Source organism: Dromaius novaehollandiae, chromosome 7 (assembly GCF_036370855.1).
Source record: "Dromaius novaehollandiae isolate bDroNov1 chromosome 7, bDroNov1.hap1, whole genome shotgun sequence".
NCBI lineage: Eukaryota > Metazoa > Chordata > Aves > Casuariiformes > Dromaiidae > Dromaius > Dromaius novaehollandiae.
Genome location: NC_088104.1, coordinates 33,079,329 through 33,144,276, shown reverse-complemented (window position 1 = coordinate 33,144,276; position 64,948 = coordinate 33,079,329). Strand labels below are relative to the sequence as shown.

At 44.4% G+C, this 64,948-nt stretch overlaps 1 protein-coding gene across 1 annotated transcript; it reads left to right on the top strand.

Moving 5' to 3' along the window:
* The first annotated feature begins 23,677 nt into the window (after window positions 1-23,677).
* Window positions 23,678-33,036, top strand: CAVIN2 (caveolae associated protein 2). Its single transcript, XM_064515113.1, has 2 exons — window positions 23,678-24,165; window positions 30,449-33,036. Exons 1-2 carry the CDS (start codon window positions 23,764-23,766, stop codon window positions 31,241-31,243), a joined length of 1,197 nt encoding a protein of 398 aa, XP_064371183.1. The 5' UTR covers window positions 23,678-23,763; the 3' UTR covers window positions 31,244-33,036.
* The last annotated feature ends 31,912 nt before the right edge of the window (window positions 33,037-64,948 follow it).

Below are 64,948 nucleotides of genomic sequence, written 5' to 3'. Positions count from 1 at the left end.
GTTTTAATCCATGTTTAGAGCGGGACTGCGGCATCCCAGCCTTTGATGATAAAGACTGAAAATCAGTCACTTTTAGAGCAGAGCTTGAACAGCTTTTTCATGTGGGAGCCCTCCCTTCCAGCCCAAGACCTTCTAACTACATTTGCAATGCAAGCAGCTCAGAGACAGTCTTTCTTTTAAACTTTCCAACTAACCTGATTTAATTTGTTAATTTATTCTGTAACCTGATTTACTGTTAATTTATTTTGGTGAGTAAGATATCCTAGCTTTAAATTCCAATTAATTAAAGGGGAGGGCTGAGTGTTTCTGCTACGCAATATCTTCATGACACATTGCATTCCGTTTCAACTCTGCACTGGAGCATTTCAAACATTTATTACCATTAACTAATACAAATCCATACGTCTGCAAATTAATTTCATGCACACAAAAGACAACTCTTTGCAAATGTACCTTTAAGAGCTGAATATTGGTTATAACAATCATCACTTGTTGCTTAGCAACGCCTATATCATCACATACAGTAGGTTCATTCCAAACACATATGTAAAAATCCACGCTGTATCTGCCCTCACCATGTCTCCCATCCCTGGCAGTGCTGCTCGGCCTTTGGTTAATAGGTCCACACTTCACTAATTCTCTTTTTTCGAGAGGTAAGGGGAGCAGGCTGTCCAATTTTAAGGATCTTAAAAAAAAAATAAAATAATCCTTGGCCATTAAACTAATGCCTAATTTCAAGAAGCAATCAAAAGCTCGGGGCCCGGTTACGACTATGACAGCAATTCAAATGCAAGTCAATGGCAGCATGAATGTCTCGTCAGGTTGTGACTGAATTACTGCTTGTTCAGCACTTTGCACTGACAACTTACAAAAAATGCAGACATAGTTTGTTGCAATAAACTCAAGATTAGAAGGGGAAAATAAGATTATACTAAGAATGCCCTGAGAGTCTCCTGAGGCTGCTCGACTCTTCCTGAAGCCCAAGGAGGACCCTACGGCCAAAAGCTGTCAGCTCTCATCTCCACTCTCATTACGAGGCGGCGTTACAACAAAAACCCTTTGTATTCTGCATGCATTCCCGCGTCCGTCCATTGCCATCGCTGCGCCTCCTCCCCACGACACGCCGCTTGCCAAGCAGCTATCTGGAGCGATGCTCCTGCCTGCCTTTTGCCAACCGTCAACGCCAGCCAGCAGCTTTCACGGGCCAAAAAAGTGGCAAGTAAATATTCTCACCGTATTCATGAGCCCTCCCTTTGACAGCCTGCAGAGAGGCGACCGCAGGCTGTGTCCTGTGTTTTAAAGCCATTATGCCATATCTGTAGGCACAGCTAATTCACAAAAGATGAATACACTGTTTGCAATCAAGGAAAAATTAGCATCGCAGCCAGCAGAGAGGCTGAACATGCGAGACAGCCAGGACTGCCAGCAACCTTGATTCTGCTTTTGGCAAAGATGGCTGGCTTGGCAAACACAATGGTAATGAGATAAACGGCAATGCCAGGCAACAGGGCTGCTCTTTGAAGTAATTATCCTCCAGGGCAACACGAAACACGATGGAAAGGTTTTTAGAGACATGGTGTGGATGCAGAGAGCACATTAGTTGCATTCCAGAAGTCCGACCGCAGTTGACAAGACTCAGGTGTGTCTACACCAAGTGGCCAGAGAAAGGGCAGGAAAGTACCTCCTGTGGGTAGAAAACCAAGAAAATAAAGCAAGAGGAGGAGCCATACGAGGAGCAGCACGATGGGAAAGCACCAATGTGGCTTGCTGAGAGACATCCGCTTTTTCCAGCATTTGAAGTGTGCGTGTGCGTGTGCGCGTGTGTGTGTGTGTCCATCCCTGCATAACCACGTGCAAAGCCGTAGCTTCACTGGGGTGAGGAAGACACCTGAAAATCAGAGGTAAGGGTAGCAGTGTCAGCATCTAAAGCAGCATTGTTCCTACCTTGAGGTGGTCCTTACGCAAAGGGGCGCAGACTCGGTGTCTCTCCCTGCCTTCATTGCAGAAAGCCAGTGTTAAACCCTTAGTCCTTATTACTTCCAAGAAATCCCTGTCCAGATGGCTATGTTGTCCTAGCCAGTCTACTGACCCATTGACAAAGGCTTCAGAGCAAATATTTAACTTCCAAAAAATATATATGTTTAAGGGGTAGAGCAGTGGAATTGAAGCAAGGTAAAGCATTAAATAATGTACTGTCAGCTCTTGTAGGCAGAAACTACAGGTTACCGCCGAGTGGAGTTTTATCTGATGTGCTTTAAATTCGCTGCACACACACAAGGAAAGAAAACGAAAGGCAAGGAAGCTGTAATACATGGCACAACATATTCCCTTGAGCCACTTGTGACTAACCGGATAAGCTTCTGGCATTTTCCTATTGGGACACATGACTCAAGTCTAAACTTGAGGTCTTAAACAAAATTATTTTCTCAGCAACAACTTAACAGTTGGCATCACAAATCCTCCATGCATAATGTGGCACGACTAGCAGGTTTCATTTAGAAGAGGCCCAGGGTTAAAGCTGCAACTACGGGAGATTGCCTCGCACTCCTCAAGTGAATGAGCGAGCCCCTCTCCCGAGCCAAATCAGAGGTGAGGAGCTAGGCGGGGTGCAGGACACGTGCTGGCTTCCATGCGCTCGGCCAGGGTTTCGTGCTGCGCAGGCAAAGCAACTAAAGGACTCGTGTCTTTTCTGATGAGCCCAAATCTCTTCAGGACAAATACATGAAAGGTCATTTTTTTAAAGGACACATTTGAGCAAGGCAATGCTGATGCAAGAAGACTAAGTCTAGTCTGGACACAAGGCCAGAAGACTGCTGGGAACATGTGCAGTAGGAGTTGCTTATGCAGACTTTATCTACATTTATCTTACTTTTATCAAGCGAGTATAGCTTGCTTGAGCCACCGTTTTGGGACCCTGTCCATGCCAGCAGTCCCAAGAAGAGGGCAAAGAACTGGCTTTACTACTGCTGAATCTTAGAAGCTTTAACTTCCCTCGCCCATGGGACATTTTGTAACTTACTCTGCAGTAAAGCAGACAAATTTTTTCATTTAGGCAGAAAGGCCAGCGACAAGGACAGGCTACACGAAGCCTGGGATGCATCCGCTCTCAGGACCTGGTGAGCCCCAGGGCATCCCCATGAGGGCAAGCGCAGGAGCCCAGCCCCACGCAGGGCCGGGATACTCCCAGTTTGGCTTTCTGCTCTAGTTCGATTGGGGCTGTATCCTGCTCTCTGCTGGACAGTGGTCAGCACAATATCCCCAGCCTCTACTCCAAGTCAAACTCTAGATACTATCACAATGAATGGCATTAAAAAATTTAGGAAACACCTGGGTTTGAATGGAAAAAGAAAGAAGTAGCGGTGAGGACATGGAGAAACTCCATCGGTTTCCATGTGAAGGAGGCATCAAATAGTTTTTCAAAAGCAGTTGCAGTGCAGGATACATTTCCCCCAGTCCCTCCAAAACAAACAAACAAAATAAAACAACTAAGAAAGGCGAAAGGCTTTGACTCTCGGGTGTCTACCAGCCAAAGGCTGGAGATCTCAGTGCTCTTGGCTCCCCCACAGCAAAATATCTCTAGGGAGTTAAGAGCCCCCTTTCCCTCCACCCCGCCTTGCCCCGCCGGGACGAGCCCTGGCCAAAAGCAGCAGCAGCGGCAGGTCCAGGCGAGAGCTCGCGCGAAGCCCTGCATGAAGCCTCCCGGGGTGAGCCAACCGCAGAGAAACAATCTGTAGTGCTGTGGAAATGTGGGTTCAAACAGAAAAGCTCTATTCTAGGCAAAAGCCTCATGTTTCCTTCTGAAAAGCAAATACTTCCTTGTAGCGCAGTTCTAACTAAGACTAAAACGTTTATTATAAAAGAGAATTATAAGCTAGGAGTGCCTGAATGTAAATGTAAAGCAAAATGTAAAGCAGGGGAAACAAATGCAAAAAGCGCTATAAAAAGTTTTAATGGATTCTTTCAGATGTGGAGTGGCATTTTAATGCGAAGTTTTAAACGATTTTTTTCTTTTTAGCTTTTAGACAGACTATTAATCTGAGGAGCTCTTTCTGCCTGCAGAGGAGTAACATTTCCAAGTAGCCGCCTATAAGAGACCTTCTGGTGGGCAAAACACTGGAAAGCCAGCTGGGATTTAAAACACCAAAAGGGCAGAGTGCGGGCCCTGAGCAGGCAGCCAGCAAGGCCCTGCTGCACCAGAGCCAGCAGGAGCTTTATATATATATATGTGTGTGCATACATATAAATAGATATGTATGTGTGTGTGTGCATATATATGCACGCACGCACACACACACATTGAGGGCATCTCAGCTAGAAGCTTCCCTGATACTTACTTTTTTGATGCCAACTATTTTCAGAAGTTGATTCCATCCTATACACTTTCAACACATTAAAAGTCTCGATGTGTATGCTTAAACATCTTTGGCCTGTTGCTGACCTTTTTGAATGCCTGGAACTGCCATTTCTTCTTGCTGATGCAGATGCAGGAAATTCTTAACTAAATCCTAACTGAAAGGCAGAAAAATAGATAAGCAGACTAATCCTCTCGCCTATCAGACCCTTGGCTCCCACGGACGATAGTTCGAGTCCTTGCATTGCAGACTAGCTCAGCAGTTTGCTCCTCTGTATCTTGCCTGTGTTGGCGTGTGCTTCTCCAGGGCCGGGGAAGAAAACGTTCCCACTTTCCGAAAGACTGAAACATTTTACTGCAGTTTGTTCGCTGACGTTTGCAGCTCAGCAAGCCAGTCTCTGGCTGTTGCTCTTTCCACAAAAGACTTTTCAGAAATCTATGGAAAATACATTAAAACAAGTATAAATGGCTTGGGTTGTGGTTTTTGCATTGTTCTGTGTGTGTTTGTCAGTTTTTAACTACATAAAGCCATCTCCTCCTTGAAATCCTAATTCTCCCTGGCAATATGTGATGCTATTCAGCCATGAACAGCAATGTCTTTTAGGAAAATGTCTATGTTAGTAATAAGAGCAAATAGTTTCAAATGCAGTAGCACTGTATATGCAAAAGGTATTGATTCTGATGCCTTCAGAGACTTGGTCTGGTTAAAAGGAAATTAAAAAGATTGAAGTAATTTTATCTAGAATACTGTAATATTGCCTTCATCTGAATTTGGTCTGCTTTCTCAAGAAGGGGTCTGGAAAACCAGTATGGGGGAAAAATGAAATCACAGCCGCTCACTCATTAACGGAGCAGCAACGAACTCATTAAACGAAGCGGCTGGTGCCGAGGGAGGCCCGCGCCGCGCCAGCTGCCGCGCACGGGGGAGCCCTGCCGAGAGCCCATCACGCTGCTGGTGCTTGCCGGCCCCGCGGGCTCCCCGCCTGCCCCCGCCATTCGGAGGAGCGGGCCCATGTGGCACTGTCAACATGACAGAGACCCCAACTACATTAAAAGCAGCATTAGCTGTTGTCACTGTATCTGTCACAGAAGACAGCCGCAGCAGGGAAGAGCGTGGCGGGGGGGGGCACCGCCGGCCGCTGCAGTCCGCGGGGCTCTGCTTTGCAAAGGCGGGTCGGGGAACGCTGGCACGAGACAGGACAGCGGAAGGTGGCTGGGTTCTCTGTAACTCACCTGCGTCGTCCCCTGTCCCCTCCGCAACAAACGGGGAGAGGTCTCAAGTCACACCTCTCCCCCTTACTTCACACCCCTCTGCACCTACGGACAGCACTGAAATTACCACCACTAAGGTACCATGAGGAAAGTGACAAAAATGATGAAAGTGGCTGAAAATAATTCCAATAAATTAAACCCCTTGAAGCTTAAATTTTGCCCCTTTGCCTCTCAGGCCCATGTCAGCTGGTTTGTATCCCAGTCACAGGCCCATGGTCCCAGCGAGCATCCGCAGTCACTGGGCTTTGCTTCTTGGAGCCCAATCCTAACCCCAAGCCCGGCCTCACACCTACACGTCCTCCGCCATTTATGGCACAAATACCTGCAAACCACGGACTGTACAAAAAGCAGGCTTGGAAAAGAGGGGCACAAACAAGCCAAGTGACTACTAGGTCCGTAGAGCCCTCAGGTTAAAATGAAGGCAGAGATGGGGTTTGTCATCTCTGTCTTTCTTAACCCTCCATTCAGAGAAGTGGGTTGTGGCGAACGGCAGACTCAGACAAGGACAGTCTGACACAAGCTCGAAAGACTACTGGGAAAACTTCTAGTTTCAAGTATTTTACATCCTGTATCCATGAGGCTGACAAGGCTTGTTTTGTCAAAGCTGGAAGCTTGAAGGTCAAAACCAAACCCGAACACCTTGGAGTGAAGAACTCATTTCAGAAGGGGGTGAGCAACAATTAATGACGTTACTCAGAGAGGTCTATGGGGATGGGGTCATGTCTGCACGAGATCCTGATCCATCAGTCCTGCTCTCCTTAAGCTGGAAAAAATAATCCCCAGAGGAAAAGAGGCAAACTTATACACCTCTACTGTTTCAACAATATTATCTTTTATATGCACTTATGATACCAAATGGCACTTTGCTTTTCAAAGCCTGGCTACAAGTCACCATTGTAGTTTCTCCCACAGGGAACACAGTTGCCTGATCTGGACACAAGTCTCACCTGCTGAGCTCGGTCACGGCTGATACACCAGGGGCTGTAACGAGAACATGGGAACAGCCACATCAGGCCAGACTGAAGGTCCAGCCAGCCCCGTATCTTGCCTCTGACTTTGGACAACAGCAGGTGCCTACAGAAGAGGGTAAGAATAGGGAAGCACGCAGTGCTACTCCTCGTGCGTACTCTTCCCCTGCAAACATTGTACTTCCTGCAGAGAGTGGTGTCAAGAGCAGCCGAGAACGAAGAACAGTCTGTCTGTGAGGCTGAAGGAAGGTCACGTCCAGCCCTGCATATTACACGTTGTGACTCCGCATGCAGGCAGAGACTAGCCCCAGACAGGAGGTGCACTCAAAGAGCCCAAGAGGGCCTTGAGGGACAGTCAGCCATGGACCTTTGACACCACCATCCCAACAGCTGCTAAAATACACATCTGCCCCCTTGTCACCTCCCTCTTACCTTCAACATCCTGCTGCACAGCCTGCCCCCGGTGCCAGCTCTCAGAAGTCACTGGGAAAAGTCAAAGATGCACCTCTCGTGTGTAGGATGACCCAGAACAGCAGCCCTGGTGGCTTCGGATAGCTCTTGGCTCCACAGCTTTCTCATCATTCAACATGCCTTAGTCTCTTTGACCTTAGGATGCACCATGGATTTGTTCCACTGCTGCATTACACACCCTGGCCTCACTCCTGCGCCAGGCATAAGCAGGGCTGTCTGCAGTGCAGGGCAGGAAGGACAAAGTGCCCTTGCAGCACCAGCTTTTGGCCTACCCACCCCAATCAGTCACCAGCAGAGATGAATACATCATGGGCCTCCTTTAACTAACGCTTACCACTTACGGCTACAGCAGTCGCATCAGGTCCTCTTCCGTCCGCTGTGCTGGGTCTCGGGAAAGGCGAGCCCGGAGACTTCTGCAGAGGCTGTGCGCACACAGGATCACCCGTACGGCTACAGGGCAGTAATAGCAAGTCCAACGATCTGTCCTTCCTCTCCTCCTCTCTCTCCTGTCCTCTTGACAACTTCTGTTCATCTGTAACCTGGGATTCATTAGAGCAGGAACTTTTCCCTTCTGTGCCTGCTGCTCCTGCCAGCAGTTCTTTTGCCTCCTCCTTTTTAATTAGCTCAAATTTCAGACTAATAGCTTTCTCAAAAGCCTTTCCCATTCCTCCCAATTCCTCATGACTCCTCTGTGCACCTCTATCCTGTCCTCTATCAATGAACTCTAGAAAGTGACTTGGAAGAATGTCTTTGCAAATGTTGCTGTATGCAAGTTCAGTATTAAAATTGCTTCATGCCAATATTACCATCCATTACTATTTGAATAAAGTAAAAAAACCTCAACCCCCTATGAAATACTAAGAGGTCTCAAAAACAGGTGTTCAGCAGCAAAGTTGAAGTATTTTCAACCCTCTTCTTCCAAAATAGAAATACAGTGTAGGAACCTCTTGCCTCTGTCCTTGTCTCACCCATGCCAGAACTTCAGGGACTACAAGGCTGGTGGAGCTTTGTGCACATTAAATATTGGATTATGAGAATATGAAAGGTCAGGTCAATGGATGCATGATGTATTTGTATATGTAGCCTACTGCATAGGTGCCCTACATTACCTTTCCAGAGCTTCACAAATATTCATCCACATTAATGAAAACACTATTGCCTTCCTGTTACACATTAGATCCTGTGAAGCCCCTGTAAGTGCTAGGTATCGTCCTCCTACCAACAAGACATGCCCTTCCAGATCCCTATGCCCTTTGGCTGCTCTATGTACTTATTTTGTGAGTGTTTCTATGAGAGTTTTTTTTTTCTGGTACATATTGAGAGTCTCTGATGATAAAACATATTAATCACAACACAGTGTCATAGTAATAATGATTATGTCACACAATACTATCCTTGACCAAAATAAAAAACACTACCCTGTACCAAATTAGAGACCCCATCATAATAGTCTCAAACACAGATTACAGGGATATAAATTCGGATCAAGTTCTCCCCAGTTGGGTTCAGAAAGGCAGTAGTTCAGGATTTAACAGGATTCATAATTGTGCAGCATTCAAGAGCTTTTTCACCCTGGGACACATCGAATGAGCAAAGAAGTCAGAGTGACGGTGTGGTGCAGACAGGGGACCATTTGTGTTGAACCTGCCACTTTCATGCACTCCTTTTTCTAGTCGTTTCCTGAAGGGGAGCAGCAGGGAGGCAGAAGTGACTCGCTGAATATCACTTACAAAGAGCAAATACCCAACACCAGGTCCTCCCTGAGACCAAGCTTTGAGTGATGCATTGGTCACGATGCAGGATGACACCAGCCAGGATTTGGTGGCTTTCCCCTACCAGAGCACCGCTTACTGATTGAGCCATGGCACTCCCCTGCACTGCTGGCACACAGAAAATTAAACAAGGGCAAGTATTTGTAAAAGAAAAGCACGTTAGGGCCTTGACTTAGCTGGACATACTCGGCATCTTTTGGTGACATTATAGACTGAATAACCTTTGATGAGCACTGCCAGTACAGACTGACTCAGTCAACTGGCAAAATCATGCTGAATTTCATTAATACTTTTGGTGAGGGAACAAAAACCCGAATCGTGAAATAAATATTTTGAAAAAGGTTTTCTTTTGACATTTTCTAAAATGTTACTTTTAACTTTGAATTTTCTTAGGAGGGCACACAATAGATTTTAGACATCTATCCTTACTTGGTAGTCTGTCTCCATAATCAAAGGAGATATTTCTTTAAAAGGTGATTCAAATCACTGTAAATTAGGCTCCGAAATGCCTGTGAAGATGACTGCCATTCTCCACTAACTACAAAGTGTCAAGGGACGCCAGCTAGCTCCTCGAGATACTTAACACAGCTGACTGCAAAACCTTTTCTCCCACCATGTTTTGAAATTCCCATCCCTTTTAATGTAACTGAAAAGAACCCAGAAGGTGTTGCTGTTTTCCCTTAAAAAGCAAAAATCCTTCAAACCTAAAAAATAATTAGATGGATTTCACAAAAAGTGATGCTAGCAAGATGCTTTTAAATGGAGAGATACAAGGCAACAGACAAAATATTGACATCAGAAGCAGACTAACCCTAAAAAGCCATTTTTACATGAAGGGGAGGAAATGGGGAAAGATACCCAGAGTCTGAATAATATCTCGCACAAAACTAAGACAGAGAGTACTAGAAGGTACAGAATTAACCTTTTCCTAATTAATGAGGAGTTGTAAAGCAAAGGAAATCAACCAGTCGAGAACAATCTTGGCGAGACAGGGATTTCAATACTGGAAATGATTTGGCTGTCCTTTAAAAGGAGAAACCGAGGAAGGGAAATGGTTGGTGTCAGGAAATGGAAGTGAGATGGAGCTGCGATAGCACAGCAACGTGTGAGCGATGACGACGCTGAACCCGCAGGACCAGGCTCTGAATGACAGCAGGCCAGATTTCATTACAGGATGTAAGCTAGCAAGATAACGATCTGTAAATGCATTCTAAACAGGGTTATTTTAAAGGCAATCAAATTTTTGCAAGAGGAAAATTATTCGGGAAGCTGGACTTCAAAAGACTTCTTTAACCTCCTACAACCTGACATTTCATATGCTCCTACATTCAACTCTAATTATCTAAATATTACCATATTTAGTAATGGAGAAGACGTGGAAATATTTGCTGAACCTAGTCAGTGGAGAAAATTTGATTATTTTCTTTTTAATCTGGATCTTAACTTCTCAAATTACCTTGCAACTCACCACAAACCTCCTGCATCATCCCTATGGCAAATATCTCAAGCCCAACCTGGCCAGAGGCTTTTTTTTCAAAAATCACTTCATTTTTATACAGCAAATGATCTAGCAACGATTCAGGTGGAGACTGACATTTACCTGTCTGCCTGTCCTCTTGAGCCACACTGACTCTGCAGAAGGTAGCTACCTGCTGTCTGACCCAGTAACGCTGAATCTGGAAAGAAAAACCTTTAAAGTATGCTGCCTCTTTAGATTGTGCTGCTTTGAATTATATTCTACTGCACCAAAAGAAATTGTAAATTGATATGATGATACACTGGGGAAAGAAGTTTATCAGCATTTAAGAAAAACAGGGGATGTAAAAGAGACATGTGCATTTTAGATGCAGAATTTAGCTTGCTGGTTTTTTTCCTTTAAATTTCCTGGTCAGCTGGGTTCTGCAACAGCAGATGATATTTTTCTGAGTCCCTTGAACGTTATTATTCATCACAAGGATGCTATTTGCTTTAGTCAGCTAAACAGGCAGGTATTTCCATTCCTATTACTTCTTGGAGTTACGTTTAGGTAATTTACAACAGCTGGCTCTTTTGCTTTCTGTGCATGAGGATTAAAATCTAAGTAACATCTAGAATAACACTATACCATCTCACTTGCCTTAACCCACTGGAGTATCTTCAGATGCCTAGAGATCATTCAGAAAAAAAACCAAACAAACAAATAAAAAACCTCTGTAGCTCTGCAAAACAATACACTGCAAAATAGTTCCTATGATACTTAATGGTAGACATTACCAGACGTTACTAAACATTACTAGAGTTACTAGCGAACCTCTGAGGTTGAGCAAATATGTCTAACAGCCAGAAATTAAGCTTTTTTTTTTTTTGATTTGCTACTCTTTAAAAACACACTTTACTAAAGCACAACTTCAAGTACATCTTATTTTTGTCCCTACAAGTGTTATAAAAGGGAGTTTATCTGCAAAAAACAAAACAAAACAAAACCCAACAAGCCTGAGGCTCTGTTTCTTCAGTCACAGCTTTCTCCTTCCATGGTCCTGCTGTTCCCTTTCAGTATTGGATTTGTGGCTACTGCTCCTGGCAAACAATGAAGAAGGTAGAAAGTGAAATTCTGTGAAGAAAACGAGCTAGGAAAAAAAGCCTTCCCCAGACGAAGATGGATTTGCTCAACCTTTCTTTCAGCAATTTGCAATGCTATCAGAAGATAGTTTGGTTTTGGTTTTTGGAGGGATGATGTCCCTTCAGTAACGGTCCGCACTGCCAAAAAATCGTACACAGAGGAAAGCTACAGGACAGAGCACAGGCCCACGTACCCCTCATGTGCCCCAGACAGCCCCGCGGCCCCGCTCTTCCCCTCCCAAGCACCGCCAAGCAGAACAAACAAGTCGACAGTACGGCAGGCCATTCGCACGGGAAGCCGTGGGATCTGGGGACCGAGCTGCAGCTGGCACTGTACAGACGGGGATAGGTACATTTGCCACTGATTTATATTCCACTTATGAGAAATTTTGTGACATTATTCAAGCAGCACAGTGCGGGCGTGCAATCAGGGCAAGAGCAAGTTGAAAAGCAATGGCATAGCAGCTGGTTGGTTCGGACGACTCGTTATGGGATGGAGTCTTACACATCTAGGTCATTGCTTCACATCCATCTCAGTTGCACGGTAGCGACAAGGTCATTACTCTTTGACAGCTCCTTGGTGACAGACATGAAATGGTTTTGAAGGTCCAGACCAGTTCCTAGTGCACTGGTTTCCTCCTTAGAATACCTGCATCTGACAAGGATTAATTGATCTTTGCATTGGCAGCATGAGCAGAGATCTCAGGGCTGATCTGCTCATGAACAGCATCCAGATTTGAGTCACAGCAAGAAACCAGTGTGGAAGAAGGCTCTCCCACCATTTTCACTGCAACACTGATTCTGCCGCTGAAGAGAACATAAAATTCGTCCAAGCTTTGGTTCAAATGCATTTGGCACATGCAAAACAAAACTCACTTTAGCAAAGAGTCATTGGAGGCACAGGGCACTCAGTGCAGCCACTTTACCACCTGCTCTCACAGTAAGCGTAAGCATCTTCTTCACATGCACGCCACCCTCGATTGCTGTTGCTGCTCAGGAGACCTCCATGAAGCCTGGTAACACTGTAGAGAGCCTGTGGATGAAGTCAGGGCTCACCAGTCTAAGATCCATGACTTAAAATAATTAAAAGGAAAACCTTTGCACAGAAATACATATGCTTGCTTCAGAGCTGTTGCAGCCCTTCAGTGAGTCTGGAGCTAGCAATGGGAAATTCTGTCCGATCAAAGCTGGAGGAGGAACACAGCACTGGAGTGAGTTACAGACTGCTGTAGGGCACAAGCAAGCGGTTATCTGAAACACTGAACAGTATCATGGGTTCAATTCTGTAGCCGATGCATGTAAATAACTCCTGGTGAACTGTGCTTAGGTTAAAAACCAAGTTCATTGCATTCATGGCTTTCATTTGAATATGGGTTCACCATCTGTAACCTAGACTATGACAGCACACAGAAGAGTGGTGCTAAATTCCTCTGTGCTCGCTGAGTAAACAAACTCATCTGCAGCTTGACATTTTAGCCTTGTCCTATGCAGATGACTTTCTGCTTATTCAATAATTTTGAATAAAAACATTTAATAGCTGTGCAACAGTAAATAAGTTATTAATACTATACACCATGGATGCTCAGTACCTGATTTAACCTTCTTTTTTTTCTGACCTCAATGGGGACACTGGAAAATACGCAACTTTTTTATATAAGTAAATTAATAAATATTTTCAGTCGCTGAATATAATTACCATCAAGAACAGACAGTTAGCAGTGCATATAGGGCACATATAAGACAGGAAGGGGGATGTCAGGAAAGAAAGAGAATGAGAGAGAGAGGGAGAGAAGACAGTGTTGAATACCCAAAACCTGTTCCAGCCTAGATTTCTGTTTTCACTTTGTTTTTCAAGCACAAGAACAAACAGTTTTCAAAATATTTCTCCATGAACAGGAAGTAACTCCGGAGATGCGGGACGCACTATCACTTCTCCTAGGCTTTCCAATTATCAGGTATCCAGGGAAGCAGAAAGGCTAGCTTCTCAGTGGAGCTTTGCCAGCTTACACCAGATGAAGGTTGGTCCAGCTTCAAATCCCTACTTGTTTTTTAATCATTTGATTTCCACAATTCCTCTTTTACCCATTTCACACAGCTTTCTACACCTACGAACTTAACACATCATTTTTTTCTTCTTCTTTTTCCCTTACCTTAACACAATTACACTAGTAGTGACCTGAGGCTAAATAAAAAGCTTCAGGAAAAGGAAAAGGCCAGAGTACTGCAATGGGCACATGCTATCACTGAGGCCAGCTGGTCCACGACAAATCCTGTTTACCTAGTTCTTATGCTGTGACTGTGCTTAGTCCCATGAGCCTCGCCTTAACCAGGTACTTGAAAAAGAGCTCTGGGATGTGCATCCAGAGTCTGCTCTTTCATCCTTTTCATGCCATCTTGTCCCATCATCACTATTCATCAGAAACAGTAACTCAGGTTGACATCATTCCTACCAGAGATGGGAGCTATTGAATTATCTAAGGACAAATCTAAATACTAGCTTTTAAAGGATAACTGATCTACTAAAAGCAAGTATTGTTTTGGACATGCCATGTCATATTTATAACGCTTCACTTTGCATTGCACTGTTATCTCCTGCAATGCCATTTGAACAACATGAAGTAGCATGACACAACATGACAGATGCCTCAGCAACGGAGGGGAAGACACTCGCTGGATTCCGCATCCATTATAGCTCACCCAAATAAAAGATTCAAGGGACACGAATGGTAGCACAAGTGCAGACTGAAAGATGCCAGAAACTCTGCAATTATCTGCACAAAATAGAGCTCTTAAATTCACCTGCTTTTCACATAATTAATGTTCTATTTGCTTTCATTAAATGTGATTTCATTATCATCATCTTCCAAACAATTTGATTACAAAGTAGGAAAATCTCTTCTTTCAGCTTTTTATCAATAATGACAACCCTGAGGAACATGCCAAATAAGGGCAGATTCCTTTTTAGCATAATACTGATCATAGTCCCTCATTTACAGTAAAAAACTTCCCTCTGTTTGGAAGAGATGCCACCTCAAGCAATATTCCATATAGCAACATGAGAGCTCCCTGCCAGTTTGCACAGAAGCAGACTGTCTTCCTGGTCCACTCCCAAAAGGTTGTTTTGTTAAACATTCCTCAAGAAATTTCAAAAGAGAGTAAATCATTGAAAATTCATTATAATAAAAAAGCATCCTACAATGCCTCCAGATGTACTCAGCTTCAAATTCTAAAAGCATTCTGGTTTTTACTCTCTTTTGCTGAAGGAGGAAAGAGGAAAAAGATGGGGTATCTCTGCCCTTCACTGAAATCCTCCTCCCATTTTTCCAGAAATATCAAAAAGGAAAGGGGAAAACAGTTCTGCTTTCACGTACAATTTCCAATCTGAAACTAAAAAAAGGCATTTTCTTCAAAAGAACCTGGCACCTTTGGAAGAAATTAAAAATATCAGTGAGCATTTTAATCATACTTCAAAAAAACCATCCTTACATTGGAAAGGACTTTTTCCAAAAACAATGAAAAAAAAATCCCTCAAGCTCTGGTTCCCTGGTCACAGGTAACCTTGTAGATCCTCACAATCACCACAAAAGCCTGACAGGCAAAGGATATTGAGAGGGTCAAGTGGGCTCTCTGCTCCAAAAGAGAAGTTAGTTTCCAGTAGGTAATCATGATCCACGCTGCAGATTCAGCAATTTTTCATGTCTTTTTAATATCACCTCCTTATCTCCATTATTCTGATATTAATGGACTTGTTTATCCTGCACAGTGCTCCACATATTCTCTAGATGGATGCAATAAATTGGCAAGTCCAGTTGACTGGCCATATGCTGTTCAATTTGTATCTGCTGGTGTCCTGACCTCACTTTTGTCCAAGCTGCTGAAAGTACAACTGGGGGGGGGGGGTGAAATATTCTCCTTTATCTTAAGCTAAGGAAACTATTCTTTTCCCCTTTCACATAAACTTAATTTGCTTTTCAAAGAAATAACGTAGTTTATTATTGTGCTCCTCCAATGTCTGAGGAAATACACAGAAAATGTTTGGCTCATATGGCATTTTTATGTGGCTTATTTTTTTACTTGCCTACAAGTCTGCATGGAATTATTACTATTTGGCACACAGCAAAAGGAAGTCTCTTGTGCACAACATGATTTAGTCTGGCCGATAAGGTGGAAGTGGATTTCTCCATTGCATATTAAGTTCCACTGGACACCATTTGCACAAGAGAGCAAAATTGCAGCTTCATGTTCTTTTATTATGATACATTTCCTGTCAGACATCCTCATCTTTCTCATTCCCCAAATATTAGAATTTCTCCCAGTAGTGACTCTCCAAATTTCCCACTCTCATATACTCATTCTCTGAAGACTGTTACTCTTTCTCGCACTAAGTAGCCAGCTAAGACATGGGCCCTCATCAGCTGCCTCCATCAGGAAGTGGACTGGATGGTAGCTGGCCAGAAAAAGACCTTTGCAGGGAACACACGATGTGCTGCTCCCTTGCGTGCTCCAGAGACCAAGCAGCACGAACAGGGGTGGTCATCCCTGCTGGGAGCCTCCGCCAGCAGTGCTTCCCCGCAGGCTTTCCGAAGGTTCGTGCCACGAGTGCACCTTCTGCTGCATCCTCCTTGGCGGCTTCTCTGGCGTGTCTGTTGCTTCTCCCCAAAAATGGCACCTGCCAATCAGCCTTTCACAACTCTGCATCAACTCCTTCTTCTCCCACCAGAACTCTTGCAGCCCACACACTGCCCAGATCTGAAGCCATCTCATACACTGACAAGCGTTTTCCACTTGCTCACCTCATGCTAAATATTGTGCATACTTGTTGTCGCGCGTGCAGCCTCCCCGGTTGTCTCCCTCACCCTAGCAGCTGTGAAGTGACAAGAGACTTCTTCTGACCTACTTATGGCCCGTTCCCGTCCCACGTTTCCCACCTCTCTTTGCAGCACTCCTGAAGCCTGTTAGACGGGCTCACACTTTCCCCTTTCCTTGAGTGCTTATTGCTCACAGAGCTTCCAAAAGCAGACACAGACTTAACTTCTCTCCCTGAGATTTCCCTCTCAAAGTCAGCCGCAGAGATGAATTCAGTCGGTCTCCGGTGCTGTTTGTCTGCCCACACTCTCTGGTGCTCCTGTTGCCCATCGGTGACTGGCAACCCCTTCCCCTCACCTCTGTCAGCCTCTGTGGAGCTCTGATCTCAATACTGCTAGCCCAGAGCATGCTCCTGTACACAAAATACTTCCTCTAAATTACTGATGTCCTACTGAAATGCTGTTACCTTCTCAAAATACAAATACGAACAATTACTGTTAAAGGAGAAGCTTCCTTGATAGAGGCTATCCATAATCCACCTCATTTACTGGCATCTATGACTGCCCCCGAAGGACCACAGAAATTAGGCCTGGCACACAGCATTAGGCCCAGCTGTCAGAGATGCTGTCCAATCCCGAGCAAAGGCATGATACACAGCAGAACCACCCGCAGTCATAAGACACATGCACGGGTTCCACCTGTCATTCACAGAGAGGAATACAACCAAACACATATATTGCCTGAACGCTCTAAGATGCATGGCTTCAACATCGTTGTGTTATTTCCACCACTGGCAAATTAATTGCACTTTTCATGCTAGGCATGGCTGGAACTCAGGAATCCTGGCTGCAGCGTCACAAAACACATACCAGAGAACTGGAGACAAAATGTACTCCTGGAGAAGTAGTTTATCATTTTGACCTGACTTACTCTGAAACAAGCAGAAAGACTCTTTGGTCTAGCTGTGAGAGAAAAGTCCTGGAGGGAGACTGGGGAGTCCAGCAGTGCAAGCAGCACCTGTATGTACGGCCTCTCTCAGCTGAGGAGCCACATGACTCTGCCTGCACATAACTCTAACTCACAACAGAGCGATGAAGACCTGATTGAGAGGCATCCAAGAAGGCATGCACTGTTGGGGACCCCTCCTCTGCACCTCTTTTGAAGCCATTCCTGCAACAATCCTGAATGTGTCGAGCAGAATGGAAGTAATATCCCTTTTGTGCCTGTATTAACAATCAATTTTTACAGACCAAATAAGACATCACTGAGTAGGCAGAGCTCACAGAGAACCAGTTAATGATCACCGTGGTTGGGATATCTGTTCTAATCCAAAGTGGTTGCTTAGTGCCAAATGCAACGACGTAAATCAGTCACTGTTTCTCTAATCTGTTAAGTTTCTTCTATAACCGTTTTACAGCATCACACAAACGGGATGCCGCCAGTGAAACTGGCTCATAACATACATACAGTGTTATTTAAAAAAAAATCAAAAGGTAGTGTTAAGGATTGACAGACTAATTTCAGCCTATTTTTCTGTACCTCACTTAATGCCTCCTCTTCAGGCACAAATCGAAACGAACCAGAATAAAACCTGACTTTTTGTGTGAAGAGGGGAAAAAATACCTTTTCATTTTGTAACTTTAGCGTTGCTGAAAGCGCAAGCTGATAGCAGTGGCTGGAATCAGCCTTCAAACAAGCGGGTGATATGTGAGTGTCCCTGCTGAGCTCTCTAAATGATCGCTCTAGCTGTGAGCACTCCAACCAGAGGGACGGATTCAGCGTGGCACCACTCGAAGGAGCAGCCGACAGCCCAGGGGGAAAATGGCTTCTGTTGAGACAAACCCCATCAGTATTTTTAGCCTGGCTGCCTAATAACACAAGCTTCACTCAGTCACAATGTGTGTTAATGAATTGGCCTGTCTGGCCTCCCTCTCCCCAGAAGCTTTTGGCCAGTTTCAATCAGATGTGACTGAAAAGCAGAGATTTCACTGGTACCACACACTTACAGATTTCACTGAAACAGCAGGAGCAGACGGGCAGGAGGGACTCTATTAGTGGGACACAAGGTTAGCCTTCAGAGAATCCCCCCCAGCAAGAGGACACCACCTTTCATTTGTTCTGCTCCTCTCGAGCAGCTCAGCCGCTTGTTAGCTGCAGACACACCTGGATGACTCAGCTGGCCACCATACAGAAGGGCTGAAAAACAGGTAGTTATGTTTAATTAGGGCTGAGTTCAAACGCCGTACCTCAAAAACTGCTTGGACCAGGCCTGACCATTTTTCTCTGTTCGTCCAGTCAGTAAAGCAAAAGGAAAGGTACTGGTTTGTAGGCGATGCCTCTGGCGGGCAAGGCAATGCTAGTTTTTTGGAAGAAGCTGCTGGCAGCGAAGTGAAACACCCATTGCAGGAGCTACGCGGCGCCGAGCCATTTCCTCTGGCCATGGCACTACACTGAGTATCTCTCTCCCGACCAAAATCCTGCACAGTGCAGGGACCCCGCTCCCCAGGATGCCAGGTAACAGACCAACACAAATCAAGAGTCACAGCAACAACAATTTGGGGCCGCTCCTTAACCCTCTGGTCCGTTTCAATAAAAGCAGCGTTACTTCTGACATTACTGTGCATATTCTCTTTTCTCCTCATCTAGTCATGGTTTTTCCCTCCTCTGGCCCCATCTGGAAGCGGACACCAGCCACCTTGGAGGCCTCCTCCCTTCCTGGTTGGGCTCTCGTGGCACAGTCTCCACGGCTCACTTCATCCACCACGTCCCTGCCTGCCTGCGCTCTTGAGTTTCCAGTTAGATGGCCTCATACGATACCTTTAAAGTCAATGGGAGCTTTGACATGAAATTCAATAAGCTGAGGATGATATGTGCAGTCCCTACAGCTCTTATTTCCCCAATTAACTCCCCTCTCTTTCCTTTTCCTGTCATATTGTTTTACCTATTACTCCATGCCTAATAAATTATCAGTAATGCTCCGGCATAAAACATTTATTATCCTGAGCATCATGTGACTAATGAGTGAGTTAACCTCAAATTTCTGTCCATATAATTCATGCACATTGACTTTGCATGAAAAGAACTCTTGACTTACATCAGATGACCCTGATAAATTTAATCTGTTTAATGCTTTTTCTTTTTAAATAAATGTAAAATGTTTTCCTCTGTGAAGTTTCTCACCAGTAAAACCTGCACTGCAACTTGGCAAAAAAAATCCTCCGCTACCCTTCCAAACGAATCAATAAAACCAAAACAAAAAAAAGGTGCATGAAAATTATCTGATTCTTCAAATATCAGGCAACTCAGCCAACTTGACAGCTTTGTTACAAATGCGACATATTATCAAAGCTGACAGCTGGTGTCAAAATCAACAGCTGGAATTTAGCGTTTGGCTGGAAGAGGCACCATTGGGGAGCCACTTTATCGCTGGTGAGCTCCTATCACCTGCCCTGCAGACCTTCCTCCCAGCCAACAGCCCCCACTGCCGGGAACAGCAGGGAGCACGGAGGCTACTCAAGAGCCCCTGAGCCATCGGGACCCCGCGGAAACCCTGCGGATGGGTGATGATGGGCCTCGCAGCTGACTGAAAACTGCTGTCCCTGCATTTGCTTTACTATGGCACAGGAGAAAACAGGAAACCATACTTTGTGTTTTGCCCTGGCTGCAATGGGGCTTTGCAGGCCTTCCTTGGGACACACATAGGGCTCGAAGTTTTAAAAGCTCAAAAATTTGCAGAATCTTTACAAAAGGTTCAAAACAGAAGTTAGGAAATGCTCCTTATTCAGATTACAAAGACACAGCGTCTACCTTCTCCATCACACAGAGGTGCCACGCACTGTCGAGAAGGTCCATGCAGAAAGGATTTCCACCGCAGGGAGACAGGCCCCGAAGCGCAAACTGAAGGTGGGCTGGAAAGCACGTCTGTCCAGCAACGGGGACCATAGCCAGGCCGAGACTTCTCTGCAGTTCATCAAAACTGAAGAGAAAACAAATTTTGAATAAAAATGCATTTGTGCCACATGAAAGAGGCACAGCCGGGCCTGGCTGGGGTTGGGTTGTTCCTTCCACAGGAAAACAGGCGGAGGAAGGCCTGGAGCTGGCACAGAGCTGGGCTGGAGAGCGGGGCTGGCCGCTCCTGGGGCATTTCACTGGCGAAGGCTGCGGGGAAAGCGACAGTTCTCGCCATCCTGCCCAGCATCCTGCCATGTCCCCCATTCCCCGCAGCCCCTGCCACCGGCCCTGGCAGAAAGGGCTTCTCCCGGGCTGCACCGAGGTCCCAGCCAGAAACAGAGAGAGAGAGAACAAAAGAAAACTGGGTAGGATCCTGTATCAGCACAGGAAATCATGGCAACCCTTTAAAAATACGAATGTCTTAGCAACTGTATATCAGGTGGCTTCCATGAGCCAGCCAGGGAGAGAGAACAAAAACAGAACAGTTTTGCTTAGGTCTTTCCCTTTAAAATATGTCTACTCCCCTCTGAGCCTGCATATTTTACAGTCTCAGGATACTTTCCTTGTTGTCAACTCTGGCAGACTCGGTGATTTTATTTTAAAGTGAATTTACTCACCAAATACATTTTTCGAGCTCTCATGACTTGAGAGAGAGGAGTTGCAGAGAAAACAGCAACAAAAAATCAGGTAACAGTAACACTGCAGAATACTCAGGGGTTTGAACGTTCAGCAATTGGAAAGGGTAACTCATTTGCAATATTCTTATGCCATTAACTTCTATTCATTTTCATGGTAATATTATTAAATATTTTGTTTTCTGCATAAGAAAAAAGAAAGGAAGGATCGCAGCCATTCAGACTACAAATATTCCATATGTTTTTATCTACAGGATGTGAGAAAATCACAAAGGCATTGTACATACCCAAGTATTAGAAATTACAAACAAAAACATCTGCGTTGCAGCAGGAAGTCCTGTTACCAGGCAAATGTCAAGTATAGAAGATAAAAAGAAATTTACTGTGTTTGAAAACATCAGCGTATGGATGATTGACTGAAGTCCACTAAAGTTCAGAGGAGTATTTTCCCTGACGATAACAGCTTTGGATCAGACCTGGGAGCAGTTACATGTTATTCTAAATAAACAGATTAACATTTCTTCCTGTCAAGTAGCTCTTTTTGGTGCAATCTTACTGAAAGCCTGAAAATATCTCATCTCTATAACCACACCCAGTTTATCGCTGTTCCTCCAGATGCTTTTCCAACGCTACAATTTTTCACAGAAGAAATGCTGAGAATCCATTTAGCACAATTAGAATACCCAATTAATCTCCACAACACACATGATGAATCATATCTCTAGGTACTCCTTCCCCGAGCAACCACTCCATCCAACATCAGACTGTTTTAATATATATTCTATTTTATTGTACAGTGAAAGGGTTTAACTCAGATCTGTAATCATAAATAACTTTCTCCAGGCATCAGCACGAATGCCTAGTACCCTATAAGCCATATTTTCCAAGGATTCTGCTGGAAAAAACTCTGCAGTTTGCTCCCATCCCCAACCGGATTTAGTGGTATCTCCTGCCATCTACTGATGGTTAGAAGAAGGCTGCTTTTCAGACATATTTATCAGCCAAACAACGCAGTCAATAATCATTAAATTTTGCTAAAATGCCACAAATAACCTAATGAGGCAAGAATCCATTAGCTTTTAAAATAACTAGCATCTATTTTTACCATCCTTCTTTTTTTATTGAGTTTCATCCAATCTCTCCAATCATTATCTCTTTGTGTATTACATTGTTTTCACCTTAACTGGAAAATTGCTCAGTCAGGCCTACAAGGCTTCTGCATGTCTCTGTATAGTGCAGATTGTAGGAACAAGTCCCAGCCTTGGGAACAGAAACTGCCCGCGCGGAGAATTAAAGGTATAAGCCCTCTTTCAGCATTTGCTGTAGAAGAGATGCAGAGTTCTGTTTAATGCAGCACTGGTGCTGGGCTGCATCTGATTTGCATATATAGTCTTGTAATAAAGTGATTTGCATTATACAGATTTCCTAAAAGCCTCATTCTTCCACCTGCCTTCCACTGTTACGTGTTTGGGCATAGTACAACCAAAAAGTAGGGCTGAAAGTAGGATCTACGTGTTCCACCAACACCTCACCCCCTATGCGCTGTCTTCTCCAGCTGAGGCTGTCCAGTCCTCGCACATTTTCACCTGAAAGATTTCTGCTGAGGTTAGTTAGACGTCTCATCAGAGAGCCTGGCTGCAGACTTTGGAGCAATTCAGTTGTGAGCTAGACTCGTGTTTGCAAGACCTTCAAAAGGCAGTATTTTAGAGCCAGAAATGCATTTCATTAGTGAACAGGCTTTAAAACATTTCAGAGGGAACTAATTTGAAATGTATGCAGGCGGGCTCCCCCCGCAAGGGCAGCGGACGGGCTCGGGCCCCACCTTGGGAAGAACGTGAAGTTCCCTGCATAGGTCAGAGAAAGTTTCCAGCTGCCAGAGATGACTCACGTCCCAAACATCCTGACATTTCTGACTGCTAACGGTCTGCGCGCTCCCAAAGCACAGGCGTTTGCAGTGAGGGCCTCTCACACAGCACCACTGGGAACTGCGCCGTGCACACACAGCCCAGACTCCAGCCCGGTGCCAGGCTCGCGTTCGGACAGAGGCTGCGAGAGCCTGCGAGCAGCTCCGAGCGCAGCCCTCTGCGTTGGCTGTAGATTGCAAGTACGGCAAAAATTTGCTAGTGGTGCAAATAAGCAGAGAAATCCCGTTTGACCGAAATACAGAACAAGGAGCCTGCCCAGGTCCCACTGGCTAAGGCAGCGGGACGCACCGGCAGTGAAACACACCCAGGAGCGGGCCAAGCACCACAGTCACTGCCGGTGGCCTCCCCCGCCCCGGCCTGCGCTGCCGCGCCCAAAGCGCGGGCCGCGATGCTGCATCCCCGAAACGCGACCCTGCCCCCGGGCTTCCTCCTCGCCTCGGCGTCGGCAACGCGACGGGGAACCGCCGGGAGACGCCAGGAGCAGGGCCGTGGGACACCCGACTCGCCCGCCCCTTGCCAGCTCGGCCCTGCCCGCTCCCCCGGCAGCCGCCGCAGCCCCCGCCCGCCGACGGGCCTGGCCGAGCGCCCGCTCGGGGATGCGCGCGTCGCCCAGCCTCCTGCTCACGGCCGGCGGGGAAACCGCACGAGGCCGGTCGGTGCTTTGCCACGGGCGGAAAAACACCGAAACGAAGAAGGCCAAAACGTGGGCCAACATCTCGCAGGGCCCAAGGCGAGGCCTCGGCGGCCCCTGCGCCAGGCGGGACTGCCGCGGAGCTGGGACCCCGCTCCGGGGCTCCACGGCGGGGGGGCGGGCGAGGAGGAGGCAGGCAGGCAGGCAGGCAGGCGGGAGGAAGATCGCGCCCCGCCGGCGGAAGCGAGCGGCGCTGGGGCCGCCGGGGGGCCGGGCCGGGCCGGGGCGGGCGGGGCCGGGGCCGGGGCCGGGACAGCGGGGCCGGGCGGCCCGCGGGCGCAGCCCTTAAGAGCGGCGGCGGCGGCGCGGGCGCGGGCGCAGCCATGGGGGAGGCGGCGGGCGCGGGCGCAACCGCGGCGGCGGGCGCAGCAGCGGCGGCGGCGGCGGGCGGCGGCCCGGTGAGCGCCGTGACGGTGCTGGCGCTGCTGGAGAAGCTGGTGTCGATGCTGGAGGCGGTGGAGGGGCAGCAGCGGCAGATGGAGCAGCGGCAGCGGGGGCTGGAGGGGGCGGTGCGCGGCATCCAGGGCGACCTGGGCAAGCTGTGCCGCAGCCACGGCGCCACGGGGGCGGCGGTGGAGAAGCTGCTGGAGAAGTCGCGCAAGGTGTGCGCGCACACCCGCGCCGTGCGGGACCGCCTGGAGCGGCAGTGCGCCCAGGTGTGCCGCCTGGAGCAGCACCACGCGCAGCTGCTGCGCCGCGACCGCTTCAAGGTGCTCATCTTCCAGGTGAGTGCGCACCGCCCCGCCCCGCCCCCGCCCCGCCCCCACCCGCCCCGCCCCGCGCCGCCCCGCCCCGCACCCACCCGCCCCGCACCCGCCCGCGCCCGGCCCCAGCCCCGCCGCCCGCCCGCATATTTTCCCCTTTTTAAGGCATGATGCGGACGGAGCGGGGCGGCAGCCGGGACTAAACACGGGACGCGGCCTCGGCGTCTCCCAAAACCACAACCCCCCGGCCGCCCCCCCACCCCCCCGCCCGGGGACGAGGAGGAAGCGCCGGGCTCGGGCGCCCCACTGACTCCTGCTGCTAAACTGGCCGCTTTCGCGCTAACTCCGTTGGCTGCTCGCAGTACGCCCTGGCTTCCCCGCCCCCCAGAAAAGCAGTACTGGAGTTAGAAACGTGGCAGGCCGGTGGCTGCCCGGCGCGTCCCCCGCCGAGGAAACCCCTGCCTCCCCGCGCGTTGCTCTCCCCAGATCACCGTTCGCTCTCCTACAGCCAGGAGAGGAAGAGTCGCCGCTTGTACGGAGCACAGTACTTTCCACCCCAGAAGGAATGTGGAAGTTATTCTGGGAACTGGATAAGTTACAAGACATAAGTTACCTCGGGAAGCCCAGGTAACGCAAGATCTGCCCCGTAGTTCAAGGCGTTGCCTTCTCCCGGGACCCGCTATCCAGCAGCTGGCTGCAGCCTCCACGCCTGCATCTAGGCCTCGAACGCTTCCCGGGGAGGTGCACCAGCCTGACCTGGGGGAAGATAACTGTGCGTCATTTCTGCTACCTCCAAGCATTAGAACTAAGGCCTTACAACGAGGTGTAAAAAATACTGCGTCTCCCTTCAGAAGCATTACCGAATTTTAGTATTTTAAGATCTGATGTGTAGAGGAAGGATAAAACACAGCTGTGTGTGTGTTGGGTGGTTCAAGTTGCCTCAGTTACCAAAACACATTACTGCCTAGCGGCAGTGTTTCGTAGGCATTACGTAAAAGTAACGGTAAAAGTCACAAAGGAGGATTTGGAGGATAAAGCAGCATCCGAATAGAAGGCTGGGTTTGCTTGTTTCCCCAAACTAAGAAATTCTGTTAAGCTAAGACCTGTTTAAACCTGTGACTTCAGTCCGGGCCTTCACTTAATACCGGGTCTTACGACACACACAGTGACCGAGCCAGGCCCATTGCGCAGAACGACAGCTCGAGTCCACAGCGGCCGCGCAGTCCTCCACCGAGGAGCAGACCTCCGGGCAGGAGGTCTGGTTTTAGCTCGTGTGCAAGGATTTAGCTGGCCACGTTCCCGTCTGTCACCGAGCAGCGTGCTGCCCCAGGGGGATGGAGGTGACGGCGCGAGGCTGATGCAGATACAGGGCTGTGCGCTGCAGCCGTTCCTGCTGCCGGCCTGCTGCTGGAAAGAAACGCGGAGAGCTGGAAAGGCAGAGTCCCAGGAGCGTGCCCTGGGGCGCCGGCGGCGGGAGGAGCTGGGGTTTTCCAGCCGGGCAGCGGAGGGTGGCACGGCCCATCCGCCTCGCCGCCGGGGCCCGCGCGCCCGTCCCGGCGTGCGCTGGCACACGCAGACCTGGCCGGGGAGAGGGGAAGGGCCGGCCGCCAGCGAGGCCCCCGCCGCGGCGAGGCAGTCGTGCAGAGGAAGCGGAGCGAAAGGCTGCGGGAGCCGGGCACAGCCCTGAGCGCCAGCCCTGCGAGAAACAATTCCAGGAAGGAGAGGCCAGAGCAGAGAAGCCATTTTGATGCCAGATTTCTTTAAAAACAAAGAGAAATCTGGACCTATGGGAAATCTCTTCGGTTTGGGGGGGGGGGGTTCTTTTCTACAGAAAAAAACCTCCTAACTTACACTTTATGTTTCTTATTAAGACATAGTTTTCCAGCTACAGAAAACAACTCAGTGTGAAAATTAAAATACACATTTGTGATTCAGTTCTGCATTCACTGTATATCTCAAACTCCCTGATATTTCATGGGACCACCGGGGATAGCCAAAACACATGGCTGAGCTCGAGCTTTGCATTTTACGAAGCTGCTATGACTCGCCAAGATCAGCTTTCCCTCAGCGCACGCTCTGAGAGCGAACCACGTTGACAGAAGTTCAGCTATTTACATATTTTCTATAAAAATGCTTTTAGTCTTCCCTCCCTAGATTTTCTGCATTATTCCTCCTTTGCATATATTTCTCTAATTGGTTACATATTTTAACGGTGCTACATCCAAGCATTTGAGGATGCAAAAGTTATTACAAATGCCATAAGTGACACAGCAATTCAACAAAACACTGAAGTGACTGTTTTTAAATCCTACTAAGCTTTGGCATTGTTCCCCTCTATTTTGTTCTCGCCACATGACCAGGTTTGGGGAGAGTTGTTTTTGTTTTAGCTGCAGAAGCAAAATACAAGATAAAAAAAGACAGCCTAATTTTTCAATAAAATGTCTTGTTTACAAGTGAATAGGACAGATAAGATATTTTGAAATACAGTTTGGGGTCAAGGACAGTGACACTGAAGCCCTTCCAGATGCCACTGCAGGTAAATACTTGATCCCGAAATGAAGGAAGCAAGAGGCAGGTACAGGAAATTACCGTTTGGTTGTATCTCGTGGCTTGGGTCAGCGTAATAACCTTCTGAAAAAGCACCTTCAGAATCAAAACTGCGCAAGTCAAGGAAGTAGGATTATGTGCTGATAATGCTGTTGTCTAACTACTGAATTTCCCACTAGAGCCTTCCAGGGAGGATACTGTTGTAGTGATTAACGACAAAAATATTTCACATGGCTCCCGGGACTCGATCCAGCTGTGCTGCGGGCGCTCAGCGGGCCTGTGCAGCCGACACCACCCCACGGGCCCCGGCGTCCCGTCCGCGCAGGGCCTGCCGGGGCGGGCAGCAGTCTCCCTCCCGTGCCTGCAGTCCCAGCCTGCTCCCTCTCCTTTTGCCTCCCCGTTTGGGAAATCTGGGCCTGAAGAGCACATATTTGGTGAAGGAAAGTACGTGGAGCTATAGCTGCTCTTAGAAGCACTCATCTTCTTTTGACAGAAATCCCTGTTTCATGGAGCAAAGCAAGTTTTAGATGATTAATTATTTAGGCATGTAACAGCATCTACATGGGAGGAGTATGGGCTGCTGTAAGCATGGAAAAATGCCATCTCCCCTCCTTGAAGGCCATGGCCTCTTACTACTGTAGTATTGCAAATCCAGCAGAAATCCAGACCAAAACACACTAACTTCTCTTATCCACCATCAGAGATTCAGCAGTCCTGAGTAAATTAACTACCTCAGTGAGCATCACTAAAGACCTTTGCAGTTGCTTATTCACTTGGGCTGTTTGGTTTTGTAGTACACTGTTACGGATCTTGCCTTTCTTTACAGTGACAGATATGGACAAGATGATGACTCATAAAAGCTTCCCAAGAATCACAGATCAAAGCCACTTGGAAGGCGCTGAACTTTGCAAATATTTCTAGTTTTAACACGAGTTTTTGCACACAGAGAACTTGCACCAATGTACTCAGATCCTACATGAAAAATAAAATTCAGAGGAGCTAGTTATGTATAGTCAAACTCATCTGAGAAAATGCAAGTGCCATTTTTGAACTCAAATGTAGAAAATAAAGTCATATTGCTCCTTTCTTGGAATTTTAGATTAGATCAAGAAGAAAAGATCAAAGTTCTACATTTTTTTGCATGGGAAATAGTACAGAGCTTGTAACAGCTGGCATTCTGAGTGTATTGTTCTAGTCTTCCTAAGCAAAATACCAGACTCTTTGAAAAATGTATCAAAACAGAACATAGGTATCATATAAACGAGCTAGACTGAAAGGTTACCAATAGCCCACTTAAAACATGTTATCAGTAACTGTGTTTGAAATAGAAAAGGCCATTCAGGCACAGAGTATTCCTATTACATCACCTTTGTATTTCCAAACCATTGTACTTAATTTATTTTAATTTGCATTTTAATAGTTCCTGTGAGAGTATGCAATTCCCATTTTACAAGCAGGGTAGTAGATGCCCAGAGGCTGATGTTTCCCAAGGCCATACAGTAAGTTTAAGTAGAGAGGCGGATTTTCTGAATGCCAGTCCTATCTGATAGCCAAAGACCATGTAGCATCTGCTTTTAATTGACTCATTAGCTCATTATTACGTAGAGAGCAGGTTTTTTTAATAAATATGGCCAGTGTATTCACTCTACTCAGTCACAAATTGTGATAAAAGTTTAAATAATGTGTATTCATGTTTTTCTGGAGGCTTCAGTACTTTTAGTCATGTTAAACTTTCAATTTAACGTGAATACCTTAGACACAGCACCAAACTGACCTTGAAACAAGCCATACTTGCCTGTTTCTGGATCATACTGCATTGTGATCAATCTTATATGACACCACTTTCCTACGTTAAATACTTATAAAGTTACAACCCATCTTTGTTCATTAAAACAGAGTTTTCTATTCTATTTAAGCCCTTAAATCTGAATGTTGAAATATATAAGCTGTATGCGATTACCTAGGTTTGGAAAGACTACCCAAGACAAATTATGTTTTATACTGAGTTCTCATGCTCTGAGGAATAATTTATCACTGGACCCATTCATGTAATCCACATTTCATTAACTGCAGTGGAGAGAAAATATAAATATTTGTACTCCAGTAAGAGCTATTTTCACTCAATGCTGGTGCAAGATTTTTTTTGTTACTTTGGTCACTGTAGCTGATAGTTGCAGCAGGACGTCTTTATACATAAGGTGTGTAGGGAGAGGAGCTCTTGCTTAGAAGAGAGCGCGCTTGCCTCGGACATCCACTGCCAGTACAGGTTTTTGAAAGCTTCATCTGTGTGAGTGTATCTGACTGAGGCTGCTGGTCCACAAAGGTGTGTGGAAACCGTAGAAGCAAAAGCATACACAAATATCTGGGCATCAATTTTTTGCTACATTTCATTTTATATCCTTGAGGGATATTCAGCAACACACTTAAATCCCACTGGCACAAAATTATTCTGCCTGTCCACATGAATATCCTTGAGTTCCAGAAGCACTGCAAGGTAGTCTTTACTAATTTTTAAAACAACCGTGTACAAAGTACAAGGTGGTATTGCCTGCTCACTCATAAAGACATCCTTACACAGTCCTGACAGCAAATTTAACCCAAGACACTGTTCTCTTTAGTGTCACAACTGTATGCTCAGTCCTGAAATAACGAGCATAAACTCAGAAGCAAGTGTGGCCTTTTTTACCCTTAACTGTTACACATAGGCCCACTGGGGACAGATCTGAGACTATGATAACCATTTCGCTCAGCACTTACTCCTTTCTCATGTCTAAAGATAAATTCCAAAACAAAACCAAAAACTTTCCAATCAGAACACTAAGTGATATTACACACACTAGGTCTGCCTAAAATCCATAAAATAGGTGCAGAATATGCAGCTACGACACGAGTAGTAATTCTGAAAGGAAAAGGAGAGCGTGTTCGCAGAGCCTTGCCTTCGTATGGGCAAACGCCTGCCGAGCCTCGTGCCGAACACCGCGCTCTCGATGATGTGCCTGACCTGCTGAGCGCGGCAAAGCTCAGTAGTCTCAGAGGTCCTTCGTTATGACTTGCAGCTCTTTCCCCTGTTCAGCTCGCTTTGTTTTCAGACACCTGCTGGATTATTTCTTTTCTCTGCCCTTTCTTGGTTTTCTTTCTAGAAAGCAACTGTCTTCCTTTTAACTGGAAGTGACCACTAGTATTCTCTGTGTGGTACAAAGTCTGCTTACATGCCATAACCTTTTTTGTTTGATGTTTCACAGATTTGCCTTGTCCATATTTTTAGTATTTACCAATTCAAAAAATTTTTTTCTGTGCTGTAGCCAGCACAAACTCTGTAAACATCACGGACTGCACACCTTACATACAGCAAAATCTGCAGGAGAGCAAAAGTCTACAAAGACCTCTTTAGCCATGCCTTAGCCACAACACCATCCCGTCCCCCTGGGGATAAATTTACAGCTTTACAACCAAACTCTTTAATAACTGCATCTAATTTAAGTGACAAAGAACAGGCTTTCCATTCTGTATACATTCCAAGTCACTCTGAAAGAGAATCTCACAGTTGGCAGCTCATTAGTCTTAAACTGTACCAGATAATGCTTCAGTGGGCTTTGAGTGGCTTGTTACTGGTTAAATATACTGAAACAACAAGAAACATTCAGCATCCCTCATCTCATTGTTAAAAAAAAAAAAAGTAATTGTTCAGGGTTGTGCTTTGTTTATTAAATTTGTGTCCTGTGAACTATGAAACTCAAAATATTGTCAATCCTTTCAGGAGGAAAATGAGATCCCTGCCAGTGTTTTTGCAAAGGAGCCTATTCCCAGCGTTACAGAAGGAAAAGAAGAGCCTGTGGATGAGAACAAAACACTGGAAGAAACCTTGCATACAGTGGAGCTGTCTTCAGATGATGAAATGCCTCATGAGGAAGGTGATGCGGATGACAGCGCAGAGGAGAAAATAGAAGAATCGAGAGCTGAGAAAATTAAAAGGTCCAGCCTCAAGAAGGTAGACAGCCTCAAGAAAGCATTTTCCCGCCAAAACATTGAGAAGAAAATGAACAAGATCAGCACAAAGATTGTCTCACCTGAACGGAGAGAAAAGATTAGGAAATCCCTTACTGTACATCATCAGAAGACCTCCTCTTCAAAGAGTTCATCTCTCAAAGCATCTCCCCTCACTCTTAACGCGAAGAAAGTCCAGGAAGGAGAAAGCACTGCTGAAACTGAGGACAGACCAACAGAAACTACAAGCAACGAGCAAGCTGAGAATGATGAGGAAATGTCGTTCTCTGACATGCATTCAGATATGACAGCTACCACATCTCTAACTGAAGAGAGCAAAGCAATAGCCGATTCTTTGGAGAAAGAAGCCAGAATGGAAGGGAAAGCCACGATAAATAGCAACATTGAGCTGTCAATCGTTGAAGATGATGAAGAGTATGGGATACCTTTAGAAGTTTCCAGCCACAAAGTGTATGAGGAGAGAAACGAACCCATCAGTGGTGAGACAGAACAATCTGATGAAGAAACAACCCAAGCAGCTGTTCTCCAGATAGACCAAACAGCATAATAAATCTCATCCTTCCTTTATGTTCCAAATACACACGGTTTAGTTAAGTGAATAACCGGTGTTTATTTCTGCCACACACGTGTTATCAGTGATTCAGTTTCTTCCATTGTTTTCTCTGCAATGATAATTTACTGCATCGTATTGGCATGCAGAGTGAACAAAGTCAATGACATGGGCTGCAACGTGCTCTACTCCAACTGCATATTTTAGGCCAATTCACTGGTGGTGTTTAATTTAGAGATGCTGTCAGCTGGCATAGGAGACTAGCATGTCTAGTAGAAGTAAGCTGGTAAGCTGACTTTCTTATAGTTAGGTCAGGGAAATATATGGCGAGTAGTCAGAAAACAAAGATTTTTTGTTCTCTTTTCTTTTTGCCTACCACAGTATTTCATAGCACTGTGAGTAGTTTTGTATGTAACTGTAGAAATACCAAAGAGAACACTTTAATTTAGGTTGCCTTGCTATGCTCTGAGTATACTAACATTCAGCAACTACATATACATGTATTGTTTGTTTGGGGCGTTATGCTGTAAGATTAGAAGAGCGGAGTATTTAGAGAGTGAAACTGAAAAGTTGGTCCCATTGATTTCAATGAGGGTAAGATTTTGCCAGTAGTCTCTTGATATTCACTTAGAAGAAATGACTGTGTTTATATGGAACTGGAAGGATGATTTTTGTAATTACCAGAGTTATGGAGATATATTGCTGACTAGCATGAAGGGGTAATCGGCTACTGTACCTTTAATGGATCAGAAATTGGCAAAAAGAAAAAAGAAGGAATTTGATAGAAACATGGAGACAGTCTGAAGGAAGTATGAAATGCTATGAAATGTTAAAAGCAGCCTACAATATTAAATCTGTACTTCCAGCTTAAAGCATATATACTCAGATAACACTAATTCATTCATGTCCTTATAGCAACATAGTATCAAACTTTGCACCTGCACAATTTTATCTCAGACTATTTTGAAAGTAGCATAATTTGTCTTTTTACAGATTATTTCATATATGAAGCTATATCTACACAGAAGAATTATATAATTACAGGGATGTAAAGAATTTTTTTTAAAAGGTGAAAATGCTCATTTAGGCATATCTAAAGGGAAAAACGTTCTATGGATTGAACTTCATGGCAAGGATGAGTTTACATAAGGATGAGTCTGCAAAGCCACAAGATTTGATTCTCTGCTAATAACTTGCATCAAAACCACCTACATGCTCTCAAAATTACACATCTATCAGTTTTCAAAATTCACGGAAAATGAGAGGTTACAGAGTAATCTGTTCCCTGTGAATGTTCATTCCGGTCACTTACAAAGGTAAGGGGAAGGGAAGAAAGGCAAGCACAAACAACAGTTACTTTGCATCCTTGTTTGTTTATGCAGTAGGGTTTTTTATATAAATATAGACATATATATTATAATTCTACTGATACTTAACATTGCGCTAAAAGATTGCATTTTTCAAATTGTATTTAGGATCACAAATTATAGGGTAAATAAAAGCTACAGCAAAAATACCATTAAGAAATGATTAACAGACATTACTCCACAGGAATAATATCTATAACCAGTAAACCACACTGGAAATCAGTCAGTAAGAGCTTAGTGTAAGCAAGTACTATTAAGAGTTAAGCTCTTAAGTATGTAGTATCATATAGGAGACAGTTTGTAAGAAAAATGGCATAACTCGTGCAGCTACATTTTTATTTTGTATTAACTACAATGGATTTTGATCATTTTTACTTGTAACTAACTACAAATATGACAAATAAAAACATAACATAAAACATGGTCATGTCGGTCTTTGAGAGAAGCGGTTTGAGAAGTTGGCAGAGATTAAATTTAAAGGTCAAACATTTATTACTTCAGTTCCTCTCCCGATTTTATCTGTTACATTTTCTTTCTCATCCTCTGCTGTTATTTGGAAATCCAAACATCAGGTCTCAGACTTTGCTTTCCAGGCACTTGTCAGGTCTCTTAACACATTTGAATGTAGTCAGGCAAAAATCTGCAAAATCTGCTGGCTCCGTCTGCATTTTTTATTGGACTGCAGCATCTTTCTATCACTTTAAATAGTCCTAAAAGCATAATTGTATTGAACTGTATATTCTGTTTATTCACACAGATAAACTCACGTCTTCTAGAGTGCCACATAGTCTTTAGGAGACTTAATTCAACTGACAGACCAAAGCATACATGTTTTAACCTTTTTGTAAGAGCTGTCAACTTCCTGCAGCCATGAAGTGCTAACCAGGGAACCCAACATCATGTTTACATTTCACATTCAGATATGCCTGCTTTGTTTGTCCTCGTAAGCTTTAATTCAAACAATACCCCTGGACACACTTTATCCAGTTTTATAGATGCTGAAATGAATCATATGCTCAGTGTTTTAAGAGCATTAGAAGGCTATCCTGTAAAACCATAGGCAATGCAGGCACTAAGCATCTCCAAGAATAATTCAAATAACTACTTTGGGAGACACTGTGTACACAGGGATCAGTTGTAGGACTAGAATTAAACTTTTTCTCCTGTAAGATTACATGTTTACAAGGATGAGCCGGCCTGTAGACCTAACAAACATAAGAAAACATGCTTTGTAGGAGATAAAAATGTTTACTCAAGCTTGCAAATGTCTACTTTAGTGCTAACTTCCAAATCGGAGTAAGAACTAAGCTCAGGCTTCTGAGCTGCCCTTCAACCTCTTCCCCCGCCTCCCCCCTTCCATTTTTATGTCCTAACTAAAAATATAAGTTTGCAATTCTTACCATCTCAGGGAGGAGAAAGACTGGCAGTGGCGGCACAATATTCTTTCAAAATATCTGAAGCATGTGCCTGGATCTTGTCAGGCTGACAGATGTCAAGCATATGCATGGGTACTCCATTCTTGTGGTGACAGGTTTGTCTACATAATTACTTTTTAAAAAACTGCATGTTTACCCTTCTTGACACTATAACATGATGTAAAGGGTATAGTGTCTGTCTGTTAACTGCATACGTATCATTATTCCTCAGAAGACATGACCTGTTAGCTACTGCACAGATTCAGAGTTTGACCTCCACTGAAATCAACAGGAGTTTTGCACAAAGAAAGAGGGTGTGATCAAGTCCGTATGGTGTAAGTGTTCAAACTAGCAGCACTCAGTGGCTGCTGATACTTCTATTTTCAGTGCCAGAAGAACTGCTGACATTTCTGTCTGCTTTTAGGGGAAAAGGGCAAGGAGCATCCTGTTGACCCTTACGTGCTAATCCATAAGCAGACTCTTCCATGAAAAGGCTTACACGGATGCAGGGTTTCTGTATCATTTCATTGCCAAATAAGAGAGCAGAGCAGAGTGAAAGCACTGATACGGGCCTGACTAAAATATGCTTGATGATTAAAGAGACAGAAGAAAGGGAAAAAGATAAGGTATCAGAAGTTAAAGTATATCTGTATGCCCTTTACACTGATGCAATGAAAACCATTTTTCATTACAGGCTGTAATGCCAAAGAGTTACCTGACTGATTGATTGACGACATTTTAGAGAAAGCTAAGCTCAGAAGAATTACTGAAGTAATGACAATTTATTAGAGTGCCAACTGTTCACCAAGGGACCTGTCCAACCCTGAAAGTCAGTGAAAAGTCTTCTGCTGACTGAAAGGACTGTCTGAGCCATATAAGATTTGAGCTGTACATACAACTTCTGTGATGATCAGTAAGAGCTGTGTGTAGACCTAGGACATGAGATCTCTCTGTATAGCTCCCTAATCCAATCTGCTTAGCTCATCCACAGAATAAAAAGTTTTACTGCCGTCAGCATTGCAGATGCAACGTTGTTGGAGAGAGACAAGCGATATTCTGCTTTGCGGAATGCATCATTAGCAAAATTTCAAGCTAAGTTCTGACTCCAGGGTCTTTACTGTCAGTAATTGCATACAACAGAGCAAATGTAGCTCAAATTTCTAATAACAAAGTTGAGTGTGCATGTAGAAAAGTTTTGCTGTAAACTGCTAAGCCAAGCATACTCACTCTAGGTGTCATGAGGAAGATGTCAGGTAGTTGCCTTGCTCTCCTGCATGCAAAGAAAAAGATTCACCACCAGAGCAAAGTAAGTATGCAGCTGTTTGGCCCCCATCCTGATTAGGATTTTGCCTAGGCAACTAAACAGCTCCTAAGAAACTGCTGCCAAGACAGCCTGGAGAGGTGCTGACTCAGCACAGAAGTATCCTCCACCGCCTGATTCACAGCCATGGCATTCCCAAACAATGGAAAAAGTGTGATAACCACTTTCCAGCACTTTAGGCTCTGTTGCCAAGGCTTTGCTTCAGAATCTGCTCTAGAACCAGTATCAGCCCCAAGCTGAGTTTGACTGTATGCATAAAAAAGTTTTAATTAGCTTTTGGCGGTGGCTTATATTTTCTGCCTTCTTTTTGATCGATATGCTATTTTTCCCTTCCTCTCACTCCTCCAAGTCACATGCCTGAGTCTGAAGTACATACTAATGCAAATAAGGAACTCACTCTAACTGCATGTTGAGAACTGATAATTGATGTCATCTTTAGTTTTTCCTACACGGTTATCTCTTTTAATGGAGTGCATTGTTGTTACTGAGAATAAATCTGCATTGGGTTAAGCTAGATATTGTTATTTATTTTTCTTTCAGATCAGAGATTAATATTACTGTATGACTATTGGCACTAACCTCTTTTTCCATAGCAACGCTAAAGAGAATATAAACTATGAGTCATATATCTCTCTGGGGGACTTTTTTGTAATTATGATCATTGCACAGTTTCTGAAACATATTAGCTGATACATAGGTCTGGAATAACAGCTTTGACTCTCCTTCATTTGAACATGCAGGCAGAAAGAAGAGGCCTCCATTATTTTCTCTCTTGCAGACCAAGCTGAGCACTGCATGAAATACAAGACCTTTGTTATTCACCATAATTGTGCAGCTCCTAAAGATCCCATGGCAATGTTTTCCTTAGAAAGGTGTAACAGTTTTCCTCACTTTCAACAACCTTAAATGATACTGACCTTCTAAAAGAAAACGCATGTGCTTCTCCACACGGTTAGTAAATCGGGGTCTGACAGCTGGAATTGATCCAAACTAGAAACCATATTATACTTTGTAGCTGCAAGGTTGCACACTAACATTGCTACTCTGCCTGTCAACAGCTTTAAATTCTCCAACATTTCTTCTCTCAGGGAGCATAGCTGAAATATTCAGCTCAAAATAAACTATAGCTAAAATAGTAATAATTCTGATTCTCTTTACTTCCTTAAGAAAGAACCTGTTTTTGGAACAATTTAGCCATACAGATCCTTGGAATATCTCACCAGATGATCACGCCAGATTATCACAGGAGATTATATGACTTTTTGTGGCTGTTTCCTACATTCCCCTTACAACACAATCTGCTGTGCCCTTGTGTGAAGCACTCAAAACCCATAATGTTTGTTACAGGAGCAGAATTAGGAAAGAAGATGAGCAAAACCAAGGATACCCGCTTTCAGTCAACAGCCACAAACCAGAATGAAGAGAGAGAAGCAGCTCGTGTCTCTTGCTGTTCCCAGGCCCTAATATCAACTCTGCAATACAGTCACTAACAGATAAACCAACCCCAAATTTGCACCAACACAAAGGATACTTCTCTCACAAACCTTCTCTCCTGCCTTGACAGTACAAAACAGCGTACACAGGCTCAGGCTTGTGACAGACCCACAACCAAACACCAGAACACCACCTAACATAATAGCGATCACTCTACAGGCTCATCACTCCTCTCTAAAGATTTAGAAAAGAAAAAAAAACCCTAAATTCAAATTTCTGAACACAGGGAGCAGAAGGTCATTGCAATGTCCTATGCCATTACTTCCACTCTTAGACTGAAGAGTCTGTCTTCTTTCCTCCCTCCCATCAGGTAGGAAAAGTAGCATAAAAACGAGGGCGACGTGGGCTGTGCGAGATACTGAACATGTGCAAAGCAGTGTTAGGATCAGATAGTACACAGGGGGATGTACACACTGCAGACCACGTACACATACCTCATTTAGTCCGAGCAGCAGGCACAGACTAACTACAGAAACACAAAGTTCCATTCAAGCTAATTTATCTTATTTCTCAGCTACTTCGCTTCTGATGTCCTGTGCTATTCATTTAAAGTTAACTTCAGCATCTTTTCAGTATACTGCCAACTACAGTTATATATACCCTTATATTACTTGTTCCTTCTGACATGCCTGTAGGCAAATGAGCCCCGTGAGGGCGACAACATGAGCTGCATTAACCGGCTGCCTGGTCCCTGAATCATTAAAACTCAACACAGCTCCGTGCAGGACATAAAAAGGGACAGCGAGAACGTCTGACTGGTGGTAATCAAACTATGAACGCACAGAAGTTGTCTACATTTGCAGAGTCAATTGCCATTTCCACAGGAACACAGTGAAGCTATATGCGATACATGACTTCTTTCAAACATCCCTCATTTTCCTAGGAGGCTTACCATTTTATCATTCCTGATTAGTGGAGACCGAAAATCAGCAAGTAAGTTATAACTGAAAACATTAGGAAGTGATACGTCATGAAATATCTGTGTAAATAGGCCCTATATAAATTTGACAAGAGGGGATTTTCTGTTTGCATGCCCAGGAGTAAGTTCTTTAGAAGAATGACTGCATCCTCTGCATGCCATTGTACACCTTTTCAAGTAAAAGATAAGCCTGCAGTACATGAAAGTATGCGTTGTTTTAGGTTTAACAGCATGAAAACCTCAATTAAAACAAGAATATGTTATATACTAGCTCTAAAACATTATGTATATAATATGTAGATAGAGATATATTGTATATAACATACGGTTTCAAATAAGGTGAGAACCTGGAAAAGTTTTTATGGATTTTGGAACTGTAAATTCCTTTCCTAAAAGGAAAGAGATTGACAGGATCCTATAAATCCATCACATAGGTATTTTTTAATCAATTCCCATTACTTTTCAATGATATGATAGCAAACATTCAGCTGGGCATGGAGGGACTTATTAAGACAGAGAAGTGTGTGGGAGGAGAAAATGGATAGGACAATGTGGATAAAAATGGAAAAGGGGGATGTGCACATGCATAAGAGATGGAGTGTGTGAGGGAAGCTGATAACAGAAAGAGTGGGCAGCTGGGAGAAAGGAGAGAAAGAAACTGAGAAAGAAGTTTGTCTTGAGAAAGAAGCACTGGCAGAGTGCACAAAATGGATACAAAGACCTCAAAGTAGAGGATAGGATAGAATTAAAAGCCAGCAACAAAACAAGTGGGAAAAAAGAAAAATAAGAGTCAATAGGGTCTAGGGTTTCAAAGGATGAAAATGGGAGTAAGGAATCAGATAAAAGTATGAGACAGCTTTGACCTAAGATACAACAACAGTGAGGAAAGAGCACAGTATTATTTATTCTTCTCCCTACCTGCCAATCTGTATTTCAAATGCAGTGCCCAGGATTTAGGTCTAAAAGTGAGTTTTATTGTGCAGTGTTGTCAATGCTTTTTGTTTTGCTTTGTTTCAAAGGAGAGAAGTTAGACAAGAAGAATCAAAAGCAACATCTTGTCAACAACATCAGAATAACTCATCTGATCCTGCAGCAGCCCATACTGGGAGCAGGTAACCAGTGCGGCAGCATTTATAAAGAAAAGAATTTGAGCCTGAATCCTGTTCTCCAGCACACAGTCATGCAACGCCACTGATTTGCCATGCCTATTTGCGTCAAAAAAGCCTGTGGAGGGGCAGGAGGTAGAAGCTATTAATAGCAGGATGTAGTCTCCTCTCGTCCAGACATTTAAACTAATTCCCTACCGAGTACAGACAATCTGTCAACAAGGGAAGCGCAGGATAGAAGCACTGAGAAGCACCTAGAAGCACTGAGGAATACACCTCAAACAGCCAGATTTCACTACCAGATCACTGAATCCTGATGGCTTGTTAGAACAGCTCCAGTGGGATTTCTTTGATACTGCAAACAAGCTTTCAGGAAAGTAAACCCAGCTCTCCTCCTTCCCTAGGACTCACCATCTAGTTTTGCCAAGTAGTCTGCTATATTAAGATATGAGGCAGCAATGCTGGCTGGGCCACTTTTCCATCATGTTTGGCCTCCCTTGGGAGTTGCTCCATTCTCACATATTTACTGAGAAACTGCTTGTTCTGCCTGGCTTTCCTCAGTTTCTGTTTTTAGCTGTGCCTTTAACCTCACAGAGACCAGGCCAGATTTCGCATGACGTGGGCACAGACCTCTCTGATTTCAGCTCTCAATCACATTTCTTTGAAATCAGAACCAGCTTCCTCTTGCTCCACTCCTAACATTTCCTAGATGATTTCCTGACATTTTCAGGTGCCTTTCCATAAACTCCCAACTTCACTATATAACTCCTTCCCAATATAAAAAGCTCTATTACTAATTCCTAGTAATGGCTCCTAGGATACCGGTTAATGAAGGTTTGCTTGCTTGTTTGTTTTTTTAATATACCTGCCATACTTGTATCAATTTCTAGGCAAAAGTGGAAAATTTAGGGACAAAATGGCAAAGGGCATTGTAGCCACTGGAAAAAAACCCCCAGATTGGGACTATTCAGAATGAAAGCATCTCCTTACCTACATGTCTGCTGCCGTCAAATTACAGTGCCTTTCTTACATGAGGAAATAGCTGGAGCTAGAGACTTCTGGCACAGCCCTCAGAAAAGATACAGCTCAGCTGCTAATGAAGCAGGTGGGAAGCACGAGTGAGCCTGAGAAGCCACAGAAGGAAGTTCAGTGCCTGAAAAGAAGGTCTGACTCTATAGAAGAGAGGAAGCAGAAGGTGTAATGAGAGATATGGATGACACTGGAAACTTAGAGTTGTATGGCTTCTATGTTATACAACTCTACACAGATAAATATGCATCTTACACATGCATAAATATATATATGCGTGCATGGAATGTATACCTCTCTATATACACATTTATATATCTATCCTTAGTAATACAAAGATTAAGCTGCCAAAGCCTAAAAAAGATATTTGGCACCCAAGTCCCATTGATTTCAAAGATCTACAACCCATTCTATAAACTAATAAAGGCAAAGTTCCTCAAAAGTTTTCCTCTTGACATTTCTCAGAGTGCCTACACCACCACGGTATTCAGAATCAGTTCTGATAAACTCAACAAACACAGGCAGTCCTCTTCTGAATGAGGCAACAGTTGTCAAAATATATGCTGGCAGTGGCAGATTCAGGTGGGTATTAAAGAAAAGCCAAGTGCGTTCTGTGAAAATCAGGGACAAAAGAACTTGAATTGGTTGTTCTTGGTTATATATATAAAGTTACTCAAACTGCAGCTCTAATAGCAGTAATTTTGTATTACAGAGTGTTACTTTATAAGGATTTCACAAAATCACTTTGCAAGACTTTCACACAGCGTTTTGCACAATATTTTTCAGGCAGAGGCAATGTTCACACTGATACAGACACCAGCTCACTCTATCCATGCTTCAAGCCAACTGGAAGATATGTCAAATGACAAGTGTTACCCCAAGCTAATATGCCGTGTCTCATATTAGGTCAAACTGGGCACTGAATTAACTGCATCCATATGCGGCCTGGTCAGCTCAAGACAGAGTGAGATTACCTCTGCCTGTAAAATACCACCAGGCAACTCAGCCAGAGAGTTTTGACTGCATGAGCAATGAAGTTGTAAGGGGCCTTATTCTGCTGTTGCTCTATTAATGCCAAACCTCTCCCAACATACCAGAGAAAACTCAGATCCACTGATTATAAAATTAAAAGAAAAAGACTAAGAAACTGTTTTACCTGTAGTAAATTCTGAAAGTGGAAAAAAAATTGTCTGCTAACAACTCATCTGTTTTTCTCATTATAATGGAAAGCGTGACAAAATTCTTCTTTGACGCAATCCTCCTGGAGCAGTTTTAAAGAATATTTTGGCTCTATAAATCTGAATCATTACACTACAATATAGTGCTTGTTGCCTGCTCTATTTTCTTTGTACGAGGCTTCAATGTGAGAGTAAAGGAAGGATCAGCTGAACTCTGCAGTGTTTCTCTTCCAGCCTAAATCCTCTGGGCAAAGTGGTGTGAAACATGCCTGTGGATTCAGCAGCAGGCTGTGTGCCTACCCCTCTGCCACATGGGAGCCTGTCCACTGGGGCACTGTGCAAAGCTCGGTCTGGTTTGTCACCAGCAGCGGTTCTCCTGCCAGAGGACAGCAGGGTCTCGAGGTGGAGGAAGTGGTGAGATGTTTAGCTGACATTCCTCAGATCCCTGGAGTTTAGGCTGCTTACACAAAACCATTGTTTAGTGTAGGTGAGGATAAAAGCTTCAGGTTATTTCCATATCCCCACTGTGATGAAGATATTTTAGTCTTCAAGGTTATTATATATTATTCAGTGAGTTCTGCCATCTTTCCCCAAATAGTATTTTCACTCAACTATGCAGCTGGCCAAATATTGCCAAAAAGCATTGGTTGGAAAAAAAAAAAAGTATGACAGGAAATAGGATTTCCTTTTCTCCAACTAATGCATTCAGCAAGTTACAGCTACTCGGCTTCCTTCCAGCGTTTGACTTGACCAAGCGTGTGGTAAGACAGGCAAGAACCTGAAGAACTCAAAATGTTCATTATCACCAGTATTAAGAGTCCCTGTGTTCTTACACCAATAGTTAAATCTTGCCCTCAGTAAGAAATCATCCTTTTTTCCTGACTGCTATAAATTGTCTTTTGCACAATAGTCCTCTTTACATAGCACAGTGATATTTTCAGATTTTCATGTTCAGCTTTACATGCTATATGAATAGTGCCTGGCAAGGTAAAAACCTGCTATTTTTAATATACAGTAGTTTCATTCTTAACTGGATTTAATACAGGAATTGCTTGTTGCTGTTCCTTTCCCTTGCTGGATTGCTGTAGCTATTGCCTTCTAAGTTTCCTGCTTGCTTTCCATCCTTTAATCACTATCCAGTATACTTCGCGATGACTTTACCACGATTTGCATTATCAGATTGGGTTTCGCCAGGCTTCTGCTAACCCATTTTAACTTCTGCACCCACCTAACAATACTTTTTTTTCTTTTTCCTCCTGACTTCCAGCCGCAGTGACACCCCAGAATCATCTGTTGCATCATCCACTTACTTATATCTATCCACATCATTTAGTAAGAGTCTTCATGTTTCTGCTTGTGTTCAAACCTTATTGAATTTATACATAAGATACTCAAGGTGCCAATTTCAGAAACAAAATCATCAGTGGTTAAACTTAGTGAGAGCTATGGGGAGCTTTATTCCATTCTTGTACAAATGGATGCAATTTTGAAATGAATGCACTGAAGCCAGTAGTGTCACCTACGTTTTACATCGTGTAAAAGAAAATATCATGGACCCCCCTTGCACAACTTGGCTGTGATTACAGAATTCCTGTCTGTAGGAATACAGAGGCCCTATCTGAGCATCTTCAAAATACAGCAAGTCTCTTAACTACATGCAGGACTAAGAGCCTGACCCCTGGAGTACCTCAGGGTCAGTGGATGGATACTGATAGACTTCAGCAGGCCTTGTACTGGCTTCAAATTCAGATGCCCCTGTTTGCTACAGCTTCCCCAAATACTCTCACTACATAAACTTGCTTTTAAGAGATCTTCCTCTGAACACAGATTGAGTATACATCTGCAAGACACTTCTTTGGATTCAAGGTAAAGCACTCAGATACTGTTCTGAGGAATATGATACATAACATCTTAATTCTCATTCAAATATTTCCTGTTTATCTTCATGGAGGACTAACTCAAATATTATTTTGGATTTGATAAAGGACGCATTAAACAAACACTGATGCCTTTATCATAAAAAGCTGACTCTCAACCAGATAAGTACAGCACTGCCTACAAGTTTAAATATTACTATGCAGCCTTCACTTGCAGTGGTATTTTTTTCCTACAGCCTGCAATTTTTTTTCAGGAATGTATAAGCACTTCTAATACAGTGGCTTACAGGGAGATTTCAATCACATTGTAGTAGATAACAAATGAGACGTTTCTTATGCCAGCACAGCTATATACTGTATTGCTTCCTCTCCTCAGAACTTGGTAAGAACTTGGGGTCTGAGACACCATTTTGTTACTCCGTTATCATGCAGTGATGAAAGAAATAACATTTTTTATTGTTTTCTATCAGCAAGGTAATGAATTATTTCCCTGTAAAACAGGAGGCAGCAAAAGCAGGAACAACATGAATACTCAGCAATGAATACAGTTATCAAAAATGTGACAATCAGTAAAATCAATGTAAAATTTTGCAAAACTGGAAGTGTCAAGTTATTACTAAAACTCTCACTTAATGCTCTCAGCTAATCAGCCTTACTAAAGCTGAACAGTTCCTTGAAATTAATGGGGCTTCCTGTGGACTAAGCTTCTTCTCAGCATGATAAAGACAAGCAAAAAACTGCAGTGATTTAGAAAGAGATTTTGAAACAGATCTACAGTAACTGCCAAGGAGCTTCTTCTGATTAAAAAAATAAAATAAAATAAAATAGAGGCATAGAAAAAAGGTCACACTTGGCTGAAAACAATGCAAGTTTCCACAGGCTTTTGCTAACTTCCTTACCCTGCACCAAACAAACTCTTATTAGGTCTTCCAATTTATAGAGGAATTTTCACTTCCTGAAGACGACTTTCCCACCTTTTCAAACCAGGTTTTTATCTCAGGATTTTTAAAACCAGAGGCATAGCATGAAAAAAGCCAGAAACTGCCACTCAGATGCACTGTCTAAATGTAGTAACACTTTCAGAGTCTGGCTTACAAGTTCCCCTTCAAAGAGCTCAGCCTTCACCTGCTCAGATTCTGAACTAAAACACCGAGAGAAATTATATCACTCATGTTGGCCATAAATACCAACAGCTCTGTCATTCATTTAGAAGCTAATGTATTTTTCCATGAAACTTGAGAAAAATGCCAAACTTCAGCCTGTCACTGAGGAATCGTCCTCTTTCATCGCAGCCTCACTCATAATGAGCTCCCTGCACAACGGGGCTCTGAACCATAACTGGGGCTCTCAGATACCGCCACAATAAACAATAAATAGTGGAAACAACAACAGGTTTTCCCTTGGAGAGTTGCTTCCAGGCACTTGTCTCACTGTGATAAGCAAGCATCCAGACAACCAGAGACACAGCCCGTACTGCTCTTAGAGTAGCTCGTACGGCCCTGAACCTCACGAGAGGTGAAGGAAAAGACTCGTCTCCCGAGGCCTCTGCTACGCGCACATCCTTGCCTGCGCGGCGTTTGCTGCCGGGCCCTCGCTGTTCAGCCTGCCCTGCTCTCGGAGCAACAAACCGAGGAAATGCCGGCTCCGGGAAGGCACTGCTTCAGGTGCGGGCAGCTCGCCTGCACAGTGCTTGCCACAGGTTTTAGCGTGTCCTCCGATCGGCCCCTCGGTTCAACGGCACTGGCTGTACGTGAGCACCGCTGTCTAACTCAAGGAGCACTGCTGAAACAGGTCACCTGTCAGGGAAAAGCAGCACGCTATTCATTAAAACTAGCGCTGATTTAGAGCCTAAGGTAGTGAGAAAGAAAGGATAGGTCCTGTTTTTTCCTAAGGCAGGTAAATACCTATTAGAAAGCTGTTTCTGAAGGCTTAGGACAGACTGTTCAACGGCACATGCCAATAACGCCCTGAGCATCCAAAGCAGATTTTGCTCCACAAACAAGTAAATAAGCTCCCTACAGCCTAAGCAGCACTACACCCAGCTTTCGGCTCCCCTCTGGTGCAGTCTCCCCAGAAGCAAGATTTATTTTGCTTAAGGGTGAAGCAGCTCTGCTCCCACAGGAGAGCTTCACTTCCTGCTTCAGGAAAGCTAAGTAGGTTGATTATGTCTGCTGTAGCCCCATAAATCCACGTCCGCTGCTGCCTCGGGGAGAGCCATTGCTCCTCCGGGTGATTTCCTGCCCCATTTAGAGAAGATGAACAGCTGGGTACGGGCGTTGCAGCTCCAGCAAAGCACTTACCGCTCGCCTGCTGCCGCTCCAGTAACAGGTGCCTGTCAGCCAGCGCCCGGGAGGGCGGGAGGCAAAGCAAAGCAGCTTTTCTTTTGCGCCAGCTTTTTCAGGCCGAAAGACAAAATGGCAGCCCAGCTGGGCTTTGGTAGCTGTCTTCCTGCAGACAGGAAGCAAAGCAAAGAAGCCACGTTTTAAACCTGCTCATGAACATCAAAGACCACTGTAATTCGCATGCACAAAACAAGATACACAACCCAAGAGCTCAGACAGAGCGGATCCTCTGCTCAAGACCGCGGTGGAGGAGGAGAGCGCGTGGCTCAAGCCACATGAGGTTCACATGCAGCTTACGTGTGGCACCAGCATCGGGGCCACGTCGGGGGCCAGCATCGCTGCTCAGGGTGAGCAGCACGCCCGCGCACCCCACGCCCGCGCACCCCGCCCCGGCAGCCTGCACGCAAGCACCCTAGGGGCTCAGGAAACCTGGGCGCAGCCCTCACCGTGCAGACATACAGGTGGAAACACTAACCATCACAGGCAGGTGTGGTAAATCCAGGTCATCACAAAGCTCCAGGAACTACATAGCTCTAACGTTTTCTCTGACAACATTTATAGCTCCACTGATACCAACAATGCTACATCAGTTCATACCTACTGAAAACCAGGTTCAAAATACATTAGGGGAACATTGGTATTTAATAACTTAGTGCTTGTAAGACCTTTTAAGACACACAGTTTTGCACACACAGGGCAAGTTACCAACGAATATAGAGGTCGTTCATACCAGTGCAGAGACATCGCCACCAGTTCTAAACAATCTGGTTTAACTTTCACAGCTGGACACGTCAAACAGACTACAACCAGCAGAAAAGAAACACCTACAAAAGCAAAGAGCAGATTAGAGAGGCAGCAACAGCAGCTGAGGGAACCATCTACCACAGCTGTGAGATAGATCAAGGGAGTCGAGGAAAGCTAAGTACAGTTTCAAACTTTAAATGTCATTAAATGTATTATACAAATAAATAGGGCATTACATGGCTGCGAAAACATTGATTTTCTTTCCTGCTTGTTAGCCATGGACTCTGTGACACCACCTGTGGCTAGTTCTGCCAATCATGCTGTTGGAGGGCCTGAATGCAGAGTAAAAATAAATCAGCTTCTTCCCTCAGCTCAGAGGGAAATTTTCATGTATCAGTGTTTGTGAGGATGTATACATCTGTTTTTCAGCAAACTGTCATAGCAGTATTAAAACCTAAACCTATTAATACAAGAGCACTCCGTGATTCAAAGACATGCCTCACTTGTAAATCTTTCTCCCCAGTTTATGCAATCCCTAGAACTAAAACAAGTACAATCACAGCAGAGTTTGCACAGCCAGGCATGAATTTCTGCTCTGCGGTCCAGCGTAAGGACCACAATAAAGAATGTGTGGACAAGACCTGCAGTATTCTGCAGGGCTTTAGATCACAGGTCAGCTCTCATCAGGGGATGCTGGCCAAACGCTTTGACAGCAGTAAGTGAAGCTATCCATTAGGAAGCGGTTCCTAAAAAAGAGACCCCAAAAGGTCACAAGATCAAGAATTTCTCCAACTCTGTCATTCTCAAACAGCACAGGGGTCTGTCTGATCAGGCAACCCTTGCCCACACTGCTGAGCACTCAAGGTGGCAGGATCTCCCACGAGATGAAGGAAAAGATCTGCATTTATGTGTACTCTGGGCTTCAGGCAAAAAAACATCATATCAATGCAGGAAGTGAAAGCCAAGCATCAGGTCTCTGGGATCACATGGGGGGGGGGGGGGGGAAATCTTCATGCCCAGTAGCATCCCAAGCCCTGCTGGTTTTTCTTGTGTTGAACTCCTTGCTTAAAGGAAATTATTTTTACCCTGCGGCTTTCTGGGTCTAGCACAAGCACCCCTCTCCACCTCTGCTGGACCATCCCTGTGACATGGGCTCTGCTCTCTCTCTGCTATGGAGCAGCAAAATCTGAAGATGAAATCCTGGCCCTAACAAAGCAGATAGTAGCTGTGGCGAGGCCTCGTTCACAGCAAGGTTTTGTCCTGACCGTATGTGGTAAATCTCAAACATACTGAAGTCAAGCAGGTTGCTTGTTAACCCAAACATAAGCCTGCTGCTGGAGACTCAGTGGGAAATCTACTTCTTTCTGCCACTCCCATCCTGAAAGGACTGTGGAGGGGAGGGAGTCTGGAAAGGAGTCAAGCTGGGCTTGACAGCTGGTGGGGAGAAAAGGAGAAAAAAATGCAAGAGATCAAAAGGACTAACGGAGAGGGGTGAAATGTGTTTATTTTACACATGGTGTTTTACTGTCATTGGAAAGCATTTTCCTTAAAAAAGGAGGCAAATTGCAATGCAAAGAAAAGTTGGTGATTATAATCCTCTATGGAAGCCAGGCTGCTGAACTGTTCCTCCGTGTGCCCTGTGCCTTGCAGTCACCCTCCAAGGCAACAGCTCCCAGCCTCAGGCTTTACTCATCCTAGCCGAGGAAAGAAGGGCAGGAGAGCTTGTTCAATGATCTCCTGAAGGCTGCCAAGTGGGAGAATGTGTTTGCCCTGCAAGTTGGAAATTGGAGAAACACAGTTCAGGGTCTGAGTACTCAAGAGGATTGCACGAGTCCTGAATCCTACAAGACTTCTAAGCAGAAAGCTGAAATAACAGAACAAATAGCAAAGTTGCAACAGTTAGCTGTAGGGCTGCCAGGGCTAAGAGCAGTGGGGAACAGCAGGCACAGTAGGAGCAGTATGCAGGCGAACAGCAAGGCAGTGCAGCAAGGAGAGCAACTGCTGGAGCAGAAGCGTTACCCACAGCAGCATCCCAGCAACTTGAATCAGGCCTCACTTCTTTGCAGCACTAGAGCCAGAACCCAAAACCTGACACCCCAAACTGTGAGGTTTTGCTGCTGGAAGGAGAAGCAAGTAGGTGCCTTGAACAGGACCATGAAACAGAGTACATTAGAATTAAGTACATTTTATGTTACTTATTTGCTCTTCCCTCAAGATTTTATTTGCCTTTAATAAGGTATTATTTGTTAAACCAATTGATTCATGTTTGGAAGTGAGGAAAATCAGCTTATTAAGCACCAAGTAGTGTGGTTTAATTTTCCTAAATTTCCAGGTGGGAGCTCAGACCAATGTTTTACTCACGATCCCTCTCAGTTTGAGCAAGGTTCCTGCAGCTGCCAAATCCTGGCAGAGGCTTATAACATCTATAACACTAGAATATTCCCTGATAACTAATGCCCTGTAACACCAGGTAATACCGGAGAATCTTATAATGTTACAGTCATTGGGCTTTTTCAGCTACTCTATAGAAGGCAGGCCACAGAGCCTAGCTCTTTTATCTTGGTTAGCTGTATTTTAGTTGGAGACAATACCCTAGGTATGCACAGCAGAAATTAAACTGAGAAGCTGAAAGATGTGCGGATGATGAGATGCAAAACGGCAGTCAGGAGGTGGTGGTCCCTGAGATAGGCTGCCAAAGATTCCCACAGGAGACATTACTGATTCCCTCCATCGGTATATGCCAGAGACCTTTGGTTTCCACAGATCAAGTGTTGAGCAGCCTTCTGGAAGCACTCAGCAAATCTATCATTTTCATGATTTAGAGAAGGAGAAAAAACAGTTGCAATGTTAATTCTCCTCTAAAACAGAGCCAGGGGCTGAAACACATACTGTTTCCCACTGTCAAGGATTCCCAGTGCTCTTAGGCTTTGACATTGTACGAGGTACCAGAAGACTGCAATTTTTGGTTTTAGTGTCAAAATGGGTATTTCATTAAACAACCTTAAAGACCACCCTCCTCTCTTTGCCATTAATTCTCCTGTCTATAACGCTGCTACCATCTAAAATTTGCCATTTCTAAAATATGTTTTTCTTCTTGCTACGAGAACAGCTACTCAAAGTGAAAATATCAAGTGATTGTGACTCTGTTTCACTGATGTCAGAAAAGGAACAGAATCTCAAACTAAACAAAGAAAATTTGTGTCATCTGTCCTACCCTGCAAAAGAGTGGTATGATACACTGAGGTCCATAATGCTCCTTACAACACAGCTCCTTTTTGTATGTTTGAAACATTGCACTTTCAAGGATATTTTTCCCCATTCACAATAAACTGAATAAAATGGCTTTGAACAAAATTGCCTAACATAACAAAAAGTTGCAGAGCCATTGTTACAACTTCAAACATCCACCCCATTTCCTACTCCATCTCAATGCAATTGAAGACACCTTTTATGCTGCAATGATCGAACTACTACAATGCACACACAGTACAAAAGCTAAGAAAAACATCCAGGGTGTTATTAAGTGTCAGTAGAAAATCTTACAGCACTTAAAGTATCCAGTTATTTTTACCTGGGGTTCTGGTGATTAACAAGCTGTGAATGTCAGATCCATCTAACTCGACCTGAAAGTATAGGAGAGGGAACTCAGGAACAGGTCCTTAGCACCACTTACTGAAACAATACAAGAGTAAGAATTATTATTATTGCTAGTTCCACTATTGTACTCCAATTCAACTGAAAAGCTGCCCTCCAAAAGCACAAAGGTGAGTCAAATGCCTCAGGAGATGAAGTAACCAGCTTTATTCTCCAGTTTAGCTTACAGGTTTAGCACCTTTTAAGATGAAACTCTTAACAATCAACATTCTTTGTATTCTTGACATATGCAGGAGTTTTTAATTCATAGCTGTGCCTTCTCCCCCCATGAAAGAAAGCATCTGAGTTTTATGAATATCAATTCAAATAAGAAAATGGTGCAGACTACTTAACATGCCTCACCATGTACTATCAACAGACCACATGCCTTCCAAGCAAACTACCTTACCAAAGCGGAGGAAAGCGTCTGCTTCAGGAAAAAGAGAGTAGCTGGGAGCCACTTTTCGGTAGAAAACATCTTACCAAATGGAATATTATTTACACTTGATGGCTTCCATTAGGTGACAAAACTTTTTACGGCATTAAGTCTCTTTTATTACAGCACTAGAGTTATCTCACACTTGTAATAATTAGTAGCACATTTTTTTTCCTTCCCCAGCCTGTACTTTCTAGTTGTCTAAGCAACAATTACCGAACTATTATGGTCTGCTGACCTGCTTGGAACAAAGCAAGGCAGCCACCAGCAGATCAGAAAAGAAAGAGAGGCAGTTGCAGTGATTGGAATTTGTCACTGTGATATGATTCACCACTAACTTATGTGGGATGCTACACAGCACAGACAAAATCCAAGGACATATTGAAGTTCATTCTCTAAATTTTCTCTTTTGCTTATAGGTGGGGCTCAATTCACAGGATTTCCCTTTCCTCTCCTGTTACAGATCTTCAAGGTCACTTACCCAACAGGGACCATGGGTTTAAAACAGTTTGAGCAACAGCAAAGTTTCACCCCAGCTGACTAGGTCTGTGCTATATGCTAGGGACAGCTCGGGCCACTTCAGTATAGCAATTTTTTTGGAACTGCACAGTTTAGCATGAATCACTGTTTGTTCACATAAAGGCAGCATCTTCCTTGCACAGATCTTGCACTCCACATCACAGCATACCCAGTCTGTGTATCTTTTCTAAGATTACTGTTGCATGTTCAGCAGTAAAAAGTCACAGTACAGTCATTTTGCAGGCAAACAGCACCTCAGAGCTGCGATAGCTGAGCCTGCACCCTCTCCAAGAGCTTGCACGTTCGTGCTGCCAGGACAGCCAACATTACAATCTCTCCTCCTCCTCCTCTGCCCTGGTGAGTGTACGAGCAGCGAATATCCACTGGTCTGCCCCTTATGCATAACTACTGAAAGCATGGCCACTGCTGGGAATCAGAGGCTCCCCTCAGATAAAAGCTTCCCATATTGCAGTGTCAAGGTCATCATCTGTATATAAGTCATAGATGCGCATGTTGAAGCTGTTAGGCTGCTTTTTCATGAAGGAAATTTAGTGCCAGCAAAACAGGCTGACGACACTGCAGACTGAAAGCCTCTATCCTCTGCATGGCCTGAATGATGAAAAGCACAGCTCCCAGGGGCAGCACGGCCATGGGGAGAGCTGCGGCTGAGTCCCGGCCCCGCGGGAAGAGGCAGAGCTCCCTGCCGCAGAAATAAGGTGTGTGTGGGGGGGTGTCCTTTGTCTTCCTTTTTGTTAATGAATAACTAAAGTAAGAGGGGTTTGGTTTTGTTTTATATTCTACTCGGCAGAGTTAAAGGTGTGTTGCATTCTGGAAAGGGATGCCTTGCCAGCAATCTGCACAACATGCAGACAAACCTCTACGCAACTATTGCTAGAATTTGTTAGAAATACGTAATTTTGAGCTTACCGATCCTCCAGTTTCCAAGCATTTGCCTCTGTATCCATGAGGGCATTGCAGAGATTCTGTCTCAGCAACTGGCCAGCCTCTCGTAGCCCCCCGAGCTGTTTCCCCCAGCTTCCCCCAAGCCCTGGAGACAGGGCACCCGTCTGCGCAGGCCTCCCTTTGAGCCCTGCCAGGCTGCTTCTCCATTCCTGAATACATATGAATTAAAAAGCACAGGGAGAGACGGCAATGATCTAAAAGGCTGTGCCAGCAGAAGTGATGGTGGAGAGAACTAAACTGGGAAAAGGTGGTGCAGTTTACCAAATCATTGCAATTTACATTAAGGTCAGGATGAACAAAAAAGGCAAAATACCAAACCCTCCTGTCGGAGTGAGGACTGGAGCGGCTCGTAAAGGACACGGGGACCATCAACAGCGCTGAAGAGGGCCTGCAAGAGCAGGCAGCAACCAGGAGCAGGACAGGCAGACGTGGGCGGCAGGAGCTCAGCCGCCACAGCCCTGCACCCTGACGCAGTTCCCAGAGGCTCCTTAGGCTGACTTTTGCCGCCTCCACCCCGTCGACCGCGAGGGCTGCAGGCAGTCCGAACAGGCTGCCCCTCGAACCTCACCACCGGAGTAAGCAGTCCCAGCACGGCCTGCTGTGCCACAAAGATGCCAGCCTCTCCGGGGCTCGCTCCCACTGCCCAGCCCCTCCAGCGGAGACAGCTCCAGAGGCTGGAGCCACCCGAGGGAGGGGACGGCGCTGGGCAGGTAGCCCGGCTACGCTTCGCGCCAGCTCATCGTGTCCCAAGCCTTTTGCCCACATTTCAATTTGACTGCAAGCTGCCTGGGGCAAAGGCCCGCCTTACTGCATGGGACACCGATGATAAAAAATGACCAGCTCTCTGGCAATGGTTTTTCTAGGGCTTTCTATCCAGTGGCAGCATTCCCCTCATTAAATCTCTTTTTAATACTACCCTGCTGAGACAGCAACTTTCAGAGGTTGAGCATTTTCTGGCTACGTTTCAAATTCTGTCTGAAAGCAATTAAAAGTGCTAGCATGGCGCTCAGTTCCCAAGGACCCTGTCCTTGTTTAATAGGTTGAGATTGGCAGGGTAACACAAGAGTGTGTTCAGTACATTAGTGCCTTGGATTTTTGTAAGGATAGTCTGGTCATGATGTGGTACAGAATTACCTAAGGAACCGAAAGAAACGGACTTGCACACATGCTGACAAACACGAAAATATTTTCTTCTGGCTTAGCCTTGATCATCCAAATCCCAGAGAACTCACAGGGATGGAAATGTGGAGAGGAAAATCCCCAGTACCTGTTCCTTCCCCCTTGGTCTGTCTGTCAGGTATAGAGAGTTTGCCTTCACTTTAATAGGATCAGCTAGTAGGACAGGACCATGAATATCCATGATTGTCTTGTAGTCCCCTTTTTGTTCAAAAAAACAAAAAAAGAAAAATAAGAAAAAAAAAAAGCAATGATGCATATTTTGCCTTCGCCAAGGCTTTTTGGACACTGTCTTTACAGACATAAGCAGAAAAAAAGAAAAGGAGTGCAAAAGTTGAAGACTGTCCTCAAACGTAGTTACCAGTAGCGCATTGTCAAACTGAAAGGATATTTTCCATGACGATCTGTCTTGAGTCACTTTAACATTTTCACAAATAATTTGGATGATGAAAAAGAACATGCTTACTTATTCTGTAGGTAACAACAGTTCTAAGAAATTTTGAAGACAGAACTAGAATGAACATGATCTTCAGAAATTAGAAGAGCAGTCTTAAAAAAGTAATCCAGAGAAGCCAAATGCAGTGGCCTACACTTACTTAGGAATAAGCATCTGTATGAATGGGGAAAGACAAGGCAACAGTAGTGCAAGAAAGTATCTAGGAAGTTTGTAAGGAATCATAACATTAATAAGAGAAAACTTACGGCACTGTAAAAAGACACGCATCATAAAATGTAGTACCTATAAGAAAACTCCATGGAGTAACAGTAACAACAAACCCAACAGTCCTTAGACCTCAGCTGAAATACTGCATTTAGAAAGCTATGGGCCAACTGAAGAGCCAAGAATGTCAAAGAAATAGGAAACGTGACACAATAAACCTGTCAGAATTCTTTCAACCTCCTGCACAAAGAAAACTAAAAAAAGGTTAACAGCTGTCAGATATGAGAAGGACTTTCCAAAACTAGGAAGGAATAATCTAGTCTCTATCTACCTGAGGAAGAGGAAAAAGTAGTGAGCTAGTATGTCAGCAAAGAGAGTTAGGCTGCCCATCGGAAGGGGCGGGGGAATGCCTTTAACAGTGACGGCCAAGAACCACTAGCAAGGCTGCTTGGGGAGGCCGGGGAGTCTCTGTCACTGGTAGGGTACTGGTGGGAACAGGCTGGACAAATCCCTGCCAGAAATGACACACGTGTAGCTGGATGAGGTGGTGGGACTAGATGCCCTGAAGACCTATGGCAAGGCTGAGCCCCAGGCCCCCTGCTAGCGCTCCAGCCCAGCACGGCCGCAGGAGCACGAGGACAGGGCGCCCTGCTGAGTGGCCACGTGCCCGCCACCGTCAAGGATCTGGTCAGCTCGCTGCCATGCTCCGTGCGCAGGAGACACAGCATCCAGCAAGTTCCTGAGAGGCTGACTAGCGCTCAGAGCAACACTGCTTAAAAATACACCCCTCTTCCCAGAGTCGTGAACAATCTCTGCGTTAGAAATGTAAAAACGCTTTCAGAGTTAAGTCTCTGACTGGCCACAGGAAATAGTAATTGATTTACCCTGACTTGAAAGGTTTATGTGAATCCAGCCAAAACTTTCTGAAGTGGATGCCTCAGATCAGGCTATTAAATCCTTACGCTGAAGCCTGAATCAGTGGCCTCACTTCCAAACGCACACTGAGTACTCAGCAGCTCCTGTAGAGTTTAAGAGGAACCAGTGATTGCTTGTCACATCTGAGAACTCATGCCACTTTGGCTCTGCAATGTGGACCTGAAAGCAATTTTCTACGCAATTTTTCACAGTCCTAATCCTGGTGCTTTGTGAATACTTTTCCAATTTTTTTCTAGGCCATTATATTCTTTGTAATGTAAAGATAAATATTTTTACATTAAAGCAACTCCAAAGTTCCAACTCAGGAAAACGTCAATTGGTGCAGAACTTCAGGCTGAGAGCTACACAGCTTTTGAAGATTTTACCATATCAAACACAGTTTACACTCCCACACCTCCTTCTGCATTCAGAATTACGTTCTGACTTGCATTATAATCACATTCAGTCCCCAGTCCTGCTTTGGAAATTTCATGGCAGCAGGCGGGGACATATCTTCCAATGCACAGCACCTATCTTTAGTTAAAGCATATGCAATCATAAATGCTGCAACCAAGAAACGGGTTCTTCACCTTTTGAATGCCTCAGCTGCCACATTTCGAGGTTTGGCTGCACAAAGCTTGTGGCCCAGAACCCACAACACTCTCTTCATTAAAGACATGCAAAAAAGAAATACAGAATACAGCCTTAAATTGAGAGATTTGGTTACTGTCATTCTCAAAGAAATACAGTGATGAATGTTTTGTAGCTTAGCAATAGAACAAGTATGCTGCAGGCATATACCTGTAGGAAGGACAAGAAGCTGTGGCTAGCGAAAATTATAAAAGAACAAGAAAAATCAATTTTGCCCCAAACTTTAAATATTTTATACAAAATGCCTCATAAACACATGATTTTTGGTAAGCTGTGAATGGAAATTCCCAACTTTACCCAGAATTCATCAAACTGCAAGAACACAAGCATTTCAGAAATTTTGCCATGAGAATGCACAGCCAATAGCAGATGCCTGAAACTAATTAAAGCTCAAAAATATGAGAACAAAAGGACACACTAACAATTTTATGCTATTGCTAAGGAGCATATGACATATGTGGTAGGATTACTCTCCTAATTTTGGATAGCTACAAGGCAGACTTCTGCCTCGGAACTAGCCACCCATGTTTGGCACCATAGTCAGAGAGAAACAAGCACGTGGTACCAAATGAAGTCAATTTAACAAGGGTACCAGCATGCGCATAGCAGTGAAAACAAGAGCTTTTACTTGCTTCAATAACCGTTTTTTCTTGTATTAGCAGCTGGCTTACTTTAGTTTGTTGCACTTATCTTAGGGTTCACTTTTATTTATTTTCAAGTGTTGCAATTCATACATCTCAAAGTTTGCTGTCCTTAACCTTTCCTTTTTTCCCCTTCACAAACATAAAGAACAGTTAAAAAAGATAAAGAGATTTCTATGGAAATAAAAATCTATCAGGAAATGGAAACTTTTACCTGGCCTAAGCTGCTTAAACTATCTTAAATGAAGTATCCGTTAATAACTAATTAATTTACAGTATTTTAAAGACATGTTTCTTCAGACATGTTCATGCTGTCCTTTCATTTCCCCACCCAAGAATCAAACCCTCTCAAAGTTATCCTTGAACCATGTTGAAACTGGAAACACAGACAATGAGTACCTGCTGAGCTCACTTGGGTCAGATACAAAGATCATCAGCTTCTATTATTTCACTAATTTACTCTTGATCACCATTAAAACACAAGATTGTAATCTTCACATTAAAAATTCTACCTGCTGATGCAAAAAATCTTCCCTTTTCCAATGAGTATACCACCCCAAAATGCAGCAGTTACATATTTGGAAACCATTTCCCGCTCTCACAGGTAACACCCCCAGTTTCTCCAGTCTGACACCACTGTGCAGACCCAGTCACTCGGTGGCTGCGAGCGGGAGACAGCGTCACCACAGCTGGCCAGGTCCCACCTGGGAACACACCACCTCACGTCCATCCCCGCTGCACCGTGCGTCACCATGCCGCCATCGGAGACGGGGACAACCCACAGGGCTAAGGAGCCATTTCTCACCACATCCATGCCAATATGGACTTCCCCAGTTCAGGGTAGAACTACACATGTTTCAAGAACTGACTTTGAATGCTTCATCTCTGACTGAGGAAGCTTTTGTTACTGTGAATTATTTTGTCTACAGGTATAATTACTCTGGTTCAAAGAAGAAAGAACTGGCAGTGAGCTTCTCTTTATAAGAACTCAGATGTATTTCAAGATGCGGAAATAAATCCTGAACTAATTTTATGTATTACCTATTCCAATTAGTGATGTTCAGAACAATATAGACAATACTATCACGGCTTCACAACTCTTCATCAAATAGGGCTGATAGGACATTTGTGCTTACCTTTAAAAGCAAGTACTAAATACTGAACATGACCATCAGGGAGTTATCTCAGGTAGAAGAGTTGGATTTGTGGGCAACTCAAGCCCTGGAGGATGCTGATGTACTGGGATCAGTCCATGGCAGGCACCATACAGACCTCCTGAACATCCACGGTCAGCCAGAGGAGGGCAAAGTGAGCATAGCCTAGGAAAAGAAACCAAACTACGGAAACCAAACCAAGTTGGGATCACATGTGGTAAAGACAGAAGGTGTCAGAATCAGATAAAGGAAATACAGAATATTTCCAGGCATCCTCCAGACCAAAGTTATTTTCCACTCCTTTGTTTGCAGCAGGAGCCACTCAGGGAGGAGTCCCAGCTGGAGCAGAGGGGTTCAGCCAGGCTACAGGTAGCCACAGTCAGCCGTGAGGCACCGGCAGGGCTTCCCTGGGGGCCAGACCCCCTTCACACAAGCACCGTCCCAACCAGCAGCACTCTGCACACAGAAAATCAGGTCCCAAAACCTCAGCAGCGTCCAAACAGTTTGCCCATCTGAGCACCGAGCACCAATTTCACAATAAGCATATTTGGCCATCACAGACACTGCAGCTATTCATAATTCCCCCTCAATCAAAAACAATTTTGTGATTTAAAAGAATATGCATTTTTCATAAAGGCTGGCATCACCCCAGCAATCAGGGAACTTCTTGGCAACCATCCAGATACATCCACTGGTGACAGCAGTAATTCATTCTCATTATAATGTTTGTATGTGCATAAATCCAAGCCAGGTGAATTCGCAATATGCAGTAGAATGACAAATGTATCACATGCAGCGAAGGGTCAGGAAGGTTACTCCAGAGATTCTTCACCGCTAGATGACAGCATGAATCAAATACACTGTTCTCAAGGTTTTCAGGTTCCCAAACTCGTTGCCAAGTTTCTGCTAGGCCTTAGCCTTTAACTTTGCCCAGAGATTTGCTCTAGTTTTCATTAGACAGATAACAACGGTAAGCTGTATATGATTTTTTGTAACCAAATTTTCATGTCTTTTAACTATAAACAAGATTTTTTTTTTAATGTAAATCTTGTTTTTTCCCTAGAAATACAAGGCTGAGCTGCCCAGCTTTGCTGCAGGATCTGTGGGAAAAAAGGGTGCTTATCTTACGCATTGATCATCTCACCTTAGAGCTCTTATGTACTGGGTTTGTTTGCTTCCTTCCCCACTTGGACACATTCTCTTTTCTCCCTATCAAAAAAGTCAAGTCTGGGAAGGGATCTGACAGAAAATGAGAGATGCTCAAGACTTTGATTTGCTCTTTGGGTGCTCACATCATCAGAAGGGTGAAATGACTTCAACAGGTCTCTTGCTTTCGTGCTGCCTAATCAGAGCACACATGTTGTAATGTGAAAGATATAAAACAAAAAGACTTTTCAAAATCAAGTAAATGACACTCTTTACAGAGGGATATCTCAAAGAAGCAAAGCCAGGGTAAGACAAATTCTTTCAGATGCCACCTTAAAAATAAAAGCTGGCTGTGAATAATTGCCAACTGAATAGCACACCAAAATTACCACATGAATTAGCACCTCCAAATTATTACTTTGGAGGAACCTCAGGTTTCCTCCAAAAAAAAAAAAAAATGTTCTCTAAAGCCTGAAAGCTTTAAAATGTGGGGCTACATATTTTTGTCTTGTGGTTTACAAGCCAGTAGCATCACCCTGTCAAGTGCTCTCATGCTCCCCTCCCCCTTTACTTTTGTTTCAATGAAAGTAGCCTCATACAATCACAAGACTCTGGTAGCTTGAGCCTTAAGGACAGAACTGACTATCATGAGACTTCTAGTAAAAGCACAGAACTGTACTGTGAAACACAAAGATCTTTAAACATAGAGGACTTGTTTTATATATGTTCCATTTGCATGTTTGTGCAGGAAACGCACGCCTGGGTTGTTCCCTCAGGTGGCACAGAGTTGAATTTTCCATCTTAGAACTGAATGTGCAGTTTCCAGGTGTATTTCAAAAGGAATCTGAAAGATACTCTACTTGTCTGCAGGTATTTCCATCCCATCACTCACACAGGAACTGAACAGCTGCTACATTAAAGGGAAAGCCCATGAGTCAAAAGCAGAAAAGAAGAAAATGTTACAAACAGACCTGAGCAAAAGGCAGCTTATGATTAAGTCATGAGACTGTAATTAGGGGTGCAAGAACACTGGAATATCCTAACAGATGTTTTCTTTGAGGCCTCCACCTTGGGAAGGCAACAGGCTCTGCCATAAACGCAGGCACGAGCTGTGTCTGTTCTTTGTCACGGACCCCTGACCCCTTGCAGTGCTGTGGCAGGGAGAGGGACGCAAGCAGGGCTTTCTGGAGGAAAGCAGCGGCACCGTGCTCATGTCAAAGGACATCACGCAATAGGTAACCACTAACGAAGGCTCAATTTTACAGCATTTGGGAAAAGGTACTGGGCATGTGGTAGCCCATCCTGACACATCCAGGTCTGCTATTAAATCACCCCAGTTACATCTTTTCAGGCTAGAATGTTTCCATCACAGTTGCAATGGGCTTGTAGATGGGCAGGAGAAATGGGGTGCATAAGAAAGCTTAAGACAAAAATGGAAAGAAGGGATAAAACAGTAACTAAAGAAGCAGGGGAGCAGTGGGAAGTTTTCTTGGACTGTAGGATGCAAGAATGTGAATATAGGCAGAACAAAAGAGCATTATTTCAAAACTAAGGGAGGGACAAGAATGGCAGAGCCAGAGATAACAGGAGCCGGCAGGAGAACAAGCTCTGTGGCAGACAGAAGCAGGGGGACACTGCAATCAGTAGGCTAGAAATTTGGGACAGTTTCAGTAAGGAGGAGTGATACTGGAAGTTAGCACATAATGGAAAAGAGGAGGATGCCAAAGATTCTCTCTATAGCAGGCAGTTTTGAGGAAGGTCAGGCTCTGTTCATCATGTTTGGGTGCGGAGGGATGAGAGAAATAGTAAAAAAAAATCCTTTTGCTGCTTTGAGGTGTTTTGACTGGCCGAGTGAATTCACTATTTGCGTATAATTAGTTTTTGCTGCTAGGTGGTAAAATTTGCAATTTGGAGTCTAATTAGTCATTAAGGCACTAGAGTCTTTGTACCAACTTTTGAGAAACTCAATATTTAATAGAGGTTTTGCTTTGTGTTCTGTCTTTGTCGAAAGTAGGCTTGCCAGCAAAGGACAGAGTTGACAGCACCCTAAAGTTGCACATTTATAACATTCCAGTCTTGACCATCAGTATCTTTATAAGCATTTTGAGTGAGAATTTTAAAGTCAGATTCTATACTCAGAATAGGTTGCACTAAAACAACTAGTCTATTTGGTGCAGAAATAGATTATAAAAAGCCAAATACACACAGAGGGTATAAAGGAGGGAGTAAAAATAACCCCAGTCTTTATGTGCATGACTGAGGGGCCCAAGTTAGGCACCCTCTTTGTCAGACAAGGCCAGTGCGATGGGCTCTTTCCAGAGGACAATTTAGAGCTTTGCTGCTCTGAATCACCCACCACCAACAAGGAGGTGCTTTTTCCTCCACCAGTTGTACATGGAAATTAGGGCAACCTGCATGTTGACCTCTTTGCATAGACCCAAAACCAACAATACCATCTCTACAAACCTATTCCTGTGCTCTGCTTTCAGTCCTGTTGTCCAAAAGGCTGCCACAGGAATTCTCAGAGCCATTCAGCATCTGGGGGTGACTGTCAACTTTCCTATCATTTAGGACAGCAAACACCTTGTGAACACACCGCTCAGGGAATCCATGGTAGGATAGGACACCTGGGCCTACAGCTTCAGTTCTGCCCTTTTTTTATGGGGAGCAAAAGTCATATCTGCTAAAAGCAAGTGCTCCTAATGGGCCAACATGCAGGCCATGCAAAGACGAAAGAATATAACTCTTGAACCCAGCTGAACTTAACCGATCTGGCAATTCCTTCCAGCAGCTTCTGCAAACTCAAGTAGAGACCTCATGATAACTTTCCCAACCTCTGGGCAAGTAATGAAACATCTTGAATAAACTTGCACTGATCATCTGGGCAGCCAAAAGGAATGAAAAGAATAAAATTCATAACAGAAAGGAATGTGAATATCAAAACTCAAAATAAAAGTCTCGATTCTTCCTGAGTAAATCAGACAGGAAATGGGGCATATTTCTCTCATACTGATTTACTAGAACTGCACTTTGCATTTTTGCCATTACCATTAAAATAATGGCTTGACTGACAGGATCTCATTTTTAATTAGCCAGATCAACCAAAGCACAACATCAACATTTCTGAAAGCATCTGAAAAAGCAGCCCTCTTCTGCAAGAAAAGCTTATTTTCATTTGAAGATTAAAGGTTCCAGAGAGCAGCAACATGTTTCTATCTGCCATTTCAAAAGGAAGGCATGAAAACATCAGGCTGCACCACATGAGAGATTAAAAGATACAGGCAGATAACTCGCAACCAGTCTTGCTTCTCATAGGTTGTTCTTCCTTAATCCTGTCCAGCAACAGCCTTTAACAGTGACATTATACCTGCATTAATCAAGGATTACTAGCAAGAGATCTTAATGCTGTGTTTTCACCCATTGATCTCAAGTGCACACGGTTTCGCTGTCAAGTGCTATCATCCCCCAATTCATAGATGGGAGAATTGAGTGCTCTGAAGTGACCCATCCCACGCGACAGAGGTCTGCCTTTCGGGTAGGAGCGGAACTTGCCCACTAGACAGATAAGCTGAGGAAAAATTAAAACAAAGGCATAGTCTGCCCATCAGCTGTGGTGACTAGGGATCACTACGGCTTTTTTCCATGGTTTGTCTTCAGCAGCAGGAAAAAGCTGTCACCCTGCTCCAAACTGTGCTGCGCAAGGACAGACAGCTGGGATGGGGAGAGAGTGAATGGCAGAAATACCAGAGCGTAATCTCCCTCGTTCACCTAACTTCCCTTGTCTATCCCATCTGGCAGAAGTCTTGATTAATCAGCAAACATAGCAGAAGTGACAGCATAGTAGAAAAGCTGTCTAAAACCCAGTACATCCACTACTCACATCTGCAGTAGCATTCTTGCTGGGTGAGGTGTTTTTAACTAACGCTTTCCCAAAGTGTACTGTTTTTCCAGAAAACATTTCAGCTTGGAGATATACTGCTTTCAGTTGAAACCTGCCCCGGGAAAGCAGAAGGGAGGACGTACAGAGTGCAGGAAGAAAGACCCACACGCTTGGTTTTGCAGGTCAGTGCCACAGCTACTGGCGTGGGGGACCTGAATCTCCAATAGTTACATCTAACAGCCTTAAGCATCAGGACAAACAGAAGCAAAACAGGTACTGCATTAAAAATACACCCACTATTTGTACTCCCAAATCAGATGTTTCCATTTTGATGGAAACAGTCCAAAAAGTTTGGTTTTGTTTCAATATGAAAAACACACAGATAAAAACCTTGAAAGCTGCAGCTAAGAGGAATCATCATTCTCTGAACAGCTCTGACCAGGATCACTGCCAGGTCGAAAGCATGAAAACATACCCTTGTAGAAAGCATTCCTGCACACAGACTGTGCCTCTCTCTCCTCGACTTTTTAGTCTCCTTCCATTAAACACTGGAGGACATGAGCATTAATCTCTTCTGTTGGATGGACCTGCAAACAGCTATCTATAGGAATCTGTTTCAAAGAGAGAGATTAATCAATTTTTTTCCAAGCAATAAAGGTGTGCTCGACCACCCCACAGCTGAGCACTGGAAACAGCATGACAGAGCTCCTGATGGCCTCATGCTCCTGTAAACTACTGCAACTCTGCCTCTCTGATTAATACCAGATTTCCCAGGCCTATAACACAACTCATTTGCAAGCCTTAAAGGACACTTCCACAGCCTGGTCAGCAAGCTGTGCAATTGCATATTAACTATGCAAGGACTTGTTAGACCTCCAGCTCTGTTTAGGACTTTTTTTTTTTTTTTTTTAAACAGTCCTAGCTGCTGCAGCTGACACCAGACACGAGCGGCTTTGTCAGTTCTGCTCAGCATCAGGAGGCTTTTCACTTTCTGTCATAACCACTTAATGCCATACAGAACATGGAGATTAAGAGTTCAGCTGCTTTGCTGTCCTCCCAGCAGCCTTTTCTCTCCAGGGGATCATTCTGAGTTAGCACAGCTTACCCCTCTCTCACCCCCAGGAGCTCCGCTGCACTGGCGAGGCTGGAGGCAGCTCTGTGATCAGACCCAGGAATCTCACCAAATTGGTTGTTACTCTTTGGAACTGAGTCACATCGCTGGAGTACTCCATCCTCGCCGGCTCTGCTTAAACAGATGTCTTAAAAGCCAACTACTGGGCACAGCCCCAGAAGCCCCATCACATCACGCATGGAAGTAACACGCGTGACATGACACTCCCTCTGGTTTTTGGAACTGCTCAGACTGTTGAGAGCTGTTATAGCTATAATTCCGCTTTTAGCATTGCAGGCTTTTTCTTCTGTGATCCCACGATTAACCTAACAGGTATGTACTCCAGTCTCTGAAAAAATGCTCCAGGTTTCCAGAAACTGTAGCAAACTTGCACCACCTATCGACAAGACAAAACTATTGTTTTAGAGCAAGAAACATGATATAGAAATTTAGCAATGATCTTTAATAAGGAAACTCATCATTGTACTTCCAGCATCTTACATTTTACTTTACTACAAAGTGGTGGGTTTTCATTTTTACAAGCTGTTGCCAGACACCACTGTGCAGCTGACCTGAGAGTACACTTCTGCCTACCTACATATCCACCTACCCCCGAGCAGCAGGGGTTTCAGGTCTGTCATGGCTGATGAACCCGGAGCAGCAATGGGGACCCTGCCCTCCACGAGAAGCTGCACTTTGCAGGGAAGTGTCCCACGCCACCTCCATGCGCTCAGTGGTTCACCCCTTGCTGAAGCGTTTCTGAATTATTCATCACAAACAGCTGGCAGAGAACTTCCTCCGCCGAAGACTAACTTTCATTCTTCTATGTTTTTCAAATGTTCAAAGAAGATTTCTTCAATTTAATTTATTCTTCCTGCATAGGAAACTCTTATCCAGCTTACCCCCAGGTCGTTGAGCCTGCAGCAAATGAACATCCATCCCTCGCACTGGTCGCAGACAGCCCAGGCACCCCGCAGTGCAGAGCCACTTTGTCTGCCCGCTTGTACAGCAAGAGGGCCCCAGGTGTCTGTCATTGCTCCCTCTCAGACCCCAGTACCATCACAAACATACATTATATAATACTTTTCTCCACCATCATCTGATCTCTGTGTGCAGCAAATAGCTATGAATATTCTGGGAGACCATCTCAGGAGATGACATCTGTGGTGAATTCTCTGAATGCCAGTTGCAGCTACGAACACTGATCACCAAAGAGAATTAGCCCAAGGCATACCAATAATCGAAGGGTGATATTCCTTCTTCACATTAGGCTACCACTCACTGGCCTCTGGGCACAGTCATCTGAGCAGGAGGTGTCTTAACAATGCTTACAACTCGAACGAGGGCTGGCATGACCAAGACAGATGTGAACCCTACCTCTCAGGCGGGCACTGGGCTGCTCTTCTTGTGTACTTCCCCAGAGTGGGAAAGGAGACGTCAAACACTTTCAGAACGAGAGTTGAGAAGAAACACAGTATTTGTGGTTAGGCTTTTCCCGGATGATTTAACTCTTATTCAGAATGCCCCAAGTGTTTACCACAGAAATAGTGTATTAATTCCACTATAATGCTCTGAGCTTCCTGCTGTGGGTATTGTGGATTTGGTTCATATTCTAACACTTTCAATTCACAGGCTTCAGCATTACCAGAACATATTAGACTCCTACTCCTTCAAAGCTGTGTATTCACTTGGGAAAGCAGATTTCATTCTCATTTTCCCCATTCTGCCTGGCCCATACTCCACCTCCTACCAGCTCTCATTTTTTTTTCAAAGAATCAAATCGAGACAATGGTGTCAGAATTTTCAGATGTGGTCCAAGTGTCTGTGACGCTCAGGGATTCATTTAATTTTCTTCATAAAAGCGACACAGAGAATCAGAAGGGGAAAGTGCTACTACATAAATTCCCAGAACTTGTACAGTACTTTTCAGTTCCTCATAGTGAATCTATTTCTCAGACACACACATTAGGTCCCATTTCCATTAAGTCTGATCAGCTCCATTTAAGATAAAGAAATAGAGCCAA

What these genes read in the sequence shown, in the direction of transcription:
- CAVIN2 (XM_064515113.1), top strand. Translation starts at nt 23,764, where the DNA reads ATGGGGGAGGCGGCGGGCGCGGGCGCAACCGCGGCGGCGGGCGCAGCA. An exon ending in TCAAGGTGCTCATCTTCCAG is followed by an intron (nt 24,166 to 30,448) that starts GTGAGTGCGCAC and finishes CAATCCTTTCAG; the next exon opens with GAGGAAAATGAGATCCCTGC.